This window comes from Colobus angolensis, unplaced genomic scaffold (genome assembly GCF_000951035.1).
Source record: "Colobus angolensis palliatus isolate OR3802 unplaced genomic scaffold, Cang.pa_1.0 Scaffold131, whole genome shotgun sequence".
In the NCBI taxonomy this organism is placed as follows: Eukaryota; Metazoa; Chordata; class Mammalia; order Primates; family Cercopithecidae; genus Colobus; species Colobus angolensis.
This window is the reverse complement of record NW_012114364.1, coordinates 1,650,452-1,722,540: the sequence shown is the minus strand read 5'-3', so window position 1 is coordinate 1,722,540 and position 72,089 is coordinate 1,650,452.

Sequence of the window (72,089 nt, the reverse complement as noted above, 5' to 3'; positions counted from 1 at the left end):
ATAACATGTGTGTGTGTGTGTCTAATTCTCTCTCATTACAAATTCAGTTCAATTTACATTCAAATAATTTTCAGGTTTTCCATCTTCTGCTGTGGCTTTAGCCATAAGGCATGAGAAAAAAAGGCTGAGTAGTGGCTTGCAAAGAATCAACCTCAGAGGAGAAACAATTGCTTGAATCCTAACACCAGAGGAAAAAAGTGGGGGATATGCCCAGGGTCCCTGTTTTCCAGGTTTCCTCAAGGGAAGTGGGGTTTGGGGTTGGGAGAATAAAAGGGGTTAGTCTACTTCTTGGATTATTGTTTATGTCAATCAGGTTTCCTTGATTACAAGCAACAGAACCAACTCTGACTATCACACAGAAAAGAAATATGTTGGTAGGACTGAGGGAAGCTTTTGAAATAAGCAGAGAGGTAGAGACGGAGCTTTAGGAAGACATAGGAGCCAGGACAACCTCAAGAGTCCAGCACAGCAAAGATCGAACATCAACTGTTTTTTGTTGTTGTTTTCCTGTCTTTGCAACACTGGCATCGAGATTCAGAATTCTGGGAAAAACTCCAATAGTTCTGTTTGAGTCACTTTCTCACTCTTGGCTAGGTGAGCAGAGCACTTTTATTTAAAAGATCATTGGTGTCATCAAAAGAAGAGAATAGACGCTGCCCAGTAGGAAAGTAATCAGCATCTTCTACATTCCCTCTCCAACCCATAGTGACCCAGCTGGGAGCTGCTGTTCCCAGGGGCATCTTGTAGATACCAGAGCCTGTGATGCTGATCCTGCAGTTAGGAGCTCCTGCTATGCCTTTTCCTTTGTATGTAGATCTGAGATGTCCTCAGGACCCTTTGAATCTCTCACAATCCCATGGCTGTTCTGATTCTATAAAATAACAGGAAGGATCTCTGAGTTTCCCTTTCTTCTGTAAGCAATGGAAGCTACTCATTCTGTCATTTGTAGGTAGCCAGTAATTTTGAGTTTTCTATTCTATTCACCTGCTGTAGGAAACCTTCATGTGATGGGATAGGTCTATGTAGCTGTATACCAAGCACAGATCCACTCAGTTCAATAAAGGATACAGCTTTAAATTGGTATTCAAGATGTATAGTAATTGTGCCCTAATGAACTGAAGATGGGGATTAAAAGCCTCTCTGCAGATATCACAGACACTCTACTAAACACAGTAGTGTTTTTCTTAGAGCTCAAATTCTTCAACCCTTCTGCAACATTTGACATTGTTGACAATTTTTCTCTTTGAAATTGTTTTCCTTCTTGGTCCTAATATATCTGTTTTCTCCTACCTTTCTGATTGGGTCTTCCCGATCTTTTCTACTTATTCATGCATTTGGCATGTTCTAAATAAAAGAGAATAATAATGTTTGATTATGGTTTTGAATATGGTTCTCAGTAGAAATAGTGAGTATCCCAACAGGAGGCAGAAGACAGTTGTGGGACCCTGAGGTTAGCTAATGTTCAGAAGTCTTTGCAAACAGATGTTTGTCTCTTATGGTTTACCATTGGGTACTAGGTCTTCTTTGGCCAGGAGAAGGATTAACAGAAAGTCTCTAATACCATGAAAACATCATAACAAGGCACAGAGGCAGGATAAGACTGAGGCTCTAAGCAAATTCCTGAAGCAGGAAATAGAATCAAGGCAGGAACTCAGGTATCTTGCCGTGCCTGGAGGACAATGGGTTTTGGAAATGAGGTGATTCCTGGAATGGGTAAGAGTGACTTGCCATACAAATACAGAATAGCTTAAATGCCTTCTTTCTCAGAACCCTCAGATGAAAGAAAGGAGATCAGAAGAAAGAAGAGGGAGTGATTTGGATAAAGATAATAGAATAATTTTATAAAATCTGAAGCCGACACAAAGATGCAAAGGACAGAGACAGATACATGATCCAAACTTGTATGCAGGCAATTTTGGTCAAAGGTGTCCATTGTTTAATTATTGACATAGCGTGGCTTAGCAACAGCCCTCATGACAAAGATGTTGGGGATTTAATTAATGGTAAGCTCAACATAGATTAATATTGTATTTTGACTTTCCAAAAATGTTAATTCAACCATCAATTGCATTAATGAAAGTAGAATACCTTAAAAAATAAGCCGGGTGCGGTGGCTCATGCTTGTAATCCCAGCACTTTGGGAGGCCAAGGCGATTGGATCACCTGAAGTCAGAAATTTGAGACCAGCTTGGCCAGCATGGTGAAACTCCATCTCTACTAAAAATAAAAAATAAAAAAAAAAAAAGGAATTAGCTGGGTGTGGTGGTGCATGCCTGTAATCCCAGCTACTAGAGAGACTGAGGCAAGAGAATTGCCTGAACCCAGGAGGAAGAGGTTGCAGTGAGCCAAGATCGTGCCACTGCACTCCAACCTGGGTGACAGAGCAAGACTCCATCTCAGAAAAAACCCTAAAACAAAAAGAAACAAAACAGAGATGACATCTCTGCTGTACTTTATACGAGTCAAATCCTAGTCAGTATTGCATTGAGTTCTGATTTTGGATGAACATAAGAAAAAAACTGAGACATGCAAGGGAAGTTAACTAGGAGAGTGAGGATTTCTTAAAACAACATTTCATAAAAAATTGAGGAAATTAGGGGCTTTTAATCAAAGAAAAGAGCAGTTGCAAGGGTAATAATAGCTGTCTTCAAATATTTGTGGAGTTGTCATACGGAAGAAGAATTAAATTTAATCTATGTTGCTTTATCTATAGGTAAGAAATGTATGGAATTTTCAAAGAAGTAGAATGTACAGAATTTCCCATTCAGTGTCACAAAAAATTTTCAAAGCATAAATATCCATGAGATGAGTTGGTCAGGAGGACAGGAATTTATATCACTAATGCTGTTCAACATAAATATTTGAGTATTGCTTTGGTGTATCTGGAATATTTTGGTTGTAACAGAAAACCAAGTCAGGCTAGCTAGCTCAAGCACAGAATACAAATTATAAGCTTATTAATTGTAGCAAACATTTATCAAGCTCCTAACATAAACTATGCACTGTTCTAGATATTGGGGCAGTTAGCAAGACACGCACACAAAATTAAATATCTCTAGCCTCAGGTGAGATACATTCTAGTGGGAGAAACAGATAAAAGATACAAGGATGCAGTATACATTTTTCAGTTTGTAAAATGCCCAATGCTAAGCACTCAGATAGGAGGGCAGTTGGGGGCTGGAATCAGATCTGAACTCTATAGCCAAGTCTGGAATCCCAGTGGGCTATATTGTTAGCCTGGAGAAAGATCACTGTTTTTTAATTTGTAGCAAAGCATGAAATGTGCTGATGGTGGTCCCAAGACAAAATAATAAAATACAGAGCATGTTAGATGATGACAGTGCTGTGAGGAAAGCTAAAGCATGGGTGAGGTTGGATTGACTATGGAAGGGCTCACTGGAGAGATGGCCACTGAGTAAAGACCTGAAAGATATGAAGTCAGAGAGCTAAGAGGTAGAAGAGAGTCCATGGCATGGGGCCCTGTGCACCATGGCAACGAGTTCAATTTTTACTCTTGAATTAAATGGGAGACCATGGAGATATGGCATGATCTGAATTACATTCTGAGAGGACCACCTTGGCTGCCTGGCTGAGAACAGTGAGGAGAGGCAACAGCAGAGGCAGTCTGGGTAATAGGCTGCTGAAGTGACCCAGGGAGATGATTGTGGATGAGACTAGGAAACAGCAGCACAGACATTCTGGATATATTTTGAAAATAAAGCTAACAGGATATACCAATAGATTAAATGTATAACTCATTTAACTAGGAAGACCACGAGTGGAACAGGCATCAGGCATAGCTCAATCCAGGAGCTAAAACAATAGTCAGGACCCTGTCTCTGTTCATTTTGCAGATGGCTACTATCCACAGCAAGTAGGATGCTCACAGAATACTTTACACTAGGCAGAGTGTGGTGGCTTATGCCTGTAACCAATGTACTTTGGGAAGCTGAGGCGGGAGGACTCCTTAAACCCAGGAGTTTGAGGCCAGCCTGAGCAACATAGTGGGATCCTGTCTCCACAAAAATAATAAAAAAAATTACCCAGGCATGGTAGTGGGTACCTGTAGTCCCAGATACTTGGGAGTCTGAGGTAGAAGGACCACTTGAGCCCGGGAGGTTGAGGCTGCAGTGAGCTATGATCACACCACTGCACTCTGGCCTGGGTGACAGAGACCCTATCTCAAAAAGAAAAAATAATAATAATACTTTACACTCATATTCCACTTGGTTAAAGAGAACATCTTTTTCCATGGCTCTGTCAGGTAGTCTCATAGCTGTGTTTTGTCTTTATCGCTGGGTTAACAATAATGGCCAGGTTTGATGTGGGTTATATGCCCACTCCCTGTAAGAGTGAGAGGGTGGGTGGGGTCAGGAAGTGTCAGCTCCAATCAAACTTAAGGAACGTCAATACTTCCTGACTAGTCCAGAGCCAAGCCAAAAGGCGAGAACAGACTATGGAAAGTCGTAAACAAGCTATGCCCAGCATGTAATGAAGATGTATCAGTCTATAATTCCCATTAAAGATTTTCTTTTCTTTTTATAAACAGAAGAGTTTCCCAAGGAGAATATTTTTGAGGGTCTGTGTATTAGTTTCCTATTGTTGTTGTAACATATTACCCCAAATTTAGTGACTTAACACAAATTTATTATCCTACAGTTCTGAAGGTCAGAAGTCTGACACTGTCTGATATGGTTTGGATTTGTGTCCCTGCTCAAATTTCATGTCAAATTAGAGGAGGGGCCTAGTGGGAGGTGATTGGATGATAGGGGTGGACTTTTCCCTTGCTGTTCTTGTGATAGTGAGTGAGTTCTCACAGGATCTGATGACTTTAAAGTGTAGGCACTTCCCCTTTTACTATCTCTCTTTCTTGCTCCACCATGTTAAGAGGTCCCTGCTTCCCTTTGATCTTCTGCCATGATTGTAAGTTCCCTGAGGCCTCCCAGTCATGTTTCCTGTTAAGCCTGTGGAACTGTGAATCAATTAAATCTCTTTTCTTTATAAATTACCCAGTCTCCAGTAATTCTTTATAGCAGTGTGACAATGGACTAATACACTGTCTTACCAGGTTAAATCAAGGTGTCAGTATCAGCAAGGTCTTCCTTCCAGAGGCATTAGGGGAAAATCTTCCTTTTTCTTTTCCAGCTTCTAGAAGCTGTTTGCATTACTCAGCTTATTGCCTCTTCTACCATCTTCAAAGTCATCAGAGTAACATATTCAAATCTCTCTCTCTCTCTCTCTCTCTCTGACCTCCTGCCTCCTTCTTCAACCTTTTAAAGCCCGTTGTGGTTACATTGGACCCACTCAGATAATCCAGCATTATCCACTCATCTCAAATACTTAAACTAATCAAACCCAGAATCCCCTTTGCCATGTAAGGTAAAATATTTTCAGGTTCTGTGGATTAGCACTTGGACACTTTTGGGAGCCATTATCCTGCCTATCACAGCCTGCCATGCACATAGCACATTTTGAAGTCAGTTGCCACATCCACTATTCCTTTTTTAGACTTGTAAAAATATTCACAAAATAACATATTCCTGATAATGTAGCCACACTTACTCACCTAGCAGAGAGGCTCCTGGCCAAAGGTTGACCATCCAAAGGACTGCTTCTAGAGTTCTTCCCGATGGAAATATTTTACCTGAGAGGGCATGTTGTCAAACCAATCAGATCCTTTTATTTGGAGTGCTTGAATTGAAGACATTTAAAGAGTATGGCCTGTTAGGAGAGTGGTAAAGATGTACAGGAAGTGAAAGCAGTAAATAAAAGCTATGAATTTTATTTACTGATAAAGAGAAGAGACAGCCAGCTATGGGTAGTCCAAGAGAAACACAAATCAGGGAGAAGAGTCCAAGAGACAAATCAGGGAGAAGAGTCCAAGAGAAAGCAGAATCAGGGATGTAGTGGACTTCAACACCTGGGGTTGGCCTCCTGCTGACCCCCAACCTGCAACAGTGGCTGTTGGACCATTAGATCTACCCCAAGGCATCTAAACAGTTACAAATGAGGGTGCTAGTTCTCTATGTACACAGCAACTTAGGGCCTTTTTCTTTCTTGTTTTCATCTATTCCCACAATAAGCTTCCATGAACTGAGGTAGCCTGACTGTATCTCTCTTCCCAATAATCTGGAAGAATGTGACAAAAGGATAGGCATGAAACCTGTCCAGTTAAGGTATTCAATGACACCTGTATCAGCCTGCAAACAATACAGATTATCTCCTTAAAATTTCACTACCACTTTCCCAATAAAGTTCCTCTCCATGTAACCTCTCTCTAGGACAATGCAACTCCACCTCCCTGGTTCAAGCAATTCTCCTGCCTCAGCCTCTTAAGTAGCTGGGATTACAGGCATGCACCACCATGCCTGACTAATTTTTGTATTTTTAGTAGAGACAGGGTTTCACCATGTTGGTCAGGCTGGTCTCGAACTCCTGACCTCAAGTGATCCACAAGACTCGGCCTCCCAAAATGCTGGGATTACAGGCGTGAGCCACCGCAACCAGCCTAAAAGAAAATTCTTAAATGACCACATAGTAGCACCAAGGCTGCTGACGCTACTTGGTTGTTCAGGGTGAAAATTTTGCCACCAGCCACACTAAGAACTGCATTAGAACAGAGGGGAAGACAATGAAATTTTAAAAGGTGAGGGTTTTTGCATATGAAGGAAAAAAAAGAAAGGAGCATTAAGGACTTGAGTAACATTCTTTGTGCATGTATGTGTGTCTTTATGTATAAACATTAAGCAAGATGAGTGGTCTGGAATGAGGCCAGCAGAATTTGTAACCCCACCTTCTTAAGCCAAAACAATACTGACAGGCATAAAATTGGTATTTATGAGGTTACAAATCTTAAAAGAGTATGTTGTATATACAAAGAAAAATGCCACCCACGAAGCTAATTCTTTTCCATGTCTGAATTCAGGCTGAAAAGCTCTAGGGTAAGAAAGTCAATGTTGCTGGTTTTCAAGTTGTAGTTAACATTTGGCCAGAGTTGGATAACCACCCTTTTTAGGGAGTAGTTTTTAATCTTTTTTAAAGTAGTAGACCTCTTCGAATATTTTATGTAACCCTCTCCTTTGAAAAGTAAGTGTACATGAAAAATTTTGCCTAAAATTTCAAGGAGCTTATCATTTCTTTGAATTACCATGGGCTCAAATTAGCAAAACAAAAGAAAAACTCTAAAATATAAAATATAAATGTGTATGCCTAGGTTATTCAACAGGTAAGCTAATTTCCACAGATACTATTTTCTCTAGCCTTGTTTTTTTTTTCCATTTCCTAAAGCTGCTCATAAGCATTTATAGATCTTTGCATAATTTGTGCGTTTCAGAGAGGATTTCTAAAAGGACAAGACTGGAGGTGCCCTGGTCAGAAATGATTTAAAGAATGCTTCTTAAGAGGGAGGGTGGAGGAATGCTGAATAGGAATCAAATTTGTTGTGCTTTCTATATTTCCCTCTTGGCTATCCCAGCAGGAAGGCTGCCCAATCTAGTTCATCCTCTTTGCTTCATTTTCATAAAAACATTAAAAGTTAAATACTTAAGATCATTTATTCCAATAATTCTCAAACTTTTGTGCATCAGAACCATTTGGAAGGCTTGCTTAAATGCAAATGTTTAAGGTCAGTCCTCAGAATATCTGATTTCAGTCAGTCTGAAGCGAGGCCCGAGAATTTGCCTTTCTAAGAAGCTGCCAGGTGATCCTGATGCTGCAAGTCCTGGGACTATGTTTGAAAGGTGCCGATTTCATCTGTTTTAAAGATGAGGGACTGAGAACTGCTCAGAGTTCTGCTGCTTTTCCACATTTTCTATTCTACCCTCGAGATGGACAGATTCACTTAACCTTTGTTGCTACCTTCCAAACTATTATCATTGAATGAGATGAGGTTATCAAATGCACCAAGCTCATTTCCGTCTCAGGGACTTTGTACTTACAGCTGCTTTAGCCAAAAAATCCTCTGTTCTTATCAACTTATGACTTTCTTCTTTTCTGTGTTGAGATCACTGCTCAGATTCTCCTGACTCTGCCTTTCCTGACCACCCTGTGTAAAATAGATCCTATCACCCTCGATTTTCACACATCACATCCATTTTATTTTCAGTCTTTATGTCAACATGAGTCATGTGCTTACTGGTTAATTATCTGTGGGTATCTATGGACATAGCTCTGTGTGGACAGAGATTAGGCTTGTTTCCCGCTGTGACTCTAGCCCCTCGAACTGGACCTGGAACATGGTGAGTTCTCAGTAAATATTTTTTGAAAGAATTGATGAATAAAGGTACTTGCTTGCTTTTCTTTTCTTTTTTTTTTTTTTTTTTGAGACGGAGTCTTGCTCTGTCGCCCAGGCTGGAGTGCAATGGTGCAATCTCAGCTCACTGCAACCTCTGCCTCCTGGGTTCAAGGAATTCTCCTGCCTGAGTAGCTGGGATTATAGGTGCTCACCACCGAGCCTGGCTAAGTTTTTTTTTGTATTTTTAGTAGAGATGGGGTTTCACCATGTTGGTCAGGCTGGTCTCAAACTCCTCATAATCCACCTGCCTTGGCCTCCCAAAGTGTTGGGATTACAGGTGTGAGCCGCTGGGCCCGGCAAAAGTGCATTTTTATAGTGTATCTTATTCTGCTTTGCATCCACTTGGCCTTCCTTGAATGTATAACTTCTTATACAATTTTAGTAAAAATTTTCCAGCCTTCTTTTTCAGTAGTTACCATAACAATAAAATTAGGTAAGAGTGTTTAAACACAAAGGAAGAGAAAAAGCAGGTATTTTAATGCAATACAAACTTGGCTCATTAGTTGAAGTGATTGGGAGACTACAGTCATCAGAGAAGTCCACAAATGAGAGGAGTGATCTCTTTAGAGAACTAGAAGAAATTGGTATCTCACCAGTTGATTGCTTTCACTCATTATTGCAGTAAGCATATATTTATGGATGACTTGCTACATGTTAAGTGCCATTCTAAGCTAGGGATACAGAAAATAAAACAAAGAAATCACTGCCTTCAGAGAACTTTCATAGTACTAGATGAAAGGGGGAGAAAAATGCATGATATAAAATATATGGTATACTATTAGGAAATAAGGGCTTTGAGGAAAAGAACACGGAAGAAGGAATAAAGAGTGCACGTATGTGTGTATGTGTGCATGCGTGCATATGCATGGGTGTGTGTACAATTTTAAGTAGGATAGCCAGGAAAGACCTCACTGAGAAGGTGACATTGAGAGAAGACTCAAGTAAGGGAAGGGAAGAGCCGTGTAGATATCTTGGAGAACAGTATTCTGAGAAAGGAGTAAGATGTGCAAAGGCCCTGATGCAGAACTATACCAATGGTGTGGAGGGAGCATGGAGGAGGCCACAGTGGCTGGGGCTGACTGCAAAAGGGTGTAACCAGTAGGAGGTGAGGTTGGAGAGGATGGGGTCTGGACTGTGCCCTTTTAGGCACAGTAAGAATGTGGAGCCACTGGTGTGTTCTGGAGTTAGAACTTTATCAAGATCTCACCTATATTTTAACAGGCACACACTGCTGCTGTGAGAAGAGTACTTTTCTCATATCTAGGCTTTGGACTCCCCAGAAAGAAAATCTGAGTCTAGAAATGTTTTTAAAAACCCAATTGTTTCAGATTCTTAATGTCTGCCACAACACACCCTTTATTTAAAAATATTTACCGATCACTTACTATAAGCCAGGTATTGTGGGAAACTGTTTTTTAATGCAGCAGGAGAAAGAAGCAAAACCACCATTAATTGAGGGCCTTTGGTGTGTCTGCCAGGCAGGGCACCAGGTACATGACCGCTGTCATTACAGAATCTTTGCTCTCCTAGAGCTTTGGGTTAGGAGGGGATATAATGTGTGCAGAAAACAATGGAGACTGTGAAAAGGACTCTGGAGCTTACAGATGAAATACTAATGGTTTTGTGAATCGGAACATGTCATATCTGAGGGGATACTCTGTTTGCTCTTAAAGCAAGAGCAGAAGCAAAGACGCAGTGAATCCCAGGGACCAGCAGAAAGCGAATGGTGGTGGGGAGAGCAGAGGAGGCGAATATTGCGGGCACAGGGTAGCTATGAGAAGGGAGAGGAGGGGAAGACAGTAGGCCATGGAAGTTGGCTTGATCTAGATCCTAAAGAAGTCCTACAACCTTAGAAATGGGCACAGGAGCCACTGAAGACATCTAAGAAGGGGACTCCATGGCAAAGCCATAGGTACCTGCAGGCGTGGGGGTCAGATGCTTCTGTATAAGAGAATAGCAGAAGGATGGAGACGCTGCGTGTAGAGAACTCTAGTCTGAAATGACTTCATGTTGATAGAAAGCATTTCTTGCTAACTTCTAAGCATGAGGTAACTTTCAAGCTTCACCTGAATATTGCAACTTTTGCCTAGGAAAGGAGAGCCAAATGGGAATTTTTACATTGCCATTAAGACTCTGATTAGGGGAAAATTCCTTGGGGCAGACAACTACGTCAGCATAGTTTTTTAATTTATATTTTAAATAGTGCAAGTATTCCCAGAGGCCTGGTGACAGACAGAAATTCTATAAATATATTAAACTCAAACAATCTGCACACAACTGCCAGCCTGAAGACTCCCACCCTCTTCCAGATTTAACCAATTTTTAAAGGCAATTACTTTTGGAAATTTTAAACATGCAGCTAATCAGTCTAAGGAAAAACAGAGTTTACTCCAATAATTTTGCCAAGGAGCATTTCCCCCTACCCTTGTTTCTTCAGCATTAGAGTCTGGGGGCCCTGTTTACATCAAAAACTCTTTGGAGGAAAACACAGCTCAGGTAAGGTATAGACCAATAGGACAGTGCAGTGGAATATAGATAGAGGTGGTGTGAGGTCTGCAGCCAGGGAGACCCAGGTACAAAGCCAAACCCCAATACTGTCCCTTCCCAGTAACATGGCCTTTGCCAAGTTACTTAGCTTCTGCTGTGAGAGGCATAGAGTCATGCTTAAGGTCATGGCCTCCGTACCCAGATAAAGGGTTAAAACTCTTCCTTTGCTATTTCCTTGCTGTGTGGCCTTAAGAAACTTATCTAACCTCTATGTGCTTCAGTTTCCTTAACTGTAGAGTAGTAATAGTATCTACTTCATAGGGTTGTTTGGAGATTAAATGACTCGAGTTCTGTAAAGTGTTTAAAATACTGCCTGGCAAGTCGAAAACTGTTTGCTCTTTTATTATCACTAAATAAAAAGGATATAATAACTCACAGGGCACTTCTACCAATTAAATGAGATCTTGAGAAAGATAGTATATCACTGTTTAGATGTTTATGTGGCTGGAATCCATAGTAATAAAATCAAATGTGACTCGCAAAGGATTTTATTTTTAAGACTCATATGAGTAAAGGTTATTAGTGACTACAGGGAAGATAATGAACAAATTATGTTGTGTGAAAAAAGAAGTGGCTTCAGGTGGAAAACACTGGGTACTCTTTTCGACTTTGCTACTTGCTCTGGCTGTGAGAATGTGAGGAAGTCCTCTCTGAGTCTCCATCTTAAAATAGAAATTATGCTATACACCTAAGCACAAGATTTCTCCAATGATCTAATGTAATAATATATGTGAAAATTGGAGAGTGTTAATTTAAAGGCATCGTTTTCATTAGTATTATTAAAGATAATATTGTACCATTATTAAACTCCTGGGGCCTGATGTAGGTACTCTTAGATACATCTGAGCTTTTGGAATAACTGACACTTGGCAAACATTTATATAGAGAGCAATTTTCTAAATAAGAGATACTTTCTCTTTTTCCTGGCTACTGGCCATGTCATGTCTACAGAGAACTCTATTAAGAATGCACAGCTAATGTGAATGGTGCCTAAGAAAATAAATGCATCGTGGGGAGGAAAGTACTGCCACATCCAAGGCCAAAATGAAATGGAACAAAAAGTCAGAATAGCTGTCTTATACACTAATAAACTCATAAGGTTGATTTGCACATCTTGTCTTTTAAGCTCCTGGCAACATTGTGAGTTATCCTTAGCAGTTACCATTAGGCCTGGGATTTAGAGGTACAGAGTTGAGACGTAAAGGTATTGAGCTCAGTATAGCGGAATCTTTTCTCCTGATGGCCCCAGAGAGATTCTCTTCATTATCAGCAAGTGCATGAAGGTATGGAAGGAGCACACTACAGTTCAGAACTAGAATTTCAAATGACATATCTCAATTAGAGAAAATGCAGAGACGAAATTAGTGTCCTCTCAGCAAGTTTCCCTGAAATCTGGGAAATTAGAGGGAGAAAAGGTAAAAAAGTCCACAAATGTAAGATGAATAGATCCTGGGGTCCTACAGACAAGCAGCTGCGTAAGAGAGCACCACTGAGTTCAAGAACAAAAGAAATCACAGAGCAGAGATTATAGGGCTGACCATTTCCCTGGTCATGAATAGGCTCATTTCACAACACTCTGCAAATTCTATACTTCACAAATAAGGAGAGAGTTTGGAAACATGATTATAGGGTTTGAGAATTAACTTTGTGACAGAAAGATTAAAAAGAGTACTGGGATTCAGTCTAAAGTAGAGAGCAATGGAAAATAATGGGAAATTAATATTCTTTGAATAAAGAGCTTTCATTCTAAGAATATGCCTGGAGGTTTTCTTTGGGAAAATCCTGAAAGGAAATGGTTTAAAGTTGTTTTGTTTTTTAAAATGAAGTTCAAGTAGGTATATAATAAGGAAGAATGTAAATGTGACATAGTAAACAACAAACGGTCATCAGCTTCCTAAAATGTGATGAGTCTCTGACTCCTCTCTTCTAGGTCCTTACCATCTGTCCAGAGAGATGGTGAGTACTGTGTGGACAGTGTTGGGTGAGGGAATGAATGAACTGCTATGGAAAGAAAAAGGGAACACACCTAACCTAGGAAGCTACCTTAGTCAAATTTTGAAGATTGTGCAAGGCAAGGTAGGGCATTTAAGGAAAAAGAAATGGCACAAAAGCTTGAGATGACATGGTGTGCTTGTAAAATTAAAATATAGCTCAGAAGTACAGGCATACAGAATACATGACAGGACAAAAAATTAAAGAGGTCTCATTTACTGAGTTTTGATTTGTATGACATGCAGTTTTCTTTTGTACATCATTTTGTTCAATCCTATAATAACTCTTGCAGGGTGGTTTTGTTAATCAAGGTTTTTAATGCAGGGTTAATATATAGACCCTCAATTCTCACTGGTTTAGCACAATAGAGGTATATTTTTCATCTCACAAGGTCCAATGTGGGTCACACAGCCTATGACACCTAGAACATGTGGACTCCAAGCACTTCTGCTCACAGTCTATGGGGTAGAACATCACATATTCCCAACTTCACTGCAAGAGAGGAAGGGAGATGAAGAGAAGCACATGTGTATTTGGTGAGCACTAATGATCTTTGCTCTAGGTAGGAATTTGTATTAGTTATTTATTGGTGCATAACAGTATTACCACAACTTTAATGGCTTAAAAACCCACATGTTTATTATCTCACTTTCAGTGGGTCAGGATTCCAGGCAAATTTTATCTGGATTCAATGTTTTCAAGTCTCAGAGGGCTGCAATCAAGGTGTTGGCTGGGGCTGCAGTCTCATGTGAGGTTTGATTGGGGCAGGATCTGTTTCCAAGTTTATGTGGTTATTGCCAGCATTCAGTTCCTCAGGTTATTAGACTAAGGGCCTCAGTTTCTTGCTGGCTGTCCACTAGAGGTCCCCATTAGTTTCTTAGGTCATGGTGGGCCTTCCCAACATGGCAGCTTCACTTTTCAAAGGGAGCAAAGGATAGTTGCAATAACATTGCAACGAATGTTGCAATATTATATAATAATGGAAGTAATAAATCATCTTTGCTATATTCTATTAGTTAGAAACAAGTTACACATCTTGCTGACACTCAAGAGGAGTATATTACACAAGGTTGGGAGTATCAGGAGGTGAAAACAATTGGGAGCAGTCTTAGATTCCACTCATCATCATAGTACTATTATTATATCCTTATTTATCAGAAAAGGATATCAAGGTGCAGAAAGATGAAATGATTTGTCTAAGGCCTCACAATAAGTAAGAAGTAGAGCTGGAATTCTAATTCATTATTGTCAAACCCATATTTTAAACCATTACACTGTACTACCAGACTATAAAGAGTTTTCTGGTGTGATAAGAAGGTTGGATTTTATATTCCATAGATAATGGAAAATAACAGAATCAGATTTTCACTTTAAATAGATCAATTGACTCTCAAGATTGGGTTTGAAAAGATAATACTAAAGGCAAGAGGCAATTTAGGAGATTCTCACAAGAGTTCAGATGAGAAATGATGAGATCTTCAAGTGGAACACTAATATAAGGGATGGAGTGGAGGAGACATTGTTGCAGAAATATTGAGGATGTGAGTAAAATTTGCAGGACTTGTTGATTCAGCGTTGGTGATGAGGAAGAGAGTCTCTTCAAGGGTGAATCCTCAGATATTGACAACTTCAATCATGATTTCCCCTCTCTTCTTTTTCTTGTACCACACTCCTCCTCATCCATTACATTCCAATTATCTTGCCTTATTCCTATTTTTAGGACCCATTAAGCTTATTCTACTTCATGGCTTTTGTACTTGCTGGTCTCACTACCTAGAATACTCCTTCCCTAAATCTCATGTCTAGCTGCTCCTTCTCTCTTAGGCTTCACTGTTCTCTCCACCACATCACTGTTTTATTTTCTGCATAGCATGTATCATTAGCTAAAGCTATCTTGGTATTTTATTATTGGGTTTTTTTTTTCTTTGCTAGTAACATACACCCTTTGAACACAGAGGACTCATTTGTGTTGTTCATCTTTGTAAGCCCCAGGACCAAGAACAATGCCTGACATGTAGTAAGGACTCAGTGCACTAGAGTGAATAAATAATTGCTTGACCAGGAGCAAATGGAGAGGAAACGTACTGAGGCATCTTAGAGGTCAAACAGCAGGCTAAGTGGGATGAGGTGTAAAAGATCTGAGAGAATAAAATGTTGTAGAGTAAGGGGGACTCTTAGAATGTAAAGTTTTAAAGAAAAATATCTGGAAAATAGTAATATTGCTGGATGGATAAGTTGTGACCACAGGAATTGATGGCAGATACAGAATAGAGGAGAATGTCACTAGAATGGAAGAGACCAAGGGACCATGGGGCCAGGCTACTGGCTCAGAGCTCTTCATGAAAGGCAATATGTTATGGCAGAAGAGGGCACCTAACAGCATTATTAGCATGGTGTGATCTTTGCTGACTGGAAGGACCTGATTGATGGGAAAAAGAACAAAGCTCATTGGGTGGGATTGCAATTGCTCTAAATGGGAGTTGATTTTTGATGATGGTAGAAATTCCAAATAGTCTTAACAATATGAGGTAGGTTCTGGTGCCATCCCTATTTACAGGTGTGGAAAGTGAAGAGTAGATGAAGGAGTAAAGTAATTTGCCCCAAGTCATAAGTGGTAGGGGCATGAATTCAGGCCAGATGATCTGAGTCCAGGGTCTACATTTTAAATCATTATAAAACTTGGCCTTAGGAGCTGATCTCAGTTCAGAACTCATGACCCTTGACCCATGTCCAAGATTTACTTCAGAAAGTAAAAAAAAAAAAAATGTATAGTTTAGATAGCAACAAGGCTAACCCACTCTTTTATAGTTCATTCATTTATCCCCAAATATCATTAAGCTCCTACTCTGTATCAGGTTCTGTGCTTATCATTTTATAGTTAATATCCTTTTAAATAGTCTCAATCACCATATTGGGCATTGTTAAGAAGTATTATTTATTTAAAAATTATACACTTATATACATATATATGATTTATGTTAAAATTATTTTACTAGCTCCTGCAGTGTTTGGTATAAAGTGACTCCTCCATAGATTCTAGTGAATTTACTTGACTTTAACATTTTTACAACAAGAGTGGTTGAATTGAAGGATGGTACCAGCACAGGTACTCAGTCTTTGGCCTTTGTTCACTTAGCACTTTCTTCTGTAATTCTAAAAATTTTCTACCTGAGCACCACCTATGAAGGAGCTGTAAAATTTATTTAAATAGAGCAAAAAATGATAGTTCAGCAGCTTCTGGTCCAAAACATTTACATTTCTCCACCCATCAAATTACAGAGGGAGAGATGCCAAACTTTTATAGATTTTTAATTCCATTAAATTAGTTTATTTTCTCTCTGCTTGTCAACCACAAAGTAAATTCTCTATCCCAATGAAAGCTTTATTGTTACAGGTATCATCCAGTCCCTAAAGACATCCTGAAATCATTATGATCTCAGCAATTCCTGTTCTCTGCATACTCTTTTCAGACTGATCTTGTGAACACAGTTCGCTATTATTATTCCCTTGAGCATCTGTAACACTTTCTGGGATATGTATGAGACCACGCAGATCACTGAGGCACAAAGCTTCCAAAGTCAAGGATGATGTAGTTCAGTTCTAGCATATCAACAACAGAGCCTGGTTCCCAGTAGGAATGTAATGCATCCTCCTGACTTGCCTTTTCTTTATCTTATCCTTCTCTGTGAGATAGGATAGAAATGCAAATAGAGGTGAGTGTTCCCAGGTTTTCTCTCCACCAAATAAATTCAATTCTCTTTCTGCTTCGGCTCATTTCTTTCCCCTCCCTCTCCTCTTGAGAATTCACTGACTGGTCCTATGAGTTGTTGTGAGGCAGCATTAGGAGAATGGGTTGAAGGCTAAATGTCCCATCCCTATGAAACACTCATGAAAGGTAACGTGGAATTTTCTTTCCCAGACACTCTTGTGTAGTGGCAGCTGGCACTTGGAGAATATACAGGGATGTGATGACAATGACACGCTTGGGGTGGAGGCTGGGAAAGAGAAGAAAAACAGATGGCTGGAAAGTCGAGAAAATGGAGGAAAGGAGGTGAGTGACAGGCCCTGGGAGATGCAGGGTATTAAATAATATGAGAGGAAGAGAATTTTAGCAAGAGTTGCTTCTGAATTTTGTCTTCTTCAAGAAATATGAATTCAAGTTTGAATTCCTATCAGACTCTCCTTTGAATGTGATCCATTCTGAAGGACCTATGTGGCCCATAGTTATAAAGAGTGATGCACACAACAGGCATTTATGAAACCTGCCTGGTGATCCCAAATATTATTATGCAGCACAGAAGACAAAAGTAAATAAATCACAGCAACGGAGACACGCATAGTTTAGCTAAGGGATAAAGTGACAATATTTGTACATCAGTTTATAGCTGAAAAAAGTGTTCATTATTTTAAATTATTTTGGTGTAGGGCTATGTAAGACTGGTTTTTATATATTATCTCCATTTTATTTTATTTATTTTTTCAAGAAAGCATGCTTACATTTGCCTTATTTTATTTTATTGTGACAGTCTCACTCTTTCACCCAGGTTGAAGTATAGTAGCAGGATATCGGCTCACTGCAACCTCTGCCTCCTGAGTTAAAGCAGTTCTCCTGTCTCAGCCTCCCAAGTAGTTGGGATTATAGGCATGAGCTACCATGCCCAGCTAATGTTTGTATTTTTAGTAGAGACAGAGTTTCACCATGTTGGCCAGGCTGGTCTTGAATTTCTGGCCTCAATTGATCCACCCTCTTTAGCATCTCAAAGTGCTAGGATTATAGGTGTGAGGCACTGAACCCAGCCTATCTGTATTTTATTATTATTATTATTATTATTGTAGGTTCAGGGGGTTCATATGCACGAGTGTTACATGGATATATTCTGCAATGGTAAGGATTGGATTTCTAGTGTACTCACCACTCAAATACTTAGTGTTGTACCCAATAGATAATTTTTCAACTCTCATCCTCCTCCCACCTTCCCCCTTTTGGAGCCCTTAATGTCAATTTTTTTCCCTCTGTATGTTCATGTGTACCCATTGTTTAGCTCCCACTTATAAGCGAGAACATGTGGTATTTGATTTTCTTTCTCTGAGTTATTTTACTTAGGATAATGGCCTCCAGCTCCATCCATGTTGCTGTAAAATACATGATTTTGTCCTTTTTAAAGGCTGAATAGTATTCCATGTTATATACATACCACATTTTCTCTATCCAATCATCTATCGATGGACACTTAAATTGGTTCCCTGACTTTGCTATTGTGAATAGTACTGCAATAAACATATGGGAGCAGGAGTCTTTTTGGTATAATAATTTTTCTTTCCCTTGGGTTATCTCTATTTTAGAGATAAGGGATCTGATCATCAGAGAAGGCTTGACTGTGACAGTCATCTAGTAAGTAGCAGAGTTAGAACTACAGCCCATCTGGGGAGCACCAAAGCTTGTCCTCTTTCTGCTTTCTCATACTATCTCTGAACTTAGAGGGAAAAAAATGGAGCACTAGACAGAAACCCTCATGCAGAGGTCCAAATTTTGATGTATAAGTTGGTTTTTTAAGATTACAAGAAGCAGAGGTACCCAGGTTACCTTTGTGATAAGGGTTTGTACCTCATACTTGGCTGGAGAGAAGGCCTCAAGGAGAAGAACAACATCTCTACATGCTTTGGAATACACCTTTCATCCCTGCATACTGTGGGAACTCCTTCTTTATATGAAATATAATATGATTGAGACAGTCTTTTACCATTCCATATGAAAGCCCTTGATGCCAAGATTTCAGCCAAAGTCCAATGGAGGTTTTTGGTCTCTTTCATCCCCAATCTTACCCATGAGTGATGCTGGCTTAGGCAACAGTCTGGGTCAATCAGTGGTGACCAGGGTAGCAGAGTTGGTTTTAGTCTCTGAATATGGCTCAAGACGTAACTCAGTGCACAGAGAACCTCTAGAGCTGTTTTCCTTCAGAAGAGAGCTTGGAGTATGTCATGCAGATGGCTTCATGAACATTTTGCTAGGGGCTGGACCAATGGGGTACAATGAAAGAAAGACTGACTCAAAGACTGATGACACCCAGGAGCCCTGCAATAGTGCTGTACTTTAAGAAATAATGAATGCATTATCCTTAGTGTTTACCTAGTCACAGTAGAATCTCACTACTTCATGTTCTCTTAAATTTTTGTCTTCCAAGCAGCATTTACTTGAGTCATTATTCCCATTCCTCTGTTCCTCTGCTTTGCAACTCACAATGTATTGACGCAGATTCAATTTAATAATGGAAGAGCAATATTTATGCCATCTAATTTTAGATGACTATGGATGCAACGGAAAAGCAGCAGACATATAAACACACCACTTACCATTAAAAAGTGGCAAATGTTCCTGAAAGAAAAATATTTAGAAACTGCCACTACTTGCTTCACCAGTGTGTTGTTTTATTTCCTATATATATATTTTTTTTTTTTTTTTTTTTTTGAGATGGAGTCTCGCTCTGCCGCCCAGGCTGGAGTGCAGTGGCCAGATTTCAGCTCACTGCAAGTTCCGTCTCCCGGGTTTACGCCATTCTCCTGCCTCAGCCTCCCGAGTAGCTGGGACTACAGGCGCCGCCACCTCGCCCGGCTAGTTTTTTGTATTTTTTTAGTAGAGATGGGGTTTCACCGTGTTAGCCAGGATGGTCTCGATCTCCTGACCTCGTGATCCGCCCGCCTCGGCCTCCCAAAGTGCTGGGATTACAGGCTTGAGCCACCGCGCCCGGCCTATTTCCTATATTTTAAGTTTATATGAAAAAACACAAGCAATCTTGTCTGTACCTCAAAGTTTGATTGCTTTCAAAATAAAAATATGCTTTTAAAAAGTAATGCAGCACGAACAAATGAACAGTCACTATTACATTCAGAGTAATTTAATACAATTCAATTCAATTAAATACCACTGCTGTAAAGGAGGATTAAAGTCTCGACAGCTGCACTTGAAGTATAGCAATTAATGGAGTTGGAATTCAGGAATCTAAAAACTATCCCATTACATTTCACTAAATCAAAGGATCTAAAAAACAGTTGTTGAATCATTATTGGATTAACAGAGGATTGTTGATGTTACATCATTTAAATCATAGGTCTTAATCCCTATAATAAAGTCAAGCATTACAGTGTTTGCAAAGCAGAAAAAAATCCCAGGAGTGGGAAGATCCATTTCAGCAACACTTCCCTGCTGTTGAGTTGGCACCAACTCACAGCAGTCAGTGGAATGTGTTGATAATGTGTTTGACCAGGGATGTCAGGGTTATTGGGGCTGGACTTATGGGCACAAAGTGATGGATGACCCCTCAACTGTGATTTGAGGGATTCTGCAAAGAGTATCTTGATCAAAATAATACCATCTGCCCTCTGTCAGGATGTCTGAAATCCAGTCATTGGAGTTATAGTCCTTTGGATCTTAAGGTTTTTATACACTTTCTGACATTTCTGTTGCCAAAGAGACCCGTTGATTCTTTCAAGACCCAAGACTTGCAATTCTGGCCGTTGTCACTACATAGATGGTCATTTAGCTAAGCATAGTACTGCAGCGATTTCAGGATGGATAACCCAGAGATGTGATGAAGTTTAACAATCCAGACAGTTAAGCCTTTTCCATAATCATATGATATTTTTAAAAAGACTGACTAGCTAAATTCAAGTGCTACCACATTTAGCAAGATTTAAATGAATAACATGATACCTCTTTATGTTAAAATTTCTTATCAATTGCAATTTGACTTATACTTGGTTTCCAAATTTACGGTAACATTTTTCTTCAGATTGCACAGCTCTGAAGTTGTATTTCTGAACCAAATTTTATGTAATTGCTTTTCTTGGCAGAGGGAGATTTTTTTTCCTGGCTCCACTTAGGCTCAGAACTCATTCCCCTCTGGCACCTTCTACTTCTTTTCACAGGCTTAATGGTAAAGTTCCAGGATGTCCGCTCTTTCTCTGTCCCTTTGAATTCTCTTGCCATGATTAACTGGAGAAAACCACCAAGAATTTGTGATAATCATGTATCAGATTTGGCCCTCTAAAAGTTTTGCCTGTTCACCCTCAGTATTCAGCTTAGCCGTGTGCACCAACTCCCACTGCACCAGTCTGCTCCCAACCCCTTGAGAAAACAGTTGACTGAGATGAACACAAATCAGTCAAAACATCTGCCTCAAACCTCAGGCCAACTTCATTTTTCACATGTCTTTTGAAAGATTGAAAACAGAGTTTGAAATGAGTACAATGGCAGCATTTTTTTTTTTTTTGGACACAGTTGTAGGACTTCTGGTAGGAATTCCTGCTTCATTTTGAATCTTCCTTCAGCTTCTCTTAAAAACCACACAGAAAAACACAGAGAATTTTTTAGAGTCACAAAATTTGTTTACAGTGAAACGAAGAGACCGAAAAATCTGCTAACTCCATTTACATGTAAGAGCTGCCAAGAGCAGCTGAAGTCAGCAAAATCCTGCAGGAAGCCAGGTGGGAAGCATCAGGGAAGAATGGAAAACAAGGAGGAGGCAGTCCTGGTACGTCTCAGAAATCTCCAGAAAATTACTCCCTCAGAAGGGAAGTGTTCTACCCTGTGTCAGCAAAAAGAGTCAAACTCGGTATTTGAAGGGATTTATTCTGAGCCAAATATGAGTGACCATGGCCCTTGACACAGCCCTCAGGAGGTCCTAAGAACATGTGCCCAAGGTGGTTGGGGCACAGCTTGGTTTTATACACTGGAGAGAGACATGATACTTCAATCAAATACATTTAAGAAATACATTGGTTTGGTCCAGAAAGGCGGGACAACTCAAAATGGGAACTTCCAGCTTATAGGCAGATTTTAAAATTTTCTGGGTGACAATTGATTGAGTTTCTCTAGACACCTGGGATCAATAGAAAGGAATGTCTGGGTTAAGATAAAAGATTGTGGAGACCTAAGTTATTTGTGGAGGAAGCCTTTAAGTACTAGGCTTCAGAAAGAATAGGTTGTAATATGTTTTTTTTTTAATCAGACTTAAAGTCTGTGTTAATGTGAATGCCAGAGAGGTATAACGAGGCATGTTCGACTCCCACGTCCTATCTTGGCCTGAAACAGTCTCTCAGGTTAACCTTTAAAAGAGCCTGTCTGAGGTCGGGCACGGTGGGTCACACCTGTAATCCCAGCACTTTGGGAGACTGAGGTGGGTGGATCATTTGAGCTCAGGATTTTGATACCAGCCTGGCCAACATGGTGAAACCCCTGTCTGTACTAAAAATACAAAAATGAGCTGGGCATGGTGGAACATGCCTGTAGTCCCAGCTACTCGGGAGACTGTGGCAAGAGAATTGCTTGAACCCAGGAGACAGAGGTTGTGTTGAACTGAGATAAGGCCACTGCACTTGAGCCTAGGTAACAGAGTGAGACTCTATCTAAAAACAAACAAACAAACAAACAAAAACAAAAACACCCTGTTTGAGGAACAAGTCCATTGAGATGGCTGGGGGGCCTTGGAATTTTATTTTTGGTTTACACCTGCAAGGAAACTGCTGCAATAGGCGTTGGATCAAAGAAGTTGCAAGTACTGGGAAAGCATGAGAAGAAAAGTGTGGAAGGTTCTTCGGGGATCCAGAGTTGGCATCGTTCAGAAAGCATCAGCAAAATACATACTCTAAAATTGTGGGGATTGCCTTGGAAGGCAAGCTCTGTCCCTCGGTTGCAATAACTGGTGAAGGAACTACGGGAGTGTAGGGCTGGTTGGAGAAACTATCTTGAACTTCATTAAGTTCAGAGAGTCACAGAAATGTGGCTACACAACTGTATCATCTCTAAAGGAAACAGTTCTCCACTAGCCTAACAGAGGAGGTAGAGCTCTTCAGTTACTAAACTAGGAAAGTTACTCTGGCACTTCTTCCTCTTCCTCTATCCCTCCACTTCTAACCTCTTGCAGAGAGCTGATTCGTGACAATACAACAACAATTAATTTTGTAAAAGGAAATGTGTAGTATTTATTGCCAAATACTCTAAGAAAACATGTGGGAAAGAATGGCAAGACATTTTGACAGACATAAGTTTTTAGGAAAAGGTGCTATAGAGCAGACAACAATTAACCAATTTTTCATTAATTAAAAAATGAATAAATCCCACATATGAAAACCAAGATAGACAAACTCAGAGAAGAGAGGAACAGAAAACAGAAGGTGATGGCAGACCTCAGGACACAAACCAAAGGAAAAAATTACAGACATACAAAGTATATTAGAAAGAGCACAAGGGAGATTTGGCACTACTGAGACCACATTAAAGGACTTAGAGGGTAGAAATAAGAAGAAAAATAAAATAAAAGAGAAATAAAGTGATATGATCATAGACAAATTAGAGCTATAGTATTACAACTCTATATGTGCTATAAAGCATAGCTTTATGCTAAAAAGCATAGTTCATATATGCTTAATTGGAACTCCAAAGAAGAAAACCAAAAGAAAGTAACAGAAAGAATATTTTCATTTAGAATTAAAGAATACTTGTGGCACACTGAGCAAGAGTTGGCCCAGAACCACCACCACTGAGTCACACCTAGGTAAGGTTGCTATCTTTAAAGATGCGGAACAAATCCCTTTTGGAACCCTTTAAAGATGTAGAAAGGCACAAGGGTGAATGAACTCACTTTTAAAGGAAAGAAAATCAGGATGGATTTACATACCAAAAGATAGCGAAGAACCAGCTACAGTGTACTCAAGAAAAGAAAGTGAGTCAAATGTTTTATATTCAGTCAAGCCTTACTTTAAGTAAGAAGGGACGTATTCCTTTTTTGTTTTGCTTTGATCTCATGTTTAGAGAATTGCATTAATCAATGTGAGTTCTTTTTATAGTCACATCAATGTTCAATGCCCTGTCTTATTTTATGGGCGAGTGTATGCATGCGTACATGTATATCTGTAACTATGTATTATGAATGTAGTTTGCATGTATGTTTCTACATTAGCATTTGGGTAGCATCTATGTAATAACATGATAAACTCATGACTCCAACTACTACAACCAGAACATTATAGTTATGTGACTACCCATGGGCCCCTCCATCATGCCCTATCTCTGCCTCCCTAGACCAGAGGTCAGTGCCATCCTCAATCATGTGTATGGGTATGTGTATGTGCATGTGTGTTCCTAAAATACCTATTGTTTTTAAAATTTGTTTTAACTTTTTGCAAAAGTTATTTTGCTACATATGACCTTCTGAAACTTCAAATCTACTACCACATCCATTACAAGAAACAGAATTATTTTATGTATCACAGCAATAGTTAGAAAACACACCAGTTACTTGAGCAGAGAAACTTTATATAAAACACTAGTACTAGATATAAGGTTGTTACCCACTGAAAGGGCAAAAAGAGAACTCTAAGGTATCATAAAAGAAGGAGCTATCATCCCTTACGGCTCAGAAAACAAAGGAAACTAAGGGGTAAACTTAGAAAAGAGCCCCTGTGGGGCTGAAACTCAGATGTCTGAGGAGACACTGCCCAGTTGCTGCTGATGCCTGACCCCAGAGAAGGGGCCTTCCTAAGACTGGGACCCAGGCCTCTGAAGAGGAGTGCTACCAGACTGGTTCTGTAAATAATGGGAAAATTACAAGCTGATTCAGCTGCTGCTGTGGGAATGAACGGCCACTGCTGCTGTGAAGAAAGATTGGCAGGGATGGAGATCACAGGAACAGGAGGAGCAAATCCTTCTTCCTTCTCTAGCACGGCAGTCTCCTCTGGCGCCCCCTATTGACGAAACGTTTCATGGAGCCAGTTGGCAAAGCACAGGTCTCCTGCCTGCAGGCTCATGCCTTACATCAAAGAGCTGATTATGGAAGGTGAATTTGGAGCTCAGAGGCAATATCTTAATAACTGGCACAACCAGTAATAAAGAAAAAAGTCCTGAAAAGACAGCTAAGAATTCTAAGATGCTATAAGAAAAACTGCACGTTAGAAGAAATGAAACATGTAACATTGCTGATTGGTTCATATTGTTGAGTTTAGCTGTAGATCATTCATTTTGATTGCTATATAAAATTTCATTGTGGGAGTATACCTTAATTTATTCATTCTTTTGTTGAAAAGCTTTTAGATAATCTCCAGCTTTTGCCACTGTAACAATGCTGTTATGAATACTCTTGTTCATGTCTTCCGATACATTTATTAGGGTTTGTAAATGTGCAATATTAAAATATGTTACCAAACTATTTTCCACAACAGCTGTACCAATTTACATGGCAACCTGCGATTGACAGATCCTATTGATGACATTCTCTACAGGACATGGTATTATCAGATGGCTTTGAATGTGTAAGAGCTAAGGGAAGCATTGTTCATAGGAGGGTGAGATCTAATGGAAAAGTTATTCATTTTGAAGAATCGACACGAGGACACACTCCAGCCAATACATACATGACTGACTGGAAAAATTTTGGCAAAGGACTGGTGACGAGAGGTCCAGTTTCATGTATCTGATTGCCTACGTGACATCTTCCTTTGGATGTCTAACAAATACATCACAAACCTAGGGTGTTTTAATGGTGAAACCCCATCTCCACTAAAAATACAAAAATTAGCTGGGCGCGGTGGTACGCGCCTGTAGTCACAGCTACTCGGGAGGCTGAAGCAGGAGAATCACTTGAACCCAGGAGGCAGAGGTTGCAGTGAGCCAAGATCATGACACTGCACCCCAGCCTGGTAACAGAGCGAGACTCTGTCTCAAAAATAAATAAATACATTAATTAATTTTAAAAAAAGATGAACTCCTGATAGTCTCACCAAACCTGTTCATCTAGTTGTCTTCCCTATCTCAGTTAATGTCAATTTCATTTAGTTGCTAAGATGAAAATCCTTGAAGTCACCTTGCTTCTTTTTTACTATTATTATCCAAATTATCAATAAATAAAACCTCTTGGATCTACCTTCAAAATGAGTCACGAATCCAGTTACTTCTCATGAACTTCACAACACTGCCACACTAGTTCAAGCCACCATCGTTCCCTCCTGAATTATAATGACAGGCTCTTAACTATTCTCCCTGATTCTGTCTTTGCCTCCCTTCAGTGTTTTTCTACGTCTTAGCAGCTGCAAGGATCCTTTAAAAATGTAAGCCAGATCATATTACTCCTTTGCTCAAAATTCTCAAATGGATTCCTTAGTACAAATGTGGATACACTTATAATCTTTTTTTTTTTTTTTTGAGATGGAGTGTCGCTCTGTCACCCAGGTTGGGGTGCAGTGGCATGATCTCTGCTCACTGCAACCTCCACCTCCCGGGTTCAAGAGATTCTTCTGCCTCAGCCTTCCTAGTAGCTGGGACTACAAGTGTGCACCACCACACTTGTTCTAATTTTTGTATTTTTAGTAGAGACAGGGTTTCACCATATTGGCCAGGCTGGTCTCCAACTCCTGACCTCATGATCCTCCGACCTTGGACTCCCAAAGTGCTGGGATTGCAGGCATGAGCCACCGTGCCTGGCCATATAATCTTAAAGTACATCTTTACAATCGTCTACAAGGCTCGTGTAAGGTGGTCCCCCATGAGCTTTCAACCTCACCTCTTACTACTTTTCTCCTTGCTATTTCTCAAATGAGCCAGATATGGTCCTGCTTAGGGCCTTTGCACTGGTTGTTCACCCTCCCTAAAATACTCTTTTCTCAGCTGTCTGCACAGTGCAATCTCTCTTCAAGTCTTATTTAAATGTCATGTTCTCAATGGGCTTTTCTGCTTTCCCTGATTAAAATTACAAACCACCCACTTGGCATTTGCTATTCTATGTTTTAGTGTTCTCCAGGGTACTTATTACCATCTAATACACAAGTAGCAGGTATCATTAAATATAAGAAACTATCAATTACAAAAAACACTATAATTTTATGTCCTAAGAAATTAATTAAATTAAAAATTGGTGCCAATAAGACTTACATATTGCATTCTTATCACTTCAAAATTATTTTTTATTTATTGAAAGAGCCATTTTAGACATTGATTTTTATTATATATCACTGTTGTGCAAACCCAAGAGAAAAATGTCGGCAAAACAAATTGTTTAAATTGTTTAAGATGTTACTAAAATGCCATCACATCTGGAATTTGGCTGTTTTAGATCATGGGACTGGGATTAATTGACTTGGGTCTCTTCTCCACGTAGCCGCGTGCTTTGTGCCATCGAGAGCCTTGGTGATGGAGCATTTCTCAAGAACATTCTGCTGTTGTCTCCAGGATTTTCTCCCAAACTGCTCACTTCATTCTGCAAATTCTGATACACATGCTCAGTCAATAGCAACTATGTCCTACAGCTGACAGCCAGACTGACAACAGGCTAATAGCACTATAAGGCATGTATACATCTCCGAGGTCTTAAAACGTGCAAAAATGTATATCTTAAAATAAATAAATCATAGCATTTGAGTTGCTTGTTTGCTGCCTGTCTCTCTAGATGAGCATGTAAGCTTGAAAATAGCAGGACTTTTGTTTGTTTTGTTTACTGCTGTAATCTCAGCACCTAGCACAATACTTGGCACCCAGTTGTTAATTTCTTCTGCTATGCCAAGAATCATTAAATTAGAGTAATGAACAATGTTTTCTGTTAGGTTCCACAAAACCCCTGTGAGGTTATGTTGAATGAATGAATGAATGAATGAATGAATCCTCCCTACCCTGAACTATTCTTTCTTTTCAAAATTGTGAAAAACTTAGGACTTGTTCTTTAGACCACTGTGAGGCTCTTATTCTGAATTAGATATTTTCCATTCATGCTTTTGATACTTGATAACAAGAGTAGGAAAATGGGTAGATTAAATACTATACTCTGAAACTGTACATCTTTAATAATATTCTGAGAACACACTATTGCTTAAAACGTGCATCAAAAACATTTATAAATAGAAACTGTCAATCGTCAGAGCTGGGAAAAAGATAAACATTGCTCAGATGAATGACTGGAAATTTTATTATGTCAGCATAAAGCAAACGATATTGACTTGGTGTAATGTCCCCTGATTTTGTTTTATTGTCAAACTGTCACCTACTCCAATGCCACATATTCTACAAAGAGAATAGGGAGACAATTTTTATTAATTTAATTCATTTATTTAGAGATGAGGTCTCACTATGTTACCCAGACTGGACTCAAACTCCAGGGCTGAAGTGATCCCCCCAGCTCACCTTTCCCAGTAGCTAGGACTACAGGCCAGGAGACAAGTTCTAGCTTGGTTCCTTCATTTGCTGTCTTTAACATCTTGGTATATTTAATTAGCATTTATTGGGAACCCACAGATACATGATGCATACAAAATTATAGAATGAAAGAAACAGAGAAGAGATAAGGATGGCATGCCTAGAGGGAAGAGTATTTCAAATTCATTATTTAAGTCCGTATACTGAGACCAGCTCCTTCTGCACATTGTATATGGGAGCTGATCCAGTACATAGGAAACTTAAAATGTAAAAACTTACTTTTCTAGTGTAATTACACAAAACTTAGAGTAATTGTTTTCATTTTTAGCTAAATTAACTTTTAAAAAGCTTTTTGTCAATTATATTATGGCTTTTAGCTGAATTTGCAGAGTCTGACTGAAATTTGGAACCACACATATACTGTTGATTCCTATTGTATCAGTGAGCAGAGTTGAGATAAGAGAATGGTGATCTTCTAAAGGAATCAAAGCAATTTGAGTGATGACTCTACTTTTCATCATTCTCAATATTTTTGTCATCTGAGTTAAATTAATAATAATACAAAAGAAAGCCTCTGCAAATTCTAGCATGCTCATCATGCATAAAACTCATCTATAAATTTACTTTTCAGTATATTGTCATTGTTATCTTCAAACAGAGTGAGGTGCATAAGGAATGGATGATGAAGTCAATTATATATTTATGCCCTTTAGGGAAATGGATCTATCACTTTCTTGGTTGTGCTCTGTAGCTACTGAGGAAAATAATTAGAGACTCAGAAACCAACAAGTACTAACTACTTAAAGTGTGTGCCCAGCTTATGGCTAAGTACTGATGTGGAGGTGATTTGGGGAGAGGAATAAAGTTTCTATGTTTGTGTATGTGTGTGTGCGTGCGCACATGTGCGTGTCTGTGTATACACACATATGTATCTCCATATATCTTTAAGCTGCTTTACCACTGAATTCCTAGCATCAGTGCCTGCACATTCAATATGATAAGTAATTACATAGCATGCCTGATTTTAGAACCCAAAACATATGGAACTTTGAAATTTTTAAAGTTATGATTATTATTTCTTTTAAAGATTTTCACATTCTTCCTGGTATCCTAATAGTGTGTTCATTTTCACCATTGCATGTTTTTTACTTATACTTTCTCTTCTTTATGTTTCCTTGTTTTACCTTTAAAGTGCAAATAATCAGAATGTATCAGATTAAGAAACTTTCCATCTCAAAAAGTCTAAGTCAGTATTTAATGAGTTTGGGATGGATAGCAAGACTGTTGTTAATACAAACTAATTTTTTTAAAATAGTGGAGTAAGTTTGTCTTAGTCCATTTTATGCTGCTATAACAGAATACTTGAGGCTAGGTGATTTATAGTGAACAGACGTTTATTGACTCACAGTTCTGAAGGCTGAGAAGTGTAAGATTGAGGTGTTGGCTTCTGGTGAGAGCCTTCTTGTTGCATCTTCCCATGATGGGAGGCATGACATGACAGAAGGGCAAAGAGAGGGCAAGAGAGAGACAGAGAGCCAGCAAGAGGAAGCTAGACTTCTCCTTCTATAGGGAATCCACTTCTGTGATAACAGCATTAACTCAATCATGAGGGCAGTGCCCCCATAATCAAAATGCCTCTCAATTGGGAATCAAGTTTCCAACACACAAACTTTAGGGTGCATATTCAAACGATAGCATTCTGTCTCAGGCCCCCCAAATTTATATCCTTTTCACATACAAAATATAATCACCCCTTCCCAATAGCCCCAAAGTTTTAACTTGTTCCAGCACCAAGTTCAAAGTCCAGAGCGTCATCTAGATCAGGTACAAATGAGACTTAAGGTATGACTGATTTGTTTTGAGGCAAATTTCCCTCCAGTTGTGAGCCTGTGAAATCAAAAAAGTTATCTACTTCCAAAATACAACGGTGGGACAGGCATAAGATGGACATTTCTATTCAAAAAAGGAAGAAATTGGCAAAAAGGAAAGGGTAATTTGTCCCAACTAAGTCCAAAGCCCAACAGGGTGAATCGTAAGGCTCCAGAATAATTTTCTTTGACTCTATGTCCCTATTCCTGAGCACACTGAGGTGAGGGTTGGGTCCCCAAGGCCTCAGGTGGCCCCATTCCCTGGTTTTGCTGGTCTTAGGCCACATAGCAGCTCTCAAGGGTTGGAGTCTGGTGCCTACAGCTCTCCCAGGCTGGTGTTGTATGCTGGTAGTTCGACAGTTCTGGAATTCTGGAGGCAGCCCTACCCCTGTGGTTCCACTAGACATTGCTTTGGTGGGGACTCTCTGCAGTGGCCCCGCCCCTGTGACAGGTTTCTGCCTAGGTCCCCTGTTGGATACATCCTTTGAAATCGAGGTGGAAGCAGCCATGCCTCCACAGCTTGCACACTCTGTGCACCTGCAGAAATAGCACCATGGGAACACCACCACCGTTTATGGCTTGCACCTTCTGGATCAGTGGCATGACCTGCACCTGGGCTTGCTTGAACCATCGCTGTGGCAGCTGAGGGGCGCTGTGAGGGAATGAAAGGAGCAGAGTTCTAAGGTCCTCCTGGGCAGGGAGCCCATGGAAGGCATCCTGGGCCCATTCCCCACCTCCTTGTGCCCCTCCCCCGCCTCCCCCCCACGACACACTCCAAATCATTCTGCCTTCTTAGAGCTCTGAGCCTGTGATGGGAAGGGCAGCCTTGATGATCTCCAACATGCTTTCAGGTTATTCTCCTATTGTCTTGATAAATAGCATCTGGCTTCTTTCTAGCCGCACTAATCCTTTTATCAAAGGGTCACTTGGCTGCACCCTGGTGCTCACCCTTGCATGCATTTTTGTTTTTTACATGGCAAAGCAGAACTTTTTGAAATCTTTATGTTCTGCTTCCCTTTTAAATATAAATTTTGTCTTTAAACCATTTCTCTCTTCTTTCTCTTTATCATGTGCAGTTGAAAGAAACCATGCAGTTCCTTCAATATTTTACTTAGAAACTTCTCCTACCAGATAGCCTTGTTCATTACTCTTAAATTCTGCCTTCCATAAAGCTCCAGGGAATGGACACATTTCAGCTAAATTCTTTGCCACTTTATAAGAAGGATAAGCTTTACTCCAGTTTCCAATAAGATATTTCTCATTTCTGGCTGAGACCTCATTAGAATGGCCTTTAGTGTCCATATTTCTAACAACATTCTGATCATGACCACATAGGTGTTCTCTAAGAAGTTCCATACTTTTCCTGCTCTTTTCTTCTGAGTCCTCACCAGAATTGCTCTGAACATTCCATTCAAAGCTTTTTACATTTTGTCCTCCAGATTCTTCCAACCTCTATCCATTATCCAGTTCCAAAGCCGCTTCTGCATTTTCAAGTATTTGTTATAGCAACACTGCACTTCTCTGGTATCAATATTCCGTTTCAGTCCATTTTGTGCTGTTGTAACAGGATACCTGAGACTGGGTAATTTATGGTAAACAGAAGTTTATTGGTTCATGGTTCTGGTGGCTGGGAAGTCCAGGTGCTGGCCTCTGCAAAAGTCTTCTTGTGTTGTTGCATGGTAGAAGGACAAATTGGGTGAAAGAGAGCAAGGGGGAGCTGAATTATTCTTTTTATAAGGAACCCACTCCCACAGTAAAGAACTCACTCCTATGATAACAGCATTAATCTATTCATGGGGTTGGTGCCCCCACGACTCCTATTAGTCCCCACCTACCAACACAACAGCATTGAGAATCAACTTTCCAGTACGTGAGCTTTGGGGAAAGCATTTAAATCATAGGAAGGTTGAAAAAAAGAAGTATTCAAAAGTACATTAGAAATTTGAGGGGAAATAGGTGTTGATGAACTCTGAAGGCTTATCAAAACTGTGTTAATGGCCTTTACAAGAGCATGTTGTCTCACAAATATACTTTTTGTAACAGACAAGAGTGTACCTAACAAGAGTTTAGAGGCTTATCTAACGTTTTACAGAGTAACAAGAAATATGTGCCAATAAAAATATTTTATGAAGATTCTGGGGACAAGAAAGCCACCTTCCTCTGCTCCGGGTTGGTAACTGAATCTGAAGGTGGCTGCTGGAGGTTGATGGTGAAGGGCTAATGGTCCCTTCCCTACACCTTATAGTGTGCACAGGAAAGGACAAAATTCCGTACTTTTCAAAAGACATAATTGAATAAAAGTACATTCATACTAACATCTTCCCTTATAACTTGATTTTTTTTTTGTTTAGCAACCAAATATTATAAAATTCAAAACTTAAAGTTTGCTGTAATAGTGTCATGAAGTTAAATACTTTCCTTTGGGATCACATTTAGAATCTTACGAACGCATGTAGTGGGAAAGTAGAATTCCAGTAAATAAATAGAAATGCAATAAAGTAGTAGAATTGCAATAAATAAATAGAAGTGCAAATAAATAATTGCACTTTATAGCATTTTTAAAAAATCATCCATTCAGTCATTAAGGTATGTGAGGATATGGAATCTAATTGAAAGCACAATCCATTATTCTAATTTAGTAGTTTTGTGCATGGCAGAATAAAATTAACAGTGTCACCAAACAGCTAAAATGAAGTGACGGCTCAACAAAAGACCTGGAGAGTCAAAAGCCTAAGTTATTATGTCCCATGGACAATCATGTTCTTGTGTGGACACCCGCACCGTATTTTAATCCCAGACATTTCTGAAAATTAGGTTTCAATTTGAATATAAACACACGACGTTGAGATGTTGAAAACAGAACTCAAGAAGAAAAAGGCATGTCCAGTCATATCAATACTCTTGAATGATTTGGAGTGGGGCAGTTTTGCAGTAATGCCAGTCCTCTGTGCGCATTCAACCAATCTATTGATGAACTGTCTTTGCTTTGCATTTGTAAACTTTTGCAGTTGCCAAAGTCAATCACTTATGGTAATAGAGTTGACCCACTGTGTAAATAACAAGCACATCCATTACTACAAATGAGCACATTAAAAAAGATTACCTCGAGATAATGCCTAAAAGGTTTAAAAGAGAATCACCCATGGTTCTAAATAGGGCTTTATGGCTACATAAATATAACCTATAAATTCAGTCATGCCTTCTTACTTGCAGTAAGTTTCATATATTAAAAACATAAGTGGCTTAATAAACAAAAAGGGGGAGGTAGTCACTGAGATCAAATCATAACAGACATAAACCTGAGTCTAAGTTACTGAGCTCATGCTATAGCTATTCTTAAGCATAATAGTTTAAAAATATGCAAGTTACACCACTTAAGAAAAATGTATTTATCATAGGACTTTTCATTTTCAACCTCACACAGAATTTTGGGAGAGAAGAAATCTTGGAGATTATCTGTATCACCTATTTCCTCCTTATATCTGGTGCTAAATTTTCCTCTTCAGTGCTCCTGCATGGGCAATATCTACCCTTTTATTAACAGCTCAGGGGTTGTATGTCTTTATATTACAGAATGTAAGAGAAGTATTGTGACTCTAATTAAGAAGGGTGATACAAGTTCAGGCAGTGTAAGCTATCTATTCCGTAGTTCTCAAATAGAATGAAAGGTAACACGTGTACCTCACTTACTGAAATGAAAATCACAGTAGTCATATATAGACTGTATAATGTATCATTTTTCTGTTGTTTTCTGTTTCTAATGATCTTTGTGACACTTCCCTCTTTCAAAACAAAATAATCTGACTCATTATATGTTTCTAATGTTGATACCTTCATATTGCCCATAAATTACTACATTTCCACAAATTACTGAAGAAAATATTGAATCTCTCAGAATTTTTTAAGATATTTTAAACAATGGTATGGCTCATTAACACTGAACAGAAACCCTTAAAGCAGGTCATTTCTTAAAAAAAAAAAAAAAAAGGTATAAACAGCAGTGATAAGCACAGAAAAATGCCAGGACTCATTTTGGACTTCTGTTTAAAGAGACATACTCCAGCAAATAGGGGTGGAATAGGGAGGTTTTCCTAAATATGGGTTCTAGAAAGCAGATTCTCATGGGCTGATGAATGCACCAGCCCCCACTATGATTCCTGTGGTACAGAAGTTGTAATCAAAAAAATAAAATCAGGTTGTAAGAACTGTTTTCCAGTTCCCATTCCCAATTCTCCTTCCCTGAGACCACAGCTCAGCAGCAATTGAAACACTAACTTGGGAGCAGTAGCTCTGATCCACCAGAACAAATACATTTCTGAACTAGGGCAGATTGGTTCTCTGCATTCTGTATACACTGGTAATGAGTGAAATAGAATGAATTTTGGAATCTTTCTCCACCACACACTAGTAGCACAATTTTATGTAAGAACCTTGATTTCTCGAAGCCTCTGTAAAATGGGAATAATGCTTAGCTTACACAATGGATGTCAGAAATTGAGCAGATATGACGCAATGTCTAACAAAGTGCTTTTCAGATAGTAGATGTTCAAAGACTATACTCTCAGGGATCATTTCTATAGCTTGTTAAATAGTAAGTGTTCAACAGATTCCAGGTGCCGTTCTTAATTGTCAGATAGGCCAGTCTCTTGCAATGAGTAGTGTGCCCAGCTGAAAGTGAATGGTTTGATCTTGTTCTCTTTTTTAAATTTTTAATTTATTTATTTTATTATTTTTATTTTTTTAACTTTTAGGTTAAGGAGTACATGTGCAGGTTTGTTATGTAGGTAAATTTTGTGTTGCAGGGGTTTGGTGTATAAGTTACTTCATTGCCCAGGTAATAAGCACAGTAGCCAATAGGTACTTTTTTCGTCCTCACCCTCCTCCCATCCTCAACTCTCAAGTAGGCCCTGGTGTTTGCTGTTCCCATCTTTATGTCCATATGTACTCAGTGTTTAGCTCCACACTCATAAGTGAGAGCATGTGGTATTTGGTTTTCTATTCCTGGGTTAGTTAGCTTAGGATAATGGCCTTCAGCTCCAACCATGTTGCTCCAAAGATCATGATCTCATTCCTTTTTGTGGCTACACAGTATCCCATGGTGTATATGTATCACATTTTCTTTAAGCTTGGAGTGCATCACAAATTGCTCCTCAAGACTATGAAAGGAGAAAAGGTTTCTATCTTATTGCAAATTGGGTTAATGAACGTAGAATAAAAGTGCATCTGGGGCCACTGTCTAGGAGCAAAGTACTAGTTTGTTCCTTGTATCAGTTAGCTTTCCTGATTTCAAGCAACAGAAACAAACTCTGGCTAATGCAATAAGAAAGGGAATTTATTAGACAGATTTCAGATTGCTCACCGAACTGAAAGGAAGGTGGGAAACTGGGTTGGCAAATAGGAGAAATAAGAGAGGTAGACAGCAGGAACCAGCATTGAAACTGTGTCACCGGGTATCCCTGGTAGCACCACCTTCCTAGCTACCACCAAACACCATTGCCACAGGGCACTGGATGCCACCCTGCTTTGCGTACTGCCTTCTCTGGATTCTGCAGCTTGGTTCCTGATGCTGCTGCCATGAATAATTTCTAACTCTTGAATTTGTGATACATTCCCTTTGGATTTAGGTATCTGGGTTGTCGAAATGGCAAATGTCAACTACATCCTCTCGGTGGCTTTCTTGGCAATAATTAGCCAAGTGTCGAATTAGCAGTTTTAAATAGACCTCCCCAAATAAGGAGAAAACTGCAGTTATTACTGTCTTCTCTAGAAAGGGAAGGTCACCTATTTAAATAATCAGCTCTCTTATACTTCTCCAACTAGAAAGGCCATTTCTATTTCCATGCACAATCCCTGGATTTGTGGAGAATCCCCTTATTACCTGAGTAAAGTGATTCTCAAATTTGGTTAGGTGGCAGTGCACCTGGATGTCAACTCCTAAATAGATAAGAAGCTTCAGGGTAGGCACAGTGTCTGCTTAGTTCAAAAATAGTACTAACATAGTGCTAAGCAAAGAGCAGAGACCCAAGAAATATTTGTTGTATAATATACTAGATTTGAAATACAACATGCAATTTTGTGTTAGATACTACTGTAAAAGGTACATTAAACAAACGCAATTCATAAGATGCATTCAAAATGCAATTTTAATTTTAGCTTCCGATGTCCTTTTAACGTGTATTTACTACAATATATTTTTCGCTTTCCACTGGATAAAACCTCTGGAAAGCTCATTGATTGTCCTGATCACTCATAAGTAGCAGTAAATCCCTTTAAGTTGCAAAATATAATTTTGGCTCAGAAATTAGAACATCTGGTCCAATATACTAACCAGTACTTCAGCCTTTAATTAAAGGTAAGACATCTCACCTCACCAAGGCCTGTTGTGCAGCAGTCAATCAAAGAATACCGGCCAGTGAGGAGAGACATTTGGGTGGGATCATGAAAGAGCAGTAAGGAAAATAGCGCCACCTTCTGTTGCGGCTGTTTTAGGGGGTAGAAAGCTTGGGTAAAAAAGAAGACTCATACCTTTTTGAGATGTGGGCACACCTGAATGTGTGTAACTACTGCGTTCATTTAACTTTTTCTGCCTTCAGAAATGATTTACAACCTTTTAATTATGAAGGCTTTTAAGAGTCAACCACAGACCAATAAAAAGGCTGGTCAACTGGGGATTGGCCTAGGGCACCTATCCCTAACAACTCTAAACCTGTTTTTGTGTTTTGTTTTGTTTTCGTTTTTACGCCTTCACTTTGGAAATACGCTGCTAGTTAACTTAGGCTTTTTCAAATACAACTCTTATTTAACTCGTGAAATAAAAAATTTCCCTGCTTCTACAACTAGAAAATGTCCTCAAGTAGAAATGAACACATTTTGCTGGCATACTTCAGTGTCGAATATGGAAAGAATCGACTCAAAATGAGCAAAAGGAAAACAAGTTTCTGTGCTGGTTTCCATTAGCTTAATGGTCTCTACTGCAGAAAGGGTTTCAGGTTTCTCACATAATTCCAGGAGGGTTGGTATAGAAACTGCAGAAATACCTACATCTATGAAAATAACAGAGGAACCTTGGTACTGAATTACGTGCTTATTCCCTATATTTTATGAAAATATATATTTCACACATAAAATACTTACCACTGATTTATTAGGTGTGATCATTAATAATTCCTGTAAAACAAGAACTTCTCCATTTCAAAGACTTTCAACAAGAATCACTACCACATAACGTCCAACAAATAGAAATGGAGAGTATTTTCTCATCTACTTTCAGAATACAAGCACTTTGCAAAAACCGGTAAGGTGACTTTGGTTCATCTGTGGCTGAGATGCTTAGGTGGATGATCCAACTGATTCACTCTCCCTCAGGAAGACTCATCCCAACCCTTACCTTTACTTAAAATAGAAAAATGATGTGAATAAGAATATTGCTGATAAGCATGTTGAACATTTTCAGGTCATGCAAAGTTAACCTAAGGAAATAAAAAGAAGAATCAACATAATTACTTATTTTTTAAAGGGTTTGTACCTAACAATTTTTAAAACGGCATTTGGGTACCAACAAGTTCATAAACTCAGCCACACTACTTGCAAATATGACACATCTGGAAATTCCTGTAGCTGGCCTGCCAATGCACACACCTGTAATGCCCTGCTCTGATCCTCACTGAGTGGTGCCACCAGCAGCTGGTGGCAAGTTACATCCTGACTTTGCATAGCTGTCAGGTTTTCGGGGGTGTCATGGAGGAGGAGGAATAAATAAGAGAATCTAATGACAATTCTTAGAGGATAATGAATAATATAATCACATCACTGTGAAAATGCCTCAGGAAGTAAGATACAAAAATACAGCACCATTACAAACATGAGGCAGTGACACTCTTTCAGAGACATATTTCTGTGTACTCCTTCCAAAACATCAAGCTGTACATCTTAAATATATACAAGTTTTAAAATTAAACAATAATAAAAATATTTTTTAAAAAAGGAAAAGAATACTTAGTATAGTGTTGAATGTTAATACCAAATGAGTGATCGAATATATACTATAGGAGTTGAAAACCAAAAGAAATTTGTAGATGATTAGATGATAAGGTCAAGATTAGGGAACAAGCAAGGCTTAATGGTACTTTTGAAGGACGGACAGAAATTAAAGACAGAGAACAAAAGGAAGGACATTTCAGAACATGGGAAAATACAGGATTAAATATAGATATGAAATATGTATATTTCAGGGTAGTAGATTCCAAACTTTGGAATCACCAAGAAAGACTTTAGGTCTTGGATGAGGGCTGAAAATATGCAGATTAAAAATATACTTCAGGTACTTGCTTATTAACTCTGCAGGACAACAAAGGAAATTTAAGACATTACAAATCTCTGGTTTGTCTAGTTCATTAACTTCTGGTCCCTCACTGTGTACTTAACTTTCTGTTGTTTCATTAACTATGGGTGCTTCCTAAAATCAAGACCTTGGGAAGCACCTGTTCTCTCTTATTCCCATTCTCTGATGAAAGTCTTAGACTAACTGTAGCATCACCAATGACTCCTGAAATCAGTTCCTTTAAGTCAAACTTTCCTCTAAGTCTAATGAACTTTTCTGTTTAGGTGATTTACCCTAAATTCAGAACACCTAAACCCAGATTTAACATTTTATCTAAAAAATGCTTTGCCTCCCCATTTCCATCACCAGTTCTATCATGCTCCCAATGAGTCTAAACTTTTGGCATCTTCAACAATGTCCTCTCTACCATCATTCATCTTGATTTTTAAAATGTCTTTTTCCTATGTACTTCTTTCCAGTCAGTGTCACTCCAACACCAGGACAGGCCAATAGCTTGTCCCAAAATTAATAAAGGAGTCTTCTGATGCTCGGTTCCTGAGTCTATTTCCCTGTAGCTGTTCTGGCATGGAATTGCCTGATTGCATTCCTCGTGACACCCTCAAGTCCCTGAGGTCATCACCCTTAAGAGAAAAAAACAAAACAAAACATTCAACAATACTCTTTTGGATGTGGCATAAAGATTACCTTAGTCCAGAAGCCCCAGATAACTTCTCCAAGCCAACTGTGTTTTATTCTTTTATAAGAATCCATCCTTGGCTGATTCCTTAACAAGTACCTGAAGCATATTTTTAAAATGCATATTTCAGGCCTCATCCAAGACCTGAGAGCTTGCTCAGTGATTCCAAAATTTGGAATCTACTACCCTGAAATATGCATATTCCATATCCATATTTAATCTTGTATTTTCCCATGTTTTGAAACAGTCTTCCTTTTGTTCTGTCTTTAATTTCTGTCTGTCCTTCAAAGACTCTATTAAGCATTCTTGTTCCCTAATCTTGCCCTAATCATCTAATCATCGACAAATTTCTCGTGACTTTCAATTCCTGTAGTATATATTTGATCACTCATTTGGCACTTTCACACATCACCATACTACATTTTCTTTTCCTTTTTTTAAAAAATGTTTTTTATTATTGTTTAACTTTAAAACTTGTGCTATATATTTAAGGGGTACAACATGATGTTTTGGTATATGCAGCGTCCCTGACTTACAATGATTCAGCTTATGATTTTTTGACTTAGGATGATCTGAAAGCGATACATAGTATATCCCTTGATTTATCATGGGGCTAGGTCTGGATAAACTCATCACACATTGAAAATATCGTAAGTAGAAAATGCACTTTTGACTTATAATATTTTCAATGTATGATGAGTTTGTCTGGGCATAGCCCCATTCTAAGGTGAGGAGCATCTGTACTTACGCACAGCAAAATGGTTACTATAGTCAAGCGAATTAACATATCTATCTATCATTTTGCACAGTTACCCCCTCATTTTTTTGTGGTAGAAGCACCTGAAATCTATTTTTAGCAACTTTTCAATATACAATTCTATAACTACAGTCCTGATGCTGTACGATTACTACTCTTCCTCATCCTACTTATCTGCAACTTTGTACCCTTCAATGTATTGTACATCTTCCCATTGCCTTCCCCCTTCTTTTCATAAAGTTCTTCCCCCTCCTCCTTTTTCTCCCCATTTTTCTTTTTCTTCCCCTTCCTCTTTGTCTTTGATAAACAAAATATATGATACAATTGAGGATTTATGTGAAACCACTTGCTTTATTTCTGACATGTATCGTTCCTTGGGTCTTCAGCTACTGCTTTAGTAATGGCATTAGGCTATTTTTATCTCCCATAGTATACTGCACAGAGTAGGTGCTCAACAAATACTTGCTGAAATATTTAATAATGAGTGAAATAGTTTTGTGAGATATAATCGACAGTACAAAGGGAAACCTCTAACATGAAAGTCACTGACTAAAACAGACAGAAGGATTGTAGAGGAAACAGCTAGTTAAGAGAAGGGAAAAAAGCTTAAAATATCATTTACATCCTCAGAGAAATAGAAATAGATGTTGCATCTATGAAAGAAGAGAACATACAGAGATCATAAAAGAACCAAGAAAACTTTAGACATTGAAAATATGCTAGCAAATTAAAACACTCAATATAATGACTAGAAGATAAATTTGAGGAAAATCTCCCAGAAATGACGACGGCATGAAGATTAAAGATGGAAAATAGTAGAGAAAATATAGAAAATTAGAGTTTCTGTTCAGGAGGACTACCACCAGAGTAATAAGAATTCTATAAAGAAAGAATAAGGAGAAGAAAAGGGAAAGAAATCTAGAAAATTCTGGAAAATATGCAATACTGGAGAAGATGGAACTTCCATATGAAAATGCCTACTGAAAATTCATACAATGGATGAAAAATACTCATATCAGGTTATATTATTAGGAACTTTTAGAACTGTGAGGACAAAGAGAAGATTCCAAAAGCTTCCAGGCCGGGCGCGGTGGCTCAAGCCTGTAATCCCAGCACTTTGGGAGGCCGAGACGGGCGGATCACAGGGTCAGGAGATAGAGACCATCTTGGCTAACACGGTGAAACCCCGTCTCTACTAAAAACTACAAAAAAAAAAAACTAGCCGGGCGAGGTGGCGGGCGCCTGTAGTCCCAGCTACTCGGGAGGCTGAGGCAGGAGAATGGTGTGAACCCAGGAGGCGGAGCTTGCAGTGAGCTGAGATCCGGCCACTGCACTCCAGCCTGGGCGACAGAGCAAGACTCCGTCTCAAAAAAAAAAAAAAAAAAGCTTCCAGTGGGCAGAAATTAAAGATCACATGTACACATAAAGGCTCAAGAAAGGCTCAAGTGTGAATGAATCTCCAGAGCAATCCTAGAAACTAGAAGATAGTGGAGTTCTGAATTCCAGAGGAAAAAAGTATTGATTTCCCATATATAAGTTCCCATATATAAGTTGTATGTAGCCCATATAGCATTTAATCGTGAGGGTAGATAAAAAGACATTCTCCAACATACAATGATCTCAGAATATATACCTTTCATTCATCGTTTTACACTAAGCCTCTGAAGGATGTACTCCACCAAAATAAGGGAGTAAAGCAAGAAACAATAAACAAAGACTCCAGAACATAAAGTATCTAACACAAGTAAAATGCAAAGGGAATCTCAAAGATGAGGGCAAAGGCAGCTGGAGGCCATTATCCTAAGCGAATTAACACAGAAACAGAAAACCAAATACCACATGTTCTCACTTATAAATGGGAGCTAAACATTGGGTGCTAGTGGACATAAAGAAGGCAACAGTAGACACTGGAGACTACCAGGGAGGGAGCGGGGAGGGAGAGCAAGGAATGAAAAACTACCTGTTGGGATTATGCTCACTACCTGGGTGGACAGGATCAATAGTACCCCAAACGTCAGCATCACAGAATATTCTTTTGTAATAGACGTGCACATGTACCCCCAATTATTTATTTATTTATTTATTTATTTTTGAGACAGAGTCTTGCTCTGTCACCCAGGCTGGAGTGCAGTGGCACGATCTTGGCTCACTGCAAGCTCTGCCTCTCAGGTTCAGGCCATTCTCCTGCCTCAGCCTCCCGAGTAGCTGGGACTACAGGTGCCCACCACCACGCCCGGCTAATTTTTTGTATTTTCAGTAGAGACGGGATTCACTGTGTTAGCCAAGATGGTCTCGATCTCCTGATCTTGTGATCTGCACACCTCAGCCTCCCAAAGTGCTGGGATTACAGCCGTGAGCCACCACGCCCGGCCCATGTACCCCCAATTCTAAAATAAAAGTTGAAAAAGAAAAAAAAAGAAAGAATGCTGGAGAAAAAAAGATGATGGCAAAGGGAGATTTCAGGATCCAAGGATGATGTCTGTACAGCAGGCTTGGTGAGCACCCAAGAAAGATGACAGCCGGGGAACAGAAGGCTCTGGGAACAAATTATCCCAGATAAAACTAGTGGAATGCTTAAGAAAATGTAACCACAGCATGCTGCATGACTCAGCTATGTACTGAATATATGTAGACACACTATAAGGAACAAACAGAGGATGAGAGAAAGGTAGCGCCAATGTGTGTATGTAGGGGAGGAGAGAGAAGCATGTTATTTAGAAATATAAAGGTCAATGTCAAAGAGCTAGCTGAAAGAGTTGAATGTGTTTGCCATTCATGAACTTTCAGCTAGTGTTCCTCCACACAACTGAGACTTCTTAGTCGCAAGAGAGGAAAAAAGTATGTAGGGTTGGGGAAAAAGTTATTTTTCATAATAATCATTAAGATTTCTCTTTTAAAACTAAAAATAGATTTAACCTTGATTTTAAAATAACAATCCAGTGATGGCAAGGTGTGAGGAAAGGGCCACATGCTATTATTGGGAATAATATTGACAACATTGATGATGTTTATGGTAGTAGCCACAGGAACTAATATTTACGTGTCTTTCACTACATGCCAGGCACTAATCAAAATATTTTTAAATTTACTAACTTATTTAATCTTTACATCAACTTTATGGAATAAGATGATTTCTTAATCTCTACAGATGAAGAAAACAAGGCAAAACAGAAAAAAAAATACATTTTTGGTGAGGTCAAACAGCTAGTAAGCAGCAGTGCCATGATTTGAATATGTACTGATTCAGCACATTTTTGGAGAATTTGGGCACTATGTACTAAATTAAAACTAGCATTTCAGTGAATAATAACATTTCAAAAATTCAGATTCAAAAAACATAAGTATACAAAGATTATATACATATATCCATGTATTCACTTATCTTCCCTTGGCCAGAAAACCATATAGGTGATTTAATGCCATGACCTTCTCAAGGTATCACATTTAATGAGGGGTACATGATGTCTATCTTTCCCTTATCAGTGATGTAAACCTGATCATGCATCAAGCTGCTGCTGGGTATCTCCAATATAGAATTCCTTTTTTCCTTTTCTTGCAATTAATAAGAAGTCTATGGAGAGACACTTTAAGATTATGCAAATATTTCACTCATTATAACAAATTTCCATAGGTTTAACATCCATTTGTAACCCTTGTCTGATCCAAGCTTTACTATGATGGTTGCAAAGTAATGATTTTCCAACTCTAGCAGTCCCCACATTTACTATTGATATATGGCAGTCTATTGTGAGCAAGAATCCCTCCTCTTACTCCTCTTCCTTCTTCTGTTCCTCCTCCCCCCTTCTTCTGTTCCTCCTCCCCCTTGTCCTTTCACTCCTTCTTTCTGTCTCTCATTCTGTCATCAGTATGGACTCATAAACTCTAATTTTTTCAATAGTTTATAATATATCACTATGCCTAATTATTTTGGTGTTCAAATTATTTGGTGTTCCAAATTTGGATACACTGAAAGCCCCTTCAAGCTGGATCCTTTATTCTTGTGACATCTCTCACCAATTTATTGAACATTTTTCTACTTTCTGGCATAACAAAATGCTCCAGGTCCATCTTACACCTACCTTTCCCCAGCCTGGTATCAGCCACTTCTACAGGGAGCTTTGGGAGGGATTAGAGTTAGAGATCAAAGTCTGAGAAAAACAGTGTTGAATTGAATGATTATGAAAATTTCTAAAAAAATAATTCTAATAGAGGGCTTGGAATGAGTCAAATTTTATAGCAATAAATAAATTTTACAGTGAAAAGATGGTGATTTTCAAGTAAGTGGTAGCAGGTGATTTTTCCCAAGTAACTCATAAAGGCAGCAAGGACAACCATTTCCAAGGAGAAAAATTTATTGGAAAGGGATTCTCCAAGAAAACTTTATGGAGAAGCAATTTAAGCTAAGCCCACAGAATTGGAAGGGCTTAGAGCAATGACTCCTGGGCAATGAACACTGGTTTTAGGTATCACATTCTCAGGCCCCTCACAGGGTTCATTCTAGTTTTTTCCATTTCCGTGTCTAAAACTCCAACAATGAAGAGACGTAGTCGCTATTGTCAAGGTGTAGTGTTTGATACAAATCCGAGCATTTATTTCACATATTCTTAGCTGTAGGTATGATAGTCTGCTTGTTTTGCATGTTTATCTTGCCAACTCAAAGGAGGAAGATCAAAATAAAGTCCATTTATCCTCCCTGTCTACTCTAATCCCACACACATGAACAACAATAGTCCACTACTCCAACTTTGAAATAAAAAGTAGACTATTTCAGTTAATTTTCCTGACAACTGACATTTCCTCTTGAAGGCAGGAAACCTCACATATATTTGAAAATTATTCATCTCAAGTTGTTAACCAAAATAGTTTTAAAAAAGCGAATTAACCTTCTATCCACGTAATAAAACAATCACTTAATTTTTTTCTGATTCTTTTGAATTTTTGTTCATTTGCCCATATTATTTTTTATAAGGGTAAGCACAATTTTATATTCTCTACAATTAAAAATGTTTTCCCTACTTTGTCACATGGGTTTTCTAATCATGTTAGATCACATACAATTGTAGTAAGTGAAATACCAAATATTCTGGAGAATTTTGCTATTGGTAGGCCTTTTCACTGCTATCAACAATTTGCAATAAACATCTTCGTGTATAAAATTTGAAAAAACAATCATTCCCTTATAATAAAGCTTCTGGAAGAGAAATTAAGCTTGATTGTGGTAGAGACTAAGAGGGGCCACAGTTAATGAGCTGAGTTCAACCCAAGAAGTTAGAAGAACAATAGAGATAACTCAAATAAATGAGAAATAAATATAAGAACAGAAGTTGAAAATAGAAATAATTATACAATAGAGTGGATCAAACCAAAAGCTTGTTCTTTAACTAAAGACTCATGAGGAGTACATGTTCTCTCTCAAAATAATTACAAAAATGCAGAGAAAGCACAAAGAAACATCAGGAATGAAGTAGAGATATAACTATAGCTACAGTTTAGAATTATACTACTTTTTAATATAATTATATTATTTTCCCCTTAAAAATAACGATATATAGGGGAAGAAATATTTGTAACCTTTAAAGCACTTTTGAAAGCTTAGAGGAGAACCACTATTCCAGTGATACTTCCAATAAACCCAAAATAATTGTAAATATTTTCATGAAGAAATAGCAGCATCAAGCTCCTTGATATTTCCTATGGGCAAGGGTATTCATCTATGACTTGGACTCTAACCTTGGAGTTTGATATATTAGAATAATGGAAAAACTTGCATCAGAGTGGTATTTAGTTTACTTCTTAGCAGGGTTCAAATAATACACACTTGGATCAATTAATACCATTCCTTTCCTCCACATCATTCCCAAAGGTGTTATAAAAACTGTAGCCACTCTACTTCTGCTTCTGCAGAATTACATGAATCCCCTTTTGATAGCCTTCACCAAATGATTTACCTTGGAGGATTTATCACTTTTGAAATATCTCACCCCATGAAGAGTAGAGCCCTTGCCTCCATAGTCCTCTCAACTTTTGAATTTTTGGACACAAATGACTAAGAAGTAGAGTTGTATCTCCCATTTACAAATACAGAGCAGCATACAAAGGTGAGCCAGGAGCTAAGTCAAGCATAAATCAGACTAAAATGCTTTGTTTTCCTCCCCTCTCCTCCCTCTTAGTCTTTTCTTGCATTTTACATATTCTTCCATGGAAATGTAAATCTCTCAATACAGAGTTGTGGGCACTGGTCCAAATACATGCCACCCCGAACATAGATTGAGAAAAACTCATCATTGGTTTTGTTCGTACAAGGTCAGAATTAGGCCTCCCATTCCTGTTTGCTCCGACAGAGGCACCATCCTTGTCTCATGGGATTGGGCACAAGTGCTGCTATGTCTGATCTTTTTCTTAAATTTCCTGAAGTTGTTGTTTTCCTAAACATTCCAGTTTGGTAAGGTTTTCCTCTGTTAATTTGCTATCTGAAACCAGTGGCAAGATTTTCTCACAATAATATTTTGCAGACACCCAGTCCTCTTGTAACAGGAAGGGAAGGGAACTGTTACATTTTGATCCATCAGACTGCTCTCATAACGGAACAGGGGAAACTTAGAAAATGCTGCCTGTGTGTATAAGGTTATCCTTGCCATTTCATGTTCTTGAAGAACTCATTATTAGTTTTAAGTACCTGACCAGCTGGAGAATGTGAAGGAAAATAGTCACACGACAAGGTTAAACAGCAAAAGAGCAGATTTTTCAATTCTGCTAATGAAAGGTCTGAGGACACCAGGTGAACCTTCTGAATAACAGATGGGCTATTACATATTTTGTCATGTTCTAATCAGCTAGCGTCTTGGCTAGAGATTCATATTCTTGGATGGAAGGAAGAAGGGAAGGAGAAAGGGAGGGAGGAAGGAAGAGAGGAAGAAAATAGTTTTCTGAAACTGTAAGAGTGATGACAAAATAGTTTATGTTTTCCATACAAATTGAGTGGGGAGTTATTCTAATGTTCAATGTAAAGTAACTTTTAGAGTCTAGGTTAAGTGAAAATGTCAGTTTTCTAAAAAGAAAAGAACATAATAGTATCAAATTTACCCAGCCTGCAAGATGTGTGGCAGTGCATACCTACCGAACACCTTAATGCAGAAAAAAAGGTACAGGGCTTAGCCATGTGTGCTTAACACACTGTCCTCATCCTCTTTTGACCCCACCTCTTTTGTTTAATCCCCTTAACTGGCATCCTCAGGTCTGCTTGATCCTAGTTCATTGCTAATTAGTCCCAACTGCTAACTTTCTCCAGACCTTTTCCAGCTGTAATTCTATTTTCTCCCTTCTGTGGTTCACTTATCGTCTGGATCAATTTCAGCAAAGTCTGAGAGTTCATGTCTTTTGGTTTTCTCTATTCCAAAAGGCATGAGTTTTCTCCACTTTACTCTCTGCTTAAACTCACATATGGATGAAAAATGGCTTCTCCTTAGATTTCAGTCATAGATTCAAGCAGTATTGCTTGGAGTGGAAGTACTGCGTGCAGTCAACCATTGCCATTTACTACTGCTTGCTGTGTTCCAGAGAAGGAACCAGATGAAAAGAGCCAGAACAGGACCTGACACACAGTGAGCACTCAGTATTCTGCTGCTGTTACTACAACCCAAGCACTAGGTAAAGTGTCTGTTCCTCACAGCATCATTTGTCAAGAAGGTGAAAAGGAGGAATGAACAAAGAGCCTCCCCTTGTGGTTGAGTGGAATCCTCAGGCCCTCTCTGCACCCCAGCACAAATAGTAAAGATCTTTCAGATCTTTCAAAATTGTTCTTATCAACGAGGAGGTTTAACAAAATCCTGAATAAATGAGAACTTGAGACTGCTGCATTTCATTAGTTATTTTCAAGTCCAAAATTTGTCCTTCAAGTATATATATTTTTAATGTATTTGAGCTTAAGAACTACATGTGCTAGTTTTATTTTTGTTGTACAGATTATTTTATCACTCAGGTATTAAGCCTAGTACTCATTAGTTATTTTTCCTCATCTTCTCCCTCCTCCCATCCTCCACCTTCAAGTAGGCCCCAGTGTCTGTTGTTCTCATCTTTCTGTCCATGTGTTCTCATTATTTAGTTCCCACTTGTAAGTGACAATATGCTATGTTTGGTTTTCTGTTCATGTGTTAGTTTGCTAAGCCTAATAGCCTCCAGCTCCACCCATGTTTCTTCAAAGGACAGAATCTCGTTCTTGTTTATGGCAGCATAGTATTCCATGGTGTATATGTACTATATTTTATTTATCCAGTCTACCATTGATGGGCATTTAGGTTGACTCTGTGTCTTTGCTATTGTGAGTAGTGCTTCAATGAACACACAAGTGCATGTGTCTTTATAATAGAATGATTTATATTTCTATGGGTATATACCCAGTAATGGGATTAGTGGGCTGAATGGTAGTCCTAATTTTGGGTCCTTGAGAAATTGCCCACTGCTTTCCACAATAGCTGGACTAATTTACATTCCCTCCAACAGTGTATAAGCATTCCCTTTTCTCTGCAACCTCACCAGCGTTTGTTATTTTTTTGACGTATTAATAACAGTTATTCTGACTGGTGTGAGATGGTATGTCATTATGGTTTTGATTTGCATTTCTCTAATGATCAGTAATGCGGAGTTTCTTTTCATATGCTTATTGGCCACATGTATGTCTTCTTTTGAAAAGTGTTTATGTCCTTTGCTCATTTTTTGATGTGTTTTTCTTGTAAATTTGTTTATGTTCCTTATACGCAAATAAAGTCCTATGAATATTAGACGTTTGTCAGATGCATTGTTTGCAAATATTTTCTCCCATTCTGTAGGTTGTCTTACTGTATTAATAGTTTATTTTCCTATACAGAAGCTCTTTAGCTTAATTAGATCCCATTTATCAATTTTTGCTTTTGTCTTACATGTATTTTCTGATATTTGTTAAGGTTTACACTTATTGTGCAGTCAATTGAGAATTTTCAAAATATGTTTTTATTATAGCTGGTTATCAACTGAAAACTTCCCTGAATTGTGGGCGCCAGTCTGAGGCCTCGGCGTCTCCTTCTCTAGTCACCCCAGACTTCTCTCTTCTGACTCTTTGCTCAAAACTTAGGTGAGTGTGGCAATATTTACTTTCTCCAATTTCCCTTTCCTTTTCTCTCCCCCATAATGTAGTACTAGAAGCCATTTAAAATACGTTCATAACCTTTCGTTTAATATCTTAATTTCCTAAACCCTAAGGAATTTTGATCTCTCAATTTCTAGATGTTTTTACTGTCAGAGGACATTTTTGCAGAGAAAATATAGCTTATGCTATGGCCAGGTTAATGCTACCAGTTGTTCATGGAAAATGTTGGTATCACATTTTTAAAATAGTGTTTAACCCCATCACAAAATGTCAACATACTTCCTTTTATTACCAAATAATAATCCATGCCCCCAGCAGCCACATTTCATCTCTTGGCATCACTTCTCCTCACAGTGGCACTCCCTCTTGTACCCTTACCAGAGTTCTAGCCCATCCCAAGTCTCACCCAGTTTCAGGGAAGGAGCAAAGCTGAGGGTTGGGGCAAGACAGTGTGTTGCACAATGTGCCAGCAGTGAGCTATTAGGTCAAGTAAGAATAATTTCCATCCATTAGTGGCATCAGCAGGACCACATCAGATGCAGTGCACCTAGACTGCAGGCTTACTATTATTAAGATCAGGGTTCACGTCATTGCGTCTGGTGAAGGTTCTGCTCACACGCACCACTGTGTTCTCTATTCGATCAAGGCTTGCCAGTTGCAGGTTAATGCCTACACCATCCTCTCCTTCCCCAGCACCATGGCTCACCTTTCTGATCTTGGTGTTTTGTTTTGTTGTGTTTTGAGTGGCCCAGCTTCTGTACAATGTAAACCCTGTCAGCAGGGTAACACTGTGTTCATCACAGCTGTAGAACAAGGGTGATATCATTATCTCTCTCTTGCCATTTAATTTGCTTACATTTTGTGGCTATAGGCTGCAGAGCATGGAGGATGATAGGGATGAAGCCTGAGAATAGCTCATTTGAACCATGAGTCCTACCCAAAGTCCTCTAAAGGTTTTCAGCTTATGAAGCATAAAAGCCAAAGTCCCTGCGGTCACCTTCTTGGTCCCATATGACTTGGCTTTTGTATTCATAATCTGGCCCCTGTGATCTCTGACTCACTTTCTATCACTTCCTTTCACTTGCTGTGTCTCAGTCATGTGGCTGGTACTTAGCTGTAACACAGGGCCTTTGTGCTTGCTGTCTGGTTTGCCTGGAATGCTCTTTTCCTAGACTACCACATGGCTTGCACCCTCATGGCCTTTGCTCAAATGTACTTTTCACCAGGCCTTCCCTGATCATGTAATTTACACTGCAACCTCTATGGAAGGGGGAGGACAGACAACAGCACCCCTATTCCCCTTCCCTGCTCTACGTTTCTCATGAAAATTCATTCATGCACTTTTATGCATACGTCTGTCTGTATGTACACATGTACTGATTGATAAATCCTCCTCTACTAAATAAAAGTCTCATGATGGCAGAATATTTATTATTGCTCTATTCTCACTACCTCAAAGACTACCTGACATAAGATACCTTTCATAAATATCAGTTGAATAAATGGATGAATGAAGGGATTGTGGTGAATCTTTGCTTTTTTTAGGTATGACCTGAAGGGGTGGCCTGCCCCTCCACACCTGTGGGCGTTTCTCGTTAGGTGGAATGAGAGACTTGAGAAAAGAAATGAGACACAGAGACAAAGTATAGAGAATGAAAAGGTGGGCCCAGGGGACCGGCACTCAGCATACACAGGACCCACGCGGGCACCGGTCTCTGAGTTCCCTTAGTATGTATTGATAATTATCTTTACCAACTTAGAAAAAGGGAAGTAGCAGGATAATAGGATCATCTAGGGAGAAGCTCAGCAGTAAGACATACGAATAAAGATCTCTGTGACATAAGTTTAAGGAAAAGTGCTGTGTCTTGATATGCATATGTAAACATCTCCATAAAACTTTTTAGTGCATAAAGAGCAGCATTGCGCTAGCAAGTCCCACCTTTTGCCCTAAGGCGGTTTTCTCCTTTCTCAGTAAACAGAACAGACAATCGGGTTTTACACCGAGATGTTCCATTGCCCAGGGACGGGCAGGAGACAGATGCTTTTCTCTATCTCAACCGACAACAACCGCCAAGAGGCCTTCTTTCCTCTTGTACTAGTCCTCCTCAGCACAGACCCTTCACGGGTGTCAGGCTGAGGGATGATCAGGTCTTTCCCTTCCCACGAGGCCATATTTCAGACTATCACATGGGGAGAAACCTTGGACAATACCTAGCTTTCCTAGGCAGAGGTCCCTGCGACCTTTGGCAGTGTACACGTCCCTGGGTACTTGAGATTAAGAGAACGGTGATGACTTTTAACCAGCAATCTGCCTTCAGGCACTTGTTTAACAAAGCACATCCTGCACAGCCTGAAATCCTTTAAACCTTGAGTCACCACAGCACCTGTCTCTTGCAAGGACAAGGTTGGGGGTAGGGTCACAGATTAACAGCATCTCACATACAGAACAAAATGGAGTCTCTTATGTCTACTTCTTTCTGTATAGACACAGTAACAGGCTGATCTCTCTTTCTTTTCCTCACAATAACCAATACGATCCCCCTATCTTCAGTTCCTCTGAACCAGAAGATTCATCAAGGGTAGCTTTTACTATAGCACAAAGCAAGCTTGTTGACCAGCAGGAAAAACTACTCTATACAAAAGAAAAGGAAAATACTATTTGAAGTATCACTTTAGTCTTGACATTTAAGTTGTGCTGTGAGGAAAATGAGCCACACTAAGTTCTAACACACGGTTTCTCAACCTTGGCCACTACTGATATTTGGAGCTTACTTAGGAATAAACTTGGTCAAGGATGCAAAAGACTTGTTCTTTCAAAATTGTATCAGTAATCAAAGAAATTAAAGCAGACATAAATAATTTGAAAGACATCTCATGTTCACGGACTGCAAAAATTAATATTGTTAAAATGTCCATACTACCCAAAGTGATCCACAGATTCAATAAAATCCCTAAAATCCCAATGTCACTTTCACAGAAATAAAAAACCAATCCTAAGATTCATATGGAATCCCAAAAGTCCTCGAATAGCCAAAGGAATTTTGAGCAAAAATAACAAAGCTAGAGGCACAACACTCCCTGATTTCAAAATATATTACAGAGCTACAGTATTCAAACAATATGGTACTGGCATAAAAACAATTGTATAGACCAATGAATCAGAATAGAGAGTTCAGAAATAAGCACACACATATACAGTCAAATAATCTTTGATAAGGATACCAAGAATATACAATGAGAAAAAAATTAACCTCTTCAATAAACAATATGGGAAAATTGGTATTCACATACAAAAGAATGAAACTGGATGGTTATCTTACACCATGCACAAATAACAACTAAAAATGGATTTAAAACTTAAGCATAACAGCAGAAACTATAAAACTCCTAGAGGAAAACAGGAAAAAAGCTTCTTGACGTTAGCCTTGGCAATGATTTTTTGGATGATACTAAAAGCACAGGCAACAAAAGAAAATAAAGTGGATTACATTAAATTTAAAAGCTTCTGCACAGAAAAAAGAAACAAGATAAAATACAACCTATGAGATAGGAAAAATATAATGGAAAACCATATATTTTATAAGATACTAATATGCAAAATATACAAGAAACTCTTATAACTCAAAAGCAAAGAACCTCAAATAAAAAATCCAGTGAAAAATGGATAAAGGAACTAAGTCGACTTTTTTTTTTTTTTTGCAAGAAAGACACACAAGTGGGTAACAGGCACATGAAAAGGAGCTCAACATCAGTAATCATGAGGGAAATGCAAAGCAAACCAAAACCACCATGAACTATTACCTCACATCTGTTAGAATGGCTATTATTTTAAAAACAACAGACACATTTTGGCACAAATGTGGAGAAAAAAGACTCTACTGACAGGAATCTACATTGCTACAGCCACTGTGGGAAACAGTATGAAGGTGCCACAGAAAAATTAAAAATAAAACTATATGATCCAGCAATCTCACTTCTGAGTATATATGCACAGGAACTGAATTCAGGATTTTGAAGAGATGTGTGTACTCCATGTTTACAGCAGCATTATTCACTGTAGCCCAAGACATAGAAGCAACCTAAGTGTCCACAAACAGATTAACTGATGAAGAAATTGTGATATATCCATAAAATGGCATGTTATTCAGCCTTAAAGAAAGGAAGTCCTGCCATTTACCACAACATGGATGAACATGAAGGACACTAAGCTAAGTGAAATGAGCCAGACACAGGACTACATGATTCCACTTACATGATGAATCTGAAATAGTCAAACTCCTAGAAGCAGAAAATGGAATGGTGGCCAGGGGTTGGGGAGAGTGGGAAATGGGAAGATACCAGTCAAACAGTACAACACTTCGGTTACACAGATGAATAAGTCCTAGACATATACTATATAACTTGATGTCTGTAGGTAACAACACTGTATTGTAATCAAAAATTTGCTATGAGGGTAGATCTAATGTTGTATCTTTATCATAGAAAATAATAATAATAATAATAAATAAAAGGGTAAGAGGAAACTTTTGAAAGTTGAATAGGCTTATGGAATAGATTGCAGATTGTGGCAGTGGTTTCATGGGTATATACTTATGTCCAAACTCACCAAGTTGTATGCATTAAATATGTACAGCTTTTTCTATGTTGATTGTACTTCAATAAAAATAGTTTAAAAAAAAGTTTCCAAACATTGCCAATGTTCAATAAAATCCCCTCCATTGAGAACCAGTGCTCGAATAGAGTCTTAGTTCACAGAAAACATACTTTGGTTGATCTTCAATGATACTATCCATAAGTACATACAGTTCTCTATGATCAGTAAAATCATAGCACCTATCTTACACAGACACATTCAAAACAAAACAAAACAAGGGGTTCATGCTATTCAGTATCTAGTTAACATGGCAAAGCACAAATTGCACTAATTTCATCTTTTAGAAATCTCTTTTTTTAGTTTCAAATAACTCAAAGAGAAGATAACCTATGAACATTACATTATTTGAGAAGAAAGATATAAGGAGAGAAAAACAGGAAGACACAGCCCATATAAAAATTATTTTTCATGCCGTGATGTGTTGGAGCCCACCCATGATCATCCAAGCCTGTAGTTGATCTTATTTCTAAGACTGTTTTATAGGTCTAAATAAACTTTTAAAAACACATATATTTTCATGTCACAGAACTAGATCCCAAGACATTTGTGGAATACCACTCTCTTCACACACAAGAATTTAAATGATGAATGCAATAATCATCATCATGGAACCAGCCACTAGTAGGTCACGAATGACCTGGTTCCTATTATTTTCCAAAGTCCCACGCACAGCATAAGTTGCTGATTGCAAAGTGGATGAAACTGAAATGTATAATTTCTCTGCAGAGCTAACATTGTGGATGAAAAGAAGCAGAAAATGCCTGCAGGGAATTCAGGCGATTTCTATAATAGTGCATCATTTCCCACTGGCTTTGACCTGTGAGAAAACTGGGATTTTCAGCTGTTTTCATTATAAATGGAGTTTGTAGTAAAAATTTCTTATTACCACAGAATCTAAGGGTGGTTGTCTAACCCAGCTCTCCACACTTAATGCAGTCATGCCTTTAACAATATCATTAACATGGTGATCCAGTCTGTTCTTAAATATCTCCATGTCCTGATGTTCATTACTTCCTAAGAAAGCCTATTTCACTGGCAGAGAGTTTTAATTAATAGAATATCTTTCATTATTTTAAGATACAATTTTCTGCTTAGACTGCTATAACACATGAGTTTCTCCTGCCATATGAAAGGTATCCAAAGGTTTAAAATGTGTATCATCTCTTCTTCATACATTTTTTTGTGTGTAAAGAACCAGTATTGTATTGAGCTCAATGTCTATATGGGTTTTCTTTACATATTTTGTCTGATTACAGTAAAAATGTTCTCCGTAACAATTTTCCATTTTAATAGTGATCACCATAAACATGTTAATTCAATAGAATAAAGACAAAAGTTAATAGTTGCTTTCAATTAAAATATACATCATACATCTTAAAATTAATAAATTTATGTTAATGCTTATTATTATTTTAATTATCAAAGCACAACTGAACAGATGTATTAAATAAATAAAAATGCATTAAATAAACAAAAGTCTTCCTTCACTTTTGTTTTATATAAAACAAGTAAATGATAGGAAAATATTATCTTAACTGTAACTGTTAAAATAGACTTGCGGGGTGTGTATCTTTTGATTAATCAATATTTATTAGGGATGGGAGCAAAGTAGACAAAATCTCAGTTTGAAATATTAGTTGTACCATTTATTATGTGACCTTGGACAAGTTACTTATCCATAAGTTGTCTTATCTATAGGATGGGGATAACAATGCCTATCTTACAGGATTATTGTGAAAATTAAACCAATAATGCACGTCAACATTTAGTTTTATTTTTAGAGACAAAGTCTCGCTCTGTCACCCAGGCCAGAGTACAGTGGTGCAATCGTAGCTCACTGTAGTTTTGAATACCTGGGCTCAAGTGATCCTTCCACCTCAGTCTCCCAAGTAGCTGGGACTATAGGCAGCCACCATGCCTGACTAAATGTAAAAGTCCTAAAATAGTGTCTGTTACACAGTAAGTGATCAGCACAATTTAGCTATTATTACTAGCCCAATATTCTACTCTTTATGTGTTTATCCTCTATATAGTAATTATTAATATCTTTGTTTTCAAAGCAATGTATCAATATATTTAGTTATTTGTATATACATGCGTATTTATATTTATAAAGAAAATTATGCTGTTAATCATAGAACATCAATTAGGAAGGTAGGTGTTAAAATATTTTTTAGATGTGGTATTATTAAAATATGTTTCAGATGTGGTATTGTTAAAATATTTTATACACACACACACACACACACACACCCTACATATGCAATGAAGCACTATTTAGCCTTAAAGAAGAAAGAAATTTTATCATTGCAACATGTATGCACATGGAGGACATTTTGCTAAGAGAAATAAGCTGAGCACAGGAAGACAAATTCTGCATAATCTCACTTACATGCAGAACCTAAAAAACTTGTACTCATAGATGTAGAGAGCAGAATGCTGGTTACCAGAGACTGGGGACAGGAAGGGAGGGAACAAGGACTTGTTCGTCAAAGAGTACAAAATTTCAGTTATACAGAAGGAATACATTTTCTTCTTTTTTTTTTTTTTTGAGACAGGGTCTTGTTCTGGTGCCCAGGCTGGAGTGCAGTGGTGTGATCAGAGCTCACTGCAGCCTTGACTTCCCAGGCTCGAACAATCCTCCCACCTCAGTCTTCAAGTAGCTGGGACTACAGGCACATGTCACCATGCCTGGCTATTTTAAAATTATTATTATTTTTTGTAGAGACAGGGTCTCACTATGTTGTCCAGGGTGGCCTTGACCTCTTGAACTCGTGGACCCAGCTCGGCCTCTTAAGGTGCTGGGATTACAAGTGTGAGCCACCAAGCCCAACCAGGAGGAGTAAATTTTGAGATCTATTGCACAGCATAGTGATAATAGCCAACAATAATCCATTCACATCTCAAAATAACTAAGATATTCCAAATGTTTCACCACAAAAAATGATGAGTGAGGTGATAGTTATGTTAATCAGTTTGATTTAATTATTTCTCATTGTATATATGGAATATATATATCAAAACATCACGAGGTACCCCATAAATGTAGACAACTGTAATCTGTAGATTAAAAATAATATTAAGAAAAAATATGCTATTGAAAAAAGTCTTTTTCAGGTAATAAGTATTCAAATAATTTCTGTTTCAACACTGTCGATTTTCTGTGTTGAGAGTTCAGGTTCAAATCTATTTCTTCAAACATCTCTGTACTTATTTTTTGTTAATAATGTTATTAATAATACTAACATTTTTAAAGTCAGTATTTTGTAATGTAATTTAATCATTTGAAATTTAACATTGCCCATAATTCTTTTTTTTTTTTTTTTCCTTAAACAGAATTTCACTCTGTTGCCCAGCCTGGATGGAGTGCAGTGGTATGATGTCGGCTCACTGCAACCTGTGTCTCTTAGGTTCAAGCAATTCTCCTGCTCCAGTCTCCTGAGTAGCTGAAATTATAGGCACGTGCCACCATGCCTGGCTAATTTTTGTATTTTTCAGTGGAGATGGTGTTTCACCATGTTGGCCAGGCTGGTCTCGAACTACTGACCTCAAGTGATCGATCCTCCTCGGCCTCCTAAAGTGCGGGATTACAGGCATGAGACACTATGCCTGGCCATAACTGTATTCTTATGACTTTAATAACTTCAATAACCTAGTTGCTTTAGCAGGAAAAAGGAAGAGGCATGGTGTTTCTATAACATTTATATTTATCTGTAAATATCTTATTAATATGTGAGCTGTGTATAAATCTTATTTCAATGCTGTTGAATACCAACCTACAAGATGCTTTCCACAATGATGTAAACATAGAAGGAACATTTCCCCTCTTAAGAAACTTCCAGTTCTGTTTAGGAGATTACAGACAATGCAATATATGATGGCTTTCAAGTAATTGATATAGACAGTAAGTGTTTTAAAAGCATAAGAGAAGCAAAGGTCACCGGCAACGGGGATGGGCAGGAAGGGCTTCCTGAGAAAGGAGGATGCAACTGTGTCTTGGTGGATAGTGGGAGTCAGATCAAGGTTGGGGAAACTATTCCAAGGACACATGAATACACAGATGTGAAGATGTCCACAACCATTTAGGCAATATTTCAGCAGGAGAGTTCTTGGGAGGGGAGAGGAGAAGGGAGAGGAGAAGCTGGTTTGAGGATAAAATGTGGGATGCTGTGTATATCAAGTTAAAGTGGTAACTCTGAAGATAATCCAGAGGCGTTATGGGAGCTTGAAACAGAAAACAGAGTCTCATTTAGAAAATTAAAATATATCTGCTAATCAGAAATTTCATTTTACAAACATGGCAGTGATCTTAGGTTTTACTGCATCAGTTTACATTAAGGCTGATAGAGTACTAATTTTAATTCATGGACTTAATGTCTCAATTTTACTGATTGTTTATATCTCAAGAGCTTTGTCAAGAGGTTTCTATTCTCTTAGTTGATTTCCTTTTGTAAAAAATTCATATATGATTCTAAGTTTCTTTGGTTTTTCTTTGGCCTATAGCATCAAGTGATCACAGAGGTTGGAAACTGAGACAAGTTGAGAACTGATTAAATAAAAATATACTTCTTATTCCTTTGCATTGATTGGCATGGTGTGTGAAGTAAATGCAGTGGGGTGAGAATCAAAACACTCACATTATTCCTGACTTTCTCATTGAGAAATGATGTGGTCCTGGCAAATTCATAAATTTTCCATCTACAAGTGAGTGACAATGAGATATCCCTGATTACTTTACATGGAGGTCGTGTGATACACCTGAAAGAAAACACAATTTGGGGTCAGACATTTGCAATGACCATGTATCTACTCCAATAACCCCTCTCAGTTCCTGGTGCCCACTCTGCCTCCAGTACCCACTGCACTCCAGCAGAGATCTCTTCAAAGCAAAAACCGGACCATGTTGCTCTTGTGCTTAAAACTACCACAATCTCCATTATTCCGAGGATAATAAACAAGCTACGTGGCTCAGCCCTATATTTGCACCTCCCATCATGTTCATATTCCCTCACTGTCAGTTCCTTAAACAGGCCACATTCTCGCCTTCATAGGGACATTGTGTGTACAGTTTCTTTGAGACTCATGTCATGATTGAGTCCAGTCATAATTTTACTAGGTGATGGTGTGATTGTCTTACATCTGCCCCCAACCTGGACTGTAAGTTTCAGTGAGGATGAGAGAAGTCCCCTTTGCTTGTTCTGTTAATCCTACTCTATTCCTATTACCTCCCATGATAGTCTAGCACAACAGGCATTCAATACATTTTTGTTGAACTAATTCATGAATGTAATGATTGTGTGACTTTTTAAATGGAGATAATGATGATAGCTACTATAATATATAGGGTGGTTCCTCTGCTCCACAGGGTTTTTATAAGCCTTTTACAAGGCAAATACAAGGCTATATATTAGGAAGAACATGGCAAACAATTAAGCACACAAATGTGAGTATTCCTCATAATAAAAATAGCTGAAAACAAATTGAAATAATAACCCATAAAATTTTTATACCAAACATAAGCCAAGAAAATTTTATTTTAAGATGGAAATCTAAGGAATTAAGGGCGAACCAGGTAAAAAGCACTTATAAAATAGAATATATCAACTAATGATATTAAAGATACCTCAGTCTTGTAAATGTACAAATTGGAGAATCACTTAGGTACACACTACTTTCTACCCAAGAATCCAAACAGCCTTAAACAACGCCCTTCCCTTCCTTGCTGTGGCCGTCCTGTTTGTTGTAGATGGCTGACAAGAGGCAATAACATTCAGGTGATCTAGTCTCACAATGTGGTTTGTCATCTTTTCAGTTCCTATTGTCTGACCTATCATGGCCCAACCAGAGACTACAAAACCATTCTGACCTTGGCTTAGCAGACACTTTGGTATTACTTTATCAAACAAAGAATCCCTGAATAGAAGCATTCAGAAAACGTCCCTGACAAAAATGCTCAGCATCCCTTTAGTGACTCACAGGGAGGGCTGTATGTACTACAGTTTACAGTTCAGTATGTATTCGCATGCATGTGTATATGTGCATGTGTGTCAAGCATGTGCATGCTAGTCAAGCAAACATGCCCAAGAAAACCCAGATAAATTGCTCGTGCTTTTAAATAATAAGTTGACTATGTTAAATCATGATGCAGAGTCACAATGCTAGAAAACTTCATATGATTTAAAGAGAAGAGCACCCTTGTAGGAAAAGCATTTCATTGACTGCATATTTAATGAGAAGGAAGTGCATGAAACTGAAAATTGAAATAAAAAAAGCGATTTTAGTGTCTATGGTTTTGGTGAAAGGACCTAATGCTGTTATTTTCACACCAATATTTATAAAATAGATCTGTGATGGATATTCTGGCTCCAGTTTTGAGGTTCATCACTGCCTCCCAATATTGAACATCGTGCTCATCTTTCCAGCTTTATTTTCTGCAGTCTTCCACTCACCAGTGCCAGGAGGAGTTCCCTGTGTGCTGCAGCCTCCCTATAAGTCTGCAAAGCGTCTTCATACTGTCAGTGTTGTAATATAGTTCTTGCTCCCAAAGGAGATAATCTCACCTGTTTTCATGTCACTTACAGTGCACTAAATTGGTATTCATACTTGTCTAAAAACAATACATTTCTAAATGCTGTTAAAAATTTGAAAAGGACTATCTGTAGACTGAAACTATGTTTTATTATGATGTTTCAGCCTATATCTAGAAAAGAGTAAAAATAAAATGATGCCACTACCTCCTGTGTATGAGAATGACTCTCTCTACTGAGTTACCAGTATGTAAGCAGTACCCCAAGAAATCATCATCATCGAGGACAGACTTATTCTGCTGATGGTCCCTGACTTAGGATGATTTGACTCTATCTTTTTGACTTTATAATGGGCTTATCAGGACATAAACCAATAAATTAAAGAGCTCCTTATGACATAAAATGGGATTACGGTTTCTACTGAATGCTTATCACTTTCACCATCATAAAATTTAAAAAAATCATAAGTTAAACCCATGGTTAAATCTTAGGCTGTCTGCTGTGTTGCAAGCATTAAATGAATTTTTTGACTTAGAGTATTTTCAACTTACCATGGGTTTATCTGGATGCAATTCCATTATTAAGTAGAGGAGAATCTGGTAATAGACTACAGTTGTGCCTCAGCATTCATAAGGAGTTGGTTCCAGGACTCCCACAGATAACAAAATCTGTAAAAGTTCCTCATATAAAATGATGTAGTATTTGCATATAACCTATGCATATCCTCCCATATCATTGAAATTATTTCTAGGTTACATATAAGTTCTAACACATGTAAGTACCATATAAATAGTTGTCACAGTGCATTGTTTTCTTTATATTATTTATTTTCCAATAGTTTTGAGTCTTAGTTGATTGGATCCCAAATGGTATTAGTCAGAGTTCTCTTAGAGGGACAGAATTAATAGGAAATATATATATAAAGGGGAGTTTATTAAGTATTAACTTACATGATCACAAGGTCCCACAATAGGCTGTCCACAAAACTGAAAAACTAGGAGTCCGATGTTCAAGGGCAGGAAACATCCAGCATGAGAGAAACATGTAGGCTGGAAGTCTAGTCCTGTCTCATCTTTTCACTTTTTTCTGCCTGCTTTATATTCACTGGCAGCTGATTAGATTGTGCCCACCAGATTAAAGGTGAATCTGCCTTCCCCAGCTCACTGACTCAAATATTAATCTCTTTTGGCAACACCCACACATACACACCCAGAATCAATACTTCAATCCAATCAAGATGACACTCAGTATTAACCATCTCAAGCCCACCCCTTGTCAACTTGAACCCATACACATCTCCTGAGATCATACATAATCTTCAAATAAAGTCAATAATAAAGTCATAATTATGACTAATGTAATACAACTATCCTTCGTACAACCAGAAATGCACCAATTCCAAATACTATTACATAAAGTTAACAATATTTAAATGCTAATATGAAGTCAATAAATCTTATTTCACATGATAAAGGAAAAGGAAATAAAATGAAGATATTTTCTCAGTACAAGTGTATACATGCACAAACATGTTTTTAACAAAAGAAAGAGGAAATACTCTTGACAGTTATAGTCCTCGCTTCTGCAGCTCATCATGTGGTCGTAGCTGGTATTGATGACTACCTTCTTCTACTAACCATTCTGTATTCCCTTTTCCTTCAGCAAGCACCTCAACACGTCGTGGTGTTTTTCCTGGTGAAGTGACCCAAACCTTCATTCCTGAAGGGTCTGGATCATTTGTAGTTCTACCTGGATTGGGCTGTTGAAGTTTCCCATTGACCCTAATCACAGGTCATGGTAATACTAAGAGACTCCCTAATGGATCTCCTGTATTCCATGTGTACTCTTCCTTACCTCTGTTGTGCAGTAACAGACTGATTTCATGTCAAAAGTCTGGGTCAATCACCCCAGCTAACACTGTAACTCCCTTATTAGCCTGTTGACTTAAAGGTAGGAGGAGCTCAAAGTGTCCAGATGGCAATCTTAACTTCCAGTTTATTGAAATCGTTATTATGTCTCCTGGGGGCAGCATTCCTCCCTCTGGAACTAAGACCTCTAGACCAGCAGAATGTAACGTCACAGAAACCGGAAGCAAAAATTTTGCTAATGGATCACTAGGGATGATGGTGAATGGTGCCACTTCCACTTCCACACCTTGATTCCCGGGCCCATGAATCCTGGCTATGTGAAAAAGTGATGCCATATATTGGACACTGATTCAGAGCATACATGGCCTTCTGGACAACTTTGCCCCAGCCCTGCAAAGTTTGATCACCTAGTTGGCACTGTAATCGTGACTTCAAAAGGCTATTCCACTGTTCTATCAATCTGACTGATTCAGGATGATGGGGAACATGGTAAGACCAGTAAATTCCACGAGCATGAGCCCACTGCCGCACTTCTTTAGCCGTAAAGTGAGTGCCTTGGTCAGAGGCAATGCTGTGTGGAATACCATGATGGTGGATAAGGTATTCTGTGAGTACCACGGATGGTAGTCTCAGCAGAAGCATTATGGGCAGGATAGGCAAACCCATATCTGGAGTAAGTGTTTATTTCAGTGAGGACAAACCTCTGCCCTTTCCATGATGGAAGAGGTCCAATATAATCAACCTGCTACCAGGTTGCTGGCTGATCACCCCGAGGAATGGTGCCATATTGGGGGCTCAGTGTTGGTCTCTGCTGCTGGCAAATTGGGCACTTAGTGGTGGCCATAAGCCTGGTCAGCCTTGGTGAGTGGAAGTCCATGTTGCTGAGCCCATGTGTAACCTCCATCCCTGCCACCATGGCCACTTTTTCATGGGCCCATTGGGAGATGACAGGAGTGGCTGGGGAAAAAGACTGGTAGTGTCCACAGAAGGCGTCACCCTATCCACTTGATTATTAAACTCCTCTGCTGAGGTCACCCGTTGGTGAGCACTCACATAGGATACAAATATCTTTACAGTTTTTGAGCATTCATCGAGGTCCATCTACATACCTCTTCCTCACATTTATTAGTCACCAATTTTCCAATCATGCTTCTTCCAAGTCCCTGACCATCCAGCCAAACCATTGGCTACAGCCCATGAATCAGTATGTAATTGCACATCTGGCCATTTCTCCTTTCATACAAAGTGCACAGCCAGGTGCACTGCTCAAAGTTCTGCCCACTGGGAAGATTTTCCTTCACCACTCTCCTTCAGGGATGTTCTAGAAAGGAGCAGTAGTGCTGCAGCTGGCCACTTTCGGGTGGTGCCTGCATATCATGCAGAGCCATCTGTGAATCAGGCCCTAGTCTTCTCTTCCTCTGTCCACTGATCATAAGGAACTCTCCCATGAGCTCATCGGTGCAGGCAAGAGAAGGCAGGGTGGCAAGAGTGGAGACCATGGGCATTTACGCCACTTCCTCACGTAACTTACTTGTGCCTTCAGGACCTCCTCAAGCCCGATCACATACACACCACTACCATGTGATGATGGAATGCTGCTAGGCATGACACGCTTTATATCTAGAATGGGTCAGAAAGCACCCAGTTCATGATAGGCAATTCAGGTTGCATAGGGAGGGCCAACTGTATTGTAGAAAGAAAATCATCCTACAGCAAATTCCAAAGGTGTGTTTCAATTAAGTTTCAATGAAGCTGGAACATATTAATTGATATATTGCTCTAAGTATGTATCAGTTGAAGCTTGAAAATTTCTTTTCAAAACACACATTTTTGTTTTGCTAGTGTTTCTTCTGATAGGACTTTCAACCATACGATAAGGCCATCTTGCATTTACCTAGAGAAGTATAGGGATTAGAAGTCTTTCATTTCCATGATCTTATATGATCCTAATGGTTTTTTTTTTAAAAAAAAAACCACTTAGCTACCTGAAATTCCCCTTGGGATGCAAAAGATCTAAATAAGTAGACAAAATTACCATTTTACAGACACAGAAACTAAAGAACAAAGAGGTTAAATGCCTCGACAAAGAATTCAGGGCAAGTGAGGTTCAGGGGGAGCAACAGAATCAGTTTTTTCTAGTCAAGATCATTTTCTCCAAAGAAGTATCCTAGTGAGTTGTAGGTAACTGAAATTGTCTACATACAATTTTCCCTAGTAGAATGTTTATTTTCCATACAGCAATCTTTTCAAGTGTGGTATTTTAAAATGCAAGTTTGACTGGCAGGTAACAAAAACAGGTCTATCTACAGATACACAGCAGGCGGCAGGGGAGGAGTTGGGGGAACTTCGTAAGTATACAAACACAAAGGCAAAGAGAAAGAATACTGTTGGCCAGATAAAGAGTGAGCCGCAGGGTTTTGTCTGTTATTGAAGTAGAAGAGGGCTAAACCAGTAATTCCCTAGAAGACTCTTCTGGTTTTGATTTCTTAACATGTATAATTATTAGTTTGTATTTTGTTAATCACAGGTCAGCAGCACATAGAAATATACAACAATTTTAAGTGTAAATTAAGCAAACTTCTTATGCAGATCAATATTAAATAAATTAAAAATATAATCTTGAAAACAAACAAACAAAAAAGCCTTCAAATTTACCAGAAAATAAGAAACTTTGTGTGCAATCGAAGTTGGTAAAATAATGAAAGTAGAATTTTACTGCAAGGCTGAAAGTCCACTGGGCAATGAGAATGATGTTATGTTTTTGCATTAAGCCTAAAATTTTTCTTTTTATTATTTATGAGTATTCATTATATTCAAGAGTATATGTGGTTCTGCCCAGATCATAAAGCAAATAGAATCCCTTCTCATAGAGGGTTGCTTTAAATAAACAGCAGCAAGAACATTTTAGAGAGTGCCTGATGTATAAGTATATTCTATCAATTATAAGGTATAGTAAATATAGTTCTATAATATATATTAAATAAGAAAAGAAAGCGCTATGCTGGAGGTGTGTTCACATATAAAAAGCTAGTGTCTACTCTACACCTGTGCCTAAATTTAAATGAAGCTTCTGCATCATGGTAGAGGAACATTTCCTCATTGTAGATTTATAAAAGCTTCTATAAATGATGTAAAAAGAAGTCTGCTACTCAATAAATCATCAGTACTAGTTCCCGCAGCCTGGAGAGTTTTCTTTAGGGATATGATTATAAGAACTGGGCAGATTTTACTGAGCTGAAGTTGGAGAGCTAGAGAAATCACGGTCCCAAAGCACAATATGGCTGTCAACATTCTGAGCGTCTTGCCAAGCCCTGTGAATTTTGTTTCTGTGGCATTATTTGGGTCACTGCCATTTCCTAGATAGATAGACCTGATCAGTGTTATCTAACCTCAACAGAACAGGTTCTTCTTAATCTCCCCTGTCAGTGTCAGCTAAGAAACTCCAAAGTTGTGTAAGTCTGGGCTCTCTAGACAATTTTTTATTCCAGCATAATTCAAGTCTTTGGCTTCTTTAAATTACTTCTTTCAATGAGCACAACAAAGAAAATACATGAAAAACTTAAAAAATTAACACTATAATCTGCACTGGGGGTGCGGTGGGGGAGGAGAGGGTAAAATGGGAAAAGAACTAATATTTACTGAGCAACTACTATGAACCAGGTGCTATGATTCACTCTATAAATATAGTGGACACTTATGTCAATATTAATTATTTAAAAATACCAATAATGCTATCCATGTTTATTTACTTCAGATTCAGTTATTAAAACCCTTCCATGACTTCTGGTTTCAACTGGAAGAGATAGAGAACTGGAAAGAGCATCACCCGCATTCTTACAAATAGAAAAAAACTGGGACAACTGCAATTTAATGGCTTTTCTTAACCCCTTCAGATAACTGAGGTTGCAGGGCAAATAATCAACTCAAGACCAGATGCCTACAGGGAGAAACAGGACTTGACCATGGGGAAGAAGTTGGCGTGCACCCTATAAACCAGCAGGAAAATCAAACCAGAAATGTTCACAAATTACTAAAGGCTGAGCATGGACCAGCTGGGACAGTGAAGCCCCTGGGGACAATGGACTTGGGAAGGTGGTCCTATATCCTTGCTGAGTTTTCCTCCAGGAACCTCAGCAGGTTCTAGTGTGACAAAACTTCCAGTTCCAGTTTTCCTGGGACTAAAGGGGATCCTGAGAGTGGGATATGCAATTTCATAACCAGGACAAGGTGATTAATCTCCACAGGAAAGATTGTGGAGAATCTTGGAGAAACTTCTGTATTCCTGGGGAGGAATGAGGGAAAGGGAAGAAGTAGAACCAAAACTCATCCAAGCCCCTCTCCCCTTTCTCCTGAGCACCAATCCTACCATCATGTGTGTATAAATATGTACTTAAAAAAATCCATGGATACTTTATATCTCAGAAAACACCCTTACGAACAAACTCAGGGTAAATGTCTCTCTGAACAAATTGATATCAGTTCTCTCACAAGATAAATTCCTAACACAGAATATGAATAAACAACACTGCAATTATTATTATTACCTGAATTAATTAGTATTGCCTTAATTAGTTAATTACTATTACCTGAGTTAATCTTACTTCCCCTGGATTCTTTTGCTGCTTTAAAATAGGCACAGAGAGCACAGAATTTTTATCTAGCACCTCTCCCTCCTAAACTGCATTACTCAGCTAGGTTTCAATGAATAATGCAAATTTTGAAGTCTAAAATTTTAAGAAGGGGTTTCAAATTTGCATACATATTAAGATCAAATAACTGCACGTCTAAGTTTCATACCCCTAAGAGCAGTCTTAATGATTCTGGTTCAGTGGAAAATGTCCTCATTATTTGTCTTCCTTTCCTTTCACTCCTGACTCTGAATTGCAAAGAGGAATTAAGACATCATTTTTTAAAAATATGAAGAGAAATCGCTGAAGGGAGAAAATACATGACATATATTTAAAATCAATTTATTGTTTTGTTCTTGGCATAGGCAGTGCATTTATCCTAAGTAATACTATTATCTGTGTATTGAAGTTTGATTTCAGTTAGCCCTTCTTTAATTTAATGAAAATGAAATCTGTCTACTGATAGTGGTGTGCTGGATCTAACTGGACACATCTATTCCCTATGTTGTGGTCAGTGATGTCCTATTGGTGTTGCAGGACTTTTCTTTAGTTCAGCTAAATATGGGGTCCTTGTCTGTCCCATGACCATGAAAATTTAGGCTCGCAGACAATTTGAAGGGTGAGTAAAGTAGGATTTTATTGGGTGAAAAGGAAAAAAAGGGGGAAACAGGGACTATTCGCAAGGCCAGTGTCTCCTGCTAGAGTGCTTCCTGCCTCTCAGTTTGAATCCCAGGTTTCAACACAGGAAGAGGAGAGACCAGGTTCTTCCCCACTGCAAACTGCATGAACTTCCCAAGGCTCTACCCCAGTGCACAGGCTGGTGGAGGGACCCCCTCTCACCTGGCTGTCTCGTTGGCAGATAGAAATAGGGCAGGAGTATTTACACCATGGAAATAGAAAATGCTACACTTAGAAATGCTAACATGTAAATGTTGTTTAATGGATACTCTCTAATAACAAATACTTACTGCATAGAAGGGAAGGAGTTAGTATTCCAAGCTCATGAAGGAGCTATAGGAAGTAAGGTGAACCTGAGGGTGTCACCACTGGAAGGTCGTTCTAGTGCCCTGCTTTCATGGACATGTGCTGAACCACTTTCTGGAAGTATTTTCACCCTAGTTAATGACAGGTCGTAAGTTATCTGTCATGAACCAATTTTTTTTTCTCTGAAATATACTATATCCTAAAATAGTACACTTCTGATATCTTAAGGACTGTAGTGGGTTGAATTGTGGCCCCCCAAAAGATATGTCCACATTGAAATCCATGGAATCATTGAATGTGTCCTTATTTGTAAAAAGAGTCTTTGCAGATGTAACTGATTAAAGGATTTGGGATGAGGTCATTATGGATTACTCAGGTGAGTCCTAAATCCAATGACAAGTGTCCTTATAAAAGATAAAAGAGAATAAAACAGAGACAAAGAGAAGGTAGCATGAAGACAAAGGCAGAGTGGAGTGATGTAGCCACAAGCGAAGGAAGCTGAGGAGTGCATAGAGTCATTAGGAGCTGGAAGAGGCAGAGAAGGATTTTTCCTAGTGCCTAGAGGGGGCAGTGTCCCTGCCAAAACTTTATTTCTAACTTCTGACCTTTAGAACTGTGAAAGAATAAATTCCAGTTTTTCTAAGTCATTAGTTTGTAGTAACTCATAATGGCAATCACAGAGGCCAAAGGGAATTAAGACATTTTAATTATTTCTTTAGGACATACGCTATTCAAGATCCACTAATTCAAAAGATATAATGGATGTGCAGTCTCTTTCATCCTCTATCTTTTCACTGATTTCCTCTGGAAAACAGTCCTCTCCCCCATCTGTTATCAATATGGGCATTTCCTGAGAAACTCACATTCAGTGTCTGCTCTCTACTTCATCTTTCACATACGGCTAAAATGAATCATTTAATCTGGCATTCTCTCCATCCCCCTACTCAGCAAGTGTTGGCTCTTTTCTAATCTCGGGTTTTCTCTGCAGCTAGCAGGGTGTGATCAATACCAAACTGTGACAATTTAAGCAAGAGGGAAATATCACTTTAAAGAGGAAATGCCAAACATTATCAAATAAAAGCTCAAGAAAAAGTGTGACATGAGCCAGCAGCCACAGAACTATAGCACTGTCAGGAGAATGTGAAAAAGGAAAAACAAAAACAACTTTTTTTTCTATATTTTGCGTACAATGGAAGTGTCTACTTCTCCAGGCTCATCTCATGCCATTTTCTCCAGCATTCTCTATACTTCCAGGTAGAGTAACTGTTCATATTCCTGGATGCTTTCAGTTCAGATTTAGTTTAGACTGACTTGGTCACTCATATGATAGTATGAGTGGCTGTGAAATATCTCTTACCTTTTGACCCCCAAATTCTACTTTTTGAATCTGTCTTAATTATCAAAAATCCATCTTTAAGTTGTTACATTAAGATATTCATTTCCACAGAAAATAGAAAGGGATCTAAATAACCGACAAGAGGATACTGATTAAATAATCTCTAATACATGAATTTGGTAACTACTAAGTAGTCATTAAGATGGTATTTATGAAGATCATGTAGCAACATAAAAGACATGCAATATTTTATATAACATAATGACAAGGCAATAGAATAGGTCATAAATTTGTAAGTAGGTTAATGTGTATATGCATATATAGAGAGAATATTAATTTTATATTGCACTATAACTAATTAGCACAAGTTCAGTGGCTTAAAACAACACTCACTTATTAGTTCACAGTTCTATAAGTTAGAAGTCCTGGGTTCAACTGGATTGTGTGCTTACAGTCTCAGAAGGCCAACAAGATGTTGGCTGGGCTGGGTTCTTATTTAGAGAATCGGAGGATTAATTTGCTTACAAGTTCATTCAAGTTGTTGGCAGAACTTAGTTCCTTGTGTCTCTATGGCTGAGGCCCCCATTTCCTTGCTGGCTATGGCTGGGGTCCTGCTCTCTATGGGCCACCCACATTTTTTCTCATGTGGGCCCCTCTATCTTGAAGCCAGCAATGGTGGCTGGAATCCTCATGTTTCAAATCTCTCTGACTTCGCTTGCCTTCTTCTTCTGCCTTTAAAAGATCTCACATGACTAGATCTGGCTTGCCTAAATAATCTCTGTATTTTAAGGCCAGCTGAGTTGGGACTTAATTAGATGTGCAAAGTCCCTCCATAACGGCAATCCCAAGACTAGCGTTTAATGGAATAAGCAGAGATGGGAGTGTTACTGGGGCCTTCTTTAGAATTCTTTCTATCTTCCCATACAGGGGGGATGAATTGTACATGCAAAATTTGGTCTAGGTGTGCACAGCTTAGGAAACAATCAAGAAAAATGAAGTCAACCTATGTAATAAAAGTATATCATGGAAAATCATATATCTAATAAAGAGTTACATATATATGCTTGTGTATACACATATCTCCACAATACATAAGGAATTCACACAACTCAATAACAAAATACCACAAATAACCTGATTTTAAAAAAACCAAGCAGAGTAGTTGATAGACTTCCCCCCCCCCACCCAAAAAAGACATACAGATGGCCAACAAGTATATGAAAAGGTGCTCAACATCACAAATCATCAGAGAAATACAAATCAAAACCATAGTGAGACATCACAGGACACCTATTAGGATGACTGTTAGAGAAAAGACAAGAGATAGCAAGTACTGGTGAAGGTGTTGAGAAAAGGGAACCCTTATACACTGTTGGTAGGAATGTCAATTGGTAGCCATTATAGAAAATAATATGATGTTTCCACCCAAAATTTTAGAAAGAGCTACCTTATGATCCAGCAGTGCTGGGCTCACCTCCATGCTCTGTATCCATCCATCTGTCTCACTCCTCCTTTTTGTTCAAGTCTACCAATTTGATGATGCCTTACTCTAGGTCTTCTTGATACTTTCACGGAAAGATCCATGGAATTTCTGAAGATATTAATAAGAACCAATGTGAGAAGATACTTGAAGGTATTATGTTATGTAACTACTAGGTAATACTATTATTATAGAACAGCACAATTATTAAGTAATTATGGCTAATGGAAAAGGTCCCAGACCATTTAAACCTAATATTTTTCTAATTTTTAAAAATTGGAAATGTGAGTTCCAGAAATAACAGATTAATGAACACATCAGTCACAGGTGAAACATTAGAAGGAATTATGATACCCATGGATTTTTGGTCACTAGGGGTAGGAAATATGATCAATAGAAGCAATAAGAACAAGTCATTCCAAAGTAACCATAATTTTGAGAGATTTTGTTAGCTTAGACTAAGGAAATGCTTTCAGCAAGGAACCAGACCAAGAATAATCTCATGGTAATTAGCATAGATGAGACTAAGAACTGTGAGCTGGATGATAATAAAGTAGGTAAATTCATAGCTGAGTGAATAACTGCCTCCAAAAATCTTGATTAAAATAGAGGTCAATTTGAAGAGAAGAGTCCACAGACATGCCACAAGCTTACCATGAGTGCTGCTCTATTTAATACATTTAATCAATGACTTAAGTAAATATTCAAAAGGCATTCTTACCAAATTTGTATATTAAAATAGCTAGAAAAGCTAATTAAGACAATGATGGGCAGAATTAAAAGCAAGAAATCCCAGGAAACATAAAGTTTCAAGCTGAAATCAAGAAAGTGAAATTAAATACAGACAAATGTGAATGCTTTCACTCAGGTTTATGTCACCGTGGTGGCAACATAGCCCAACGAAAGTTCACATTAAAACAACAACAAGAACAGAGATTTATGTTGGCTGCATTGCCCATCTAAGCCATAGTCATGTGGATGCAAAAAAATATTTGTTCAGGGTAGATTACAGATCATTCCAGCGCCAAGCAAGTAAATGTTCTTTCGTTCCCTGAACTTACTGAACTACAGTTGGAAAGTTATTTCAGATTCTGTATACCATGTTTTGAGGGGAGAAACAAATAATCTGAAGGCTAGGCAAGGCAATTTTACCAGAAAGATAACTGTATGGAAACACAGGTATATACGGAGCACATTGTAAAAAATGGAGCATTTGGTTTAGGAAAGACAATTAGAGAAACAATGTGGTGTGATAGCTATGCCCCAAAACTTAATAGGCTTGCAGGTGGAAGAAGGGCAGGGCCTATCAGGTATAAATTACAGGGAGCTTGATTCTGGTTGAGTAAATATAGGGAAGAGCTTTCTAACCATTCGATTGGTCCAAAAACAGAATATGTTTCTTGGTGTAACAGCAAGATGCATCGTCCTGGAAGATTTCAGGCAGACGCTGGATAATTCTCTTTGCAGTGTGTTATATATGGGATTCCTATATTTTGTAGGAGGTTGGATTCAGAAAAGAAAAATAACGCTGATAGATGCTGTTGTCCTTATAATCCTCTTTCCTCCCCGTAACTGGAAATGCACACACATTTACAGTAAGCATGGACAGTGCATGTGTGGACAGACAGTGTCACTGAAAAAGAACAGGTGGTTAGACAAGAGACTTCAAAAGTTGTGACAGATGGATGAAAGTTTGTAAACAATGATTTAATATAGTGTGGGTGCCAAAATGCTGGGATGATAAACAAAGTGGTAGCATCACAAAAGGAACTGTTTGTTTCTAAAGGATATTGGGTCAAGGGGATATTTTTGTTAATAGATTATCTGTACTTTGCATGGGTATAG